We start from the raw sequence: 71,444 nt of genomic DNA, 5'->3' as shown, positions 1-71,444 counted from the left end.
ACAGAGGAATGACTACATCTCTACAAACACAAATAAAATGACTAAAGTCCATAATGAATTAGATGAAGTACATCTGGATATTACAATATTTAACTATCATATCTAGGAAAACAACAACAACAACAACAACAAAACACTGGGCTGTGAACCATGGTTGAGGGTAGCGAACGACAAAGGACTCAAAACTTGACCCCATCCGCCAAAGGAACCAGAATTGCTGGCACGGTATTTGCTCAACCTAAATGTTTAGTTGAGCACAACAGATGAAAAACTATCCCATTGAGGGTTCACAGACTACACAGAGCGGATGTGGAGCATGGAGATATGACCACAGGAGAAAGAGTGAACAGGTCTGTCCTGATTTGTTCACTTACCATTCACTTATTCACCCAGCACACTTTCATAGGGAAGCCTCTATGTCAAGCACCATGTTTGCATTGTGGATACAGAAGTGAATAAGACCCTCGTAGTTTAGCTCTTCAGAGCAGGGGTCAAGAAACTCTGCCCAATGGGCCAAAGCTGGCTCACCATCTGCTTTTGTGAATAGAATCATGGAACACAGCAGTGTCCATTCATTTGTGAACTACCTATGGCTGTGTTCCTGCTACAATTGCAGAGTTGAGTAGTTGTGGCAGAGACTGGATATCCCCTGCAAAGCCAAATATATTTGTCGTCTGTCATCTGTCCCTCTACAGAAAATTTGCTGATCTAGATTATACCCTAGTTTAAAAGTCACTAATGTACACTGCAGACAGTGCCATGTGGGATGAGGACAGGGTTCTGTGGGAGACCTGCACAGTCTTGGAAAATCAACGAAAGCCTCTTGGACTAGGACCCTAGGGACAGAGGCCACATGTGCCTTGCTTACTGTTGTATCATAAGTGGCTGTGTGGTGCCTGGCACACAGTAGGTTGCTCAGGAAGTACTTACTGAATGCATGAAAGAATAAAGTCACTTCTAAGGTGAAAGTGGAAGAGTGAGTGGAGTAATCCAGGACATGTGTGGAAGGATGGGGAGAGTAGGGGATAGCACATGCAATGGCCCTGAGGCAAGTGCGATGCAGCTGGCAGGGGTGTGGTGTGTCAAGTGGGGTTTGGGAGTAAGAAAGAGGTAAGGCTGGAAGATAAAAAGAAGCAGACCAGGCAGGGCTGTTAAAGCCTCATTATGGAGTTAGGACTTTAGGGTAAAGATCATGGAGAGCCTCTGATAAGTTTCAGGTAGAGCAGGTACAAGTTCCAAGTGTTGCTTCAGAAAGACCACTCAGGAGGACAGGTCCAGGGCATAGCTGGTTAAGTAAGATCTGTGTCAAAAACCCAAGGGCCTGCACTAAGGAGGTGACACTGATGAGAGCCAATAGTGGAGTCACGCTGACAGGATGTGAGGGGATCAGGAGTCAGAGAGAGAGAGGAGTTAAAGATGATGACAAGATTTCTATCGTGAGAAGCTGGATAGAAGGCAGGGCCCTTCACTGAGATGGGGAACCCATGAAGAATAAAAGATTAAAAAAGAGGAAAAATGCTGGCTCGATTTGGGGCATGCTGGGTTTGAAGCTCAGGTGGGTAATCCAGTTGGATGATCTAAAATTGGGAGTCTTTAGAATCTAGATAGCAATTAAAGCCATTAGAGCAGATAAAATTTGCCTGGAAGAACATGTGGAGTGAGAAATGAAAGGGTCAAAGAAAAAAAAACTTTTAAAACCTGAGGAATGCCAACACTAATAGAGGAACAGAGCCCAAGCAATCCTTCACTGGGACTGAGAAAGAGCATTTAAGGATGATAGGAAAGAAAATCAGTATAGTTTGGTGTCAGAAACCAAGGGACATGATCTAGTGAGGACAAGAGTTTCAAATAATTAAGAAATGTCGAGTGCAATAAAGATGGAAGTTTAGACAGAGCCTGGACAGCTTTGCTGTTGCCTTCCGTGACATGATCGCAGCTTGGGCAGGCAGAAGGGAGAGAGCTGAAGCAAGTGCAGTAAGTGAGCCGTGAATGGGAGATGAAGAAGCCGAGCCAATGCAGCCCATGTAGGAAGGGATTGGGGTGGGCAGGACAGCCGCTGAGAGGGGTGGAGGGAGCTTTCTGTTCTTTCCCTGTCTTCTTTGGAGTTAAAAGAGATTCGATCATGCTTATACATTAACTGGGAGCAAACAATAGTCTCATTTTAATCAATCACTGGGAAAACTTGACTTCCACAGAGGGCTTCAGGTATTTTGTCCTACTAGACAAAGAGAATTCAGTAGCCCAGGGTGTTCTCTTTTTATACTTTGTTTCCAGGAAGCTTAGAATCAAGTTCAGTTCCCCTCGATGTCTGGTAGTATTTCATACCACTTCCTTCACTTGCTTTCTGTTCTGTTTTATATCTAAATACCTTGTTTTTAAAGAATAATTGTTGTGAGCAGTTTACAAGCTTATAAGCACAGCATCTGTCCCTCATTCTTCCCATGCTTTCCTGAGTGCCCACTGTGGTCATGCCCTCTGCTCCAGGCAGCAGACACAATGTGAGGGGAACAATACAGTCGCTGCTTCCACAGTCCAATAGAGGAGACAGACGTGAACCAAAGGATTGTGTTCATAATTACAACTGTGGTGAGTGCAGAAAAGGAGAATACTGGAAGCCCTACAAATCTGAGGGGATCAGGAGAAGCATGCTTGAGGCTGAAGAATGAACTTGGAGATGAGCACAATAACTTCCATTCTGAATGGATTCTTTTCTTGGGAGACATTGTAAGTGATCACTCATCTGCTACCTGGACACTTGTGCTAGTGGGAACCCGTGCTGCATTTTTGCACAGTGCCAACAGTCAGGGCAGAATTTGACTCATGCAACCTCCACCCAGATGTCTATACTTTAATACACGCAAATAAGCTGAACTTCTGTCTTGTAATGTGCTCCGTGACTGGAGATGGTGGTGATAAGCCCCACCTACACATACTTATAGGTAGATCTATTCTCTCACAGTTAAGAACAGGTTTTCCAATTTTCCTTTTCCTGTTTCCAGATGATGTCATGTTTACAGAGACTTCTAATGGTTTCCAAATATCCATCTGGAGCTTCTATAGGAATACAATTCCTTGTTCCCATATACAGAATTGTTAGCTAGAAACATAGCTGTCGAGTAAAAAAGAAAAAAAAAAAAAAGACTACATCTTCTTTCTTCTCTTGCAGCTAGGTGCTGTGGGTTACTGGTAAATTTTAGCCAGCTTCTCTAGAAGAAAAACACAAAAGCCCTGATTATTATCTGTAGTGTTAATTCTCCCATAGCCAATTTTAAGCAACTCAGCATGACTCGTGGAACATGGAGCTGGGAGGAAATGTGCACACCAGGCCCTCACATCCCACAGGAGTGGGGACGGTGGCACAGAGCTCACTAGGCAGGACCATACCACGGAGTTCTTAATGGGATATGAGTGGAAGTAATGTATGTCACTGCCCAGTTGTGCCTTCAGTGGAAGTAGGGGACCTCTACTTCCCCTTCTTCTTTTTCCAATGGTCTGGGATACAAACAGGGTAGATAACCTAGTTTATACCCTGTAGATAAGGACAACATACTAGAGATAACAGAGCAACAAGACTGGAAGAGCCTGACTTCCAAATATTATAGCACTCCCTGGCTAGACCTAGTCTCCTTGTGGGTGATTTTTTATGTAAACGAGTAAGAGATTCCTAGCTTGCTTCAGCCGTTATCGTTTTAGGTCTGTGTTAGAAACAGCTGAACCTGTATTTGAACTGACAGACACAGCCATCACAGAACGGCAACCAGACCGTGGCTCTAACATCATGCGAAAGCCTGCAATTCACAAGATGCAGGATGAGCAGGGGAAGTAGACACTCTCCCTGCTCCGGGGAGCCCAGCCTGGGACAAGAGATGGCATGTACTCAAGTTGCTGTGAAGCAAGGGGCAGGTCAGGAGTGTTCGAAGGCAGTGCACGGAGGCAACCGCACAGAATTACTATTATTCTGAATGAAGCAATCTTTGAACTCAGTCCTCAAAGATCGTTAGAATTTTAAGGAGTAGAAAGGAGTGGCAGAGCTTTCCAGGCAGAGGGATTGTACTTCTCCTGCAGATTGTAGATTCCAATCATTCTGAAAATGTGATCCCTCAAAAAAAATCTCTAGACTGTTATTTCCCCCCCTTGTAACATAACAAATAAATATTGTAAAACTATGACAAAAATGTTTAAAATACTGAAGAGAATCAATTGTTTTCTGAGTTTCTGATCCCCCTCATTTACAAAGAAGCCCTTGATTTGTTCATTTCAAAGCATTTTGGTGGATTAATTAAAGCATTCCTCTAAGTGTTTTCTGAGGCAGCATTTTCTGGCCTTATTTTGAATGACTAAAGGTGCATAAAGACACTAAAGCTTCATCCCTTTAACCAAAAAAAATCTATAATGCAAACTTTTCACTAATGCACACAGGCCTCCTTTCCAGTTACTTTTTCCTAAGGGAAGAAATGACATGTTTCTTTTCCGTTGTTTCATGATGCTCAGTATAGCAGTGAGCACAAGAGAAGGTCTTAGTAGATATTAATCAGTGTGAAAAGGAGTCACAGAATTTGAGACTATGAGGGAGGACGCTGAGATTGTAGGTGAGGAGAGGACTTCCTAAAGGGCCTGGAGATGGGAAGAACAAGTCTGGTAGGTGCATGGTCATCTTAGGCATGAGCCTCTGAGTCCCCCAGCAGATCCTGCCAGCAAAGCCCCAGTCTCCTCTTCCCTTTTTTGCCCGTGTCAGAAAGCCCAGAGGCCCTGGGGAGAAATGGCATTGATGGAAGTACATTCCATTGATGGAAGTACAGCCGGCTAGCTTTCTAGTGCCTTTCCAAGTTCACTGATCCTTGTTCTCAATTTGTTTTTCAAAGTTGTGGTACCCAAAAACATAATTAAAAGAATCCTATGTAGTTTTTGGCATGCAAATTCATACCGTGTTCTTTCCTCAGAATATTAATGCACAAATAAATGTATAGTAGTGGGAACAAAGTCACATATTGAAATTCCAAGGCTTGAAGATATAAACCCTTTTTGTGGGAGAACAAAAAGAATGAAGTTTGGGGGTTCTCCCAACTCATCAGTACATCAAGGTGCAGGGGCACCCAGGTAGCTCAGTCGGTTAAGTGGCTGCCTTCGGCTCAGGTCATGATCCCATGGTCATGGGATCGAGCTCTATACTGAGCACACCATTGACCTCTGCATCAGGGCCCTCTGCTCAGCAGAGAGCTTGCTACTTACTCCCTCTCCCTCTGCCTGTTGCTCTGTCTACGGGTGCTCTCTGCCCTTGCTCTCTTTCTGTCAAATGAATAACTAAAATCTTAAATAAATAAATAAATAAATGAAAGACTATTCAGGTGTTTCCTCCTTAAATTCTCCCTCTCTGTAGAGTGAGCAGAAACAAGCCAGGCAGATGGAGTCCCCAAGGAAAAGCAGACAGAGCTGAAAAACTTGAATTCCCATAGAGTTATGTGAGGATAAGAGTGTGAGTCAGAGAAAGAAGAGCTCAAGGAACCAAGATGGTGTGGTCAGGACAGCATAGATGGAAGCCAGTTCTTGTGAGGTGCTGAAGAAATGGACAAGCCTGGGGTTCTTAATTGGAGAAGCCCATAAACAATCTACTTGAACCCCTCTAATATATTAGCGACAAGATATATTTATAAGGAAAACCTTTTTTTGGAGGAGGCAACTTGTGAGCCACACTTGGATCACGTTCTGGTCCAACTTTAGTAACACTTGGACAGTTTATCTTCTTTGAGTCTCAGTTTCTTTATCAACAAAATGGGTTCTCTTCCAAGGCTAGTGACCTGTGCCTTTTTCATATGTTTAAGATAACAATATTTACATTCCTGAGAGAAATTCAACTTTTCTGACTACAGTTACTCAGCTTTATGATTAACATCTACAGTCCTGAGAGTTATTTTCTTTTGCTTCTTTATCAACTTAACAATTGGCTAAATTATTCAGTTCACAGCCCATTTAATGATTCAAGTCATACAAGAACCAAGAAAAATGATATATAATGTTACTTTATTTTTCAGAGTTGGACAGAAAAATTGCCTATATACTTAGCAAAGATAACATTTATTTGCATTACTCTAGAGAGGTAGAAATAGTCACATAATTTAAAATTGGGTGAGTTTACATTTTCCTGAACTCTCATCCATAGTTCAAGCCTTTAAAGACAAATTATCCCTAAATTTGACTCAGAGATTTCTCTCTATTTTGGGCCAGTGGCATAGACTATTATGGTCCAAGCCACAGTCATTTCAAGCTTAAACTCGTGGAATAGCCTATTTATACATCTCCCTTCTCCTCCCTATACCCTCCTCCCTTCACTGCCCACCCCATCAAGTCTATTCCCCACATAGTAGCTAGGTGCCATTTAAAACCCAAGTCAGGTCATGTGACATCTCTGCTCAGAATGCTCCAGTGACTTCCTGTCTCACTCAGATTCAGAGCCATAATCCCGATCAGGCCCTGACATGCCCAGTAGGCTCCCCTGCTGCCTCTCAGACCTCATCTCCTACCGTTTTCTCTTCATGGACTCTGCTCCAGCTACAATGACTTCCCTGCTGTTCCCAGGACACTTAAGCACATTCCCACTACACGATCTTTTCAAATCATGTCCCCTCCACCATCTCCCCTCCAGATGGCAATAAGGACTAAGGTGTGCTCTTGTCCAAAGACCTTGATTGAAATCTCACCTCTACTGAATAGTAACCCTCCGCACCCATGGTTTTTTATTTCCCTTCCCCTGTTGCATTCTTCTGCATAGCACTCAGCACCCCGTTACAGTTCCTATTTGTGTCTTTTCTGTCCATTTCATCCCACTAGAATATAAACTCTATGGGCTCAGAGATTTTGTCTATTGGATTCATCCTTTCTTATATCTCTAGTGTTTAGAAGAGTATGGCATATAGTAGGCATTCAATAAATATTTATATTAAAATATTCAGAGTGAACTATTTTTCTTCATATATTGACTATTTTATTAGACAATGTGCCATCTCTCTAACACAATGTTTTGAATTAAAAATCTATTTTTTCTCTCAGATATGGAAACAATGACCACAAAAATGTCCCTCTGAGATCATTACCAAGAATGGCAACTGTGAAAGGGCCAAATGAGCAGTCAACTGGATGAATTTTAGGAAACATGAAGGGCCAGAAGTCCTATCGTATCATCCATCATGGGGCCTTTGCTACCAAGTTGTAGAGCACATACAAATAATGGATGTTTACCTGTCCTCCAGGGAAACTGAAGCAATTTTACAGACAGAAGTACTAACTGTCGGGGCGCCTGGGTGGCTCAGTGGGTTGGAGCCTCTGCCTTCGGCTTGGGTCATGGTCCTGGGGTCCTGGGATCGAGCCCCGCATCGGGCTCTCTGCTCAGCAGGGAGCCTGCTTCCTCCTCTCTCTCTGCCTGCTTCTCTGCCTGCTTGTGATCTCCGTCTGTCGGGTAAATAAATAAAAATCTTTAAAAAAAAAAAAGTACTAACTGTCATCCATAAAAGTGATTATAGCGATGGGAAGATCTTCTTTAGATAGGAAGGCTGCCATATTATTTTGATTCTATGACTGTTCCCATCGTCAGATGGTTTGGGTGCAGGCAGTTTGTATCCTTCTTCAGTTGGCTAAGACATTGCGAGGTGTCAGAAGGACACATAGAAAAAGAACACTGAGAACAGGGCCCAGAGCTTCCGTGGAAGATTTCCAATCTGAGCTCAGCCACCCCACAATGGGTGAGCCCAGGCAAGCCACTTAACTTCTCCAGACCGCAGTCTTCTCTTCAGTAAAATGTGAGTCACAAACAATTCCTGTTTTGCCACCTCACGGCATGAAAGAAGCAGTGTGAGAATTTCTCTAGTATATAGGACTGCATACTAATTTAACTCCATAAATGACTAAATGCCATTACTTGAGTCCTTGGGCTGATTCCTGAAAAGATGGATGGGCATGTCTGAGTAAACGGTCCCACCTTGTCCTGCCCATCACCAAAAGAATGGAACTAGGAAATAGAGAAGGCCCATCTTACAGCATCAGATTTTAGGTGCTCTACCTGGGGGTTTGTTCATTCACTCACAACACATCTACAGAGCACCTACGATGTGGGAGATGTGTTGAACCTCAGATTTTGTAGGGAGAATAGATTTCGAATGTAATCTGGTCTTGTTCTTAAGGTGCTCACACAGAATAGTGGGGAGCCTGTCATAGGACATAGAAAGAGAATAGTTAAAAGAAATGCCCCTGGAATGAAATCAGTTCATATGGCCTTGGCAGTGACTTCAGTTCTCTGGGCTTTAGTTTCATCTTCGGCAAAAGTATAATAATCACAGAGGGTTATAAGATCAAGATGGGATATTATTTTGTTTAGGCGCTTTGTAAACTGTGAATTGCCATCCATGAGTCGGCTCTCTTGTCTCTCTTCCTCTTCCTCCTCCTACTCTTTCTTTTCCTTTCTCCCACCCACTCTGCTTCTCTCCCTCTTGCTCCTTCTCCTTTTCTCTATCTTTGATTTGGTAGGAGCCCCACTGTGCATCACTGAGACATTCTCACAATCAGCTGGATCTAGTGTGATCATTAAAGTGACAGCCCAGTTGGATATCTTCAATCCAGCATGTTTCCTTATTGTATCACATGATAGCTAAGATGCTCATGGATATAACACTGGCCTGCTTAGATGACATTTTTTTCCCAGTCTGTTGCTAAACATAAGATATAGGACTGAACGAAAGTGAATAATGATCCTTATTTCCTAAGTGTTTGAATATAACTGGAGGTGGGGGAAGGGTTTAGACTCAAAATGTAAAGTGCTCAATATTTCAAATTGGTTAGCATTTAGGAAAAAAAAAAACAGACACACCTACAACTTCTAGGTTCAACCCTTTCATGTTTGTTCTCTTCCTTCAGTGAGGTCCCGATTGCTTAAAATTTATGACAAAATATCAAAGTAGACAAAATATCAAAACACAAAGTAGACAAAATATCAAAATATTATTTGATATCTGTCTGTTTTTCAGTGGTCAACTGTGGCTCAGGAAGGGGAGCAATCTGACCAAGATCATACAATTGAATTAGCAATAAAAAGTCTAGACTGCAGATCTCCTGATTCTCATTCCATTCTTTTTCTCTACCCTCTCTAGCTTCCAGGTCCAATGGGATGGGTAGCCACAGGCTTGTACTCTTTTTGTAAGTGCCTCCTACCCTTTTTTTTTTTTACCTGGGTTTAAACATTCCTCCCACTTTTCCCGCCCTTACTCCCCCTTTTGAGTCACACCTTCAAAGAGCTAAGACTCAAGTCTCGAAGTTGGGTCTGTGGATAGCCAGATGTCATGTGCCCTGTGCTCCACATTTCTGTCCACACAGTAAGCACTGTTTGATTTAATCTTCACAAAAATCGGCAAGGTGTCATTATTCTGACCTTACAGACTAGCCAAATGAAGCTCAGAGAGCTGTCTTATTTGCCCTAGGTTATACAGCTAGAAAATTGTAGGGCCAGGATTTACATCAGATCTAATGCTGGAACTGACTATTGCCTTATTGCCCCTTTGGCACAGCTCTGATCTTGGAAAAGGGGACCCAGTGGTTTAAGTAAATACCAAGGGGTAATTGACTCCTAGCTCTTCCGCTAGCAGGGGAAGATGGCACAGTGATCCTGGGCTCCTGAACATTTCTGAATCTCTTAACAACGTACTGAGCAATAAGAACTAGAGTGAGTCAATTTACTCCCCCGCAGATAGGATAAGTAATAATGCTTCCATAACAAGAGTTGTGAAAATTAAGGATTACAATGGATAATGTTTGGGAAAATATCAGGTAGTCTGCAAAGGACTATATAACTATTTGGTTTGAATAAATAACTCATCATTTTCTTAATCCAAATGTTAATGATGATATTATTTACACTATTTTATTGTAAGCCTTTTCAAATACTTTGATTAAGTGGGTAGTCTAAGATAATAAATGTATGAATAATTAAAATATTTTATTAGATTTTTTTTTTTTTTTGTCTCACCCCTTACCAAAAAAGAAGTTGCTTATAAATGCATACATGTCATGGTGCCATTCCATTTTCCTAGACAAAAAAAAAAAAAAAAAAAATACTGTTGTCATCTTAACAAACATTACTGAACACAAACTCCGTGCTCCAAGAGTGAGGTAAATACTCTGTTCCTCATTATTTCTTTTAATTATAAAGAGGTAGGTACCATTACTATCACCATCTTATAGATGAGAAAATTGAAGCTCAAAACATCTAAGTGACTTGACTAAGATCACACAACTAATTATTAAGTGAAAATGACAAGTTTGTAGAGGCATGTACAGTATATGTGACATAACTTTATACCAAATAAAGTTGTATTTGTCCAAATAAAACTTTGTCCAAATAAAACTTTGTCCAAATAAAACTCGTCAACAACTTGAGTGGCTGGTCATCAAGGTATCTAGCAAAATAGAACATAGGCAAAATATTAAAAACTGACTAGTAATTTGTGTGTGTGTGTGTGTGTGTGTGTGTGCAAGAGAGAGAGAGTTAGAGAGAGAGAGAGAGAGAGAGAGAGAGAGAGACAAAGAAGGGATAGGAAACAGGCAAAGACACATAGAAACTCGTGTGTTTCTATGAGTTCTACTATAAGTAATAGACCACAAAGTGTAGGTCTTCACTTTTTCACATAGAGTGTAATAGACCACACGGTAATAGACCACAAAGTATAGATCTGAACTTTTTCACATAGAGAGACAGTGCACACTACTAACTGATTCATTTACCGACAAATGATTGAGCACTTACTATGTACAAGGACAAGTGTTCAAGTTTACAGAATAGGAACACAAAGTCACCGAACCTCCTCCTTGGACCTCATGAACTCCTAGATAAATTGTCAGATAAACACACTTGGATTTTATATGTGTGTGTGTGTGTGTGTGTGTGTATGTGTGTGTGTATACCACTTAAGTAAATTGCCTCTGGGGTGTGCTCAAAAGTTGATTCTTATCTGAACTGTTCTTTTGCACAACTGCTTAAGAAAAGGGACAAGGGAGAATGTTCAACATTGGGAAATAAAAGAACAGGATTTGGAGAAGAAGGTGAGTTACTTACTTAAATTGGTCAAGACATTGGGACATAGATACTTTTACTTTCATAGAACTTTGAGCTCTTTGAAAAAAAAAATCCAATGTCCTGAAAGCTAAATAAAGCAAACTGGGCCTCTGATTCCCCAAGGTTCAGATTAAGAGCCCAACTCTTCTGTGGAGGACGGGAGGTATAAGAGACTGGGTTTCCATTATAAATAACCCCAGAGTTCAGTCAATAACAATTTCTTTTGAAGCCTTTTAAGAAACCTGGGTTGAGGCCAGCAGAGAGGTACCCACTGGGCCAAGCCAGGAGAGAAGGGAAATATCTATAGCTGATTTCACTTTGCATAGTTCTTACTGCTGCATCACAGCAAAAGAAGGCAGCCAGTGGTGGCAGAATTGTCCTCTGGCTAGAGGGCCCTGTCATCAAAATTTCTCTCCTCCACCACTCAGACAACATGCCCTTGGCTCCCCTCTCATAGTATCTTCACATCCCTCAGAAAACAGAAAATCTTAGAATTAGAAGCCTTGACATTGACATCCCCATCCACCCAAGCAGCTCTTGGCACAGGTAGGTCATCCTACCTGTTCATGTGCATTTCCTTGTCTCTCCATATGGCCTACTTCATAGGCTACAGAGTCATTCAGGCAACATATCAAATGCTAAAGGACATTGGGAAGTGATTGAATTTGTAAACAAGAAAGAATAATTTAAAATGCAAAAGGTTTGAATACAGATGTCCATATCCACCCACAGTCGAAAACAGAAATGAAACTAGTGAATTCAGCATACAAATTCACCAATACACACACATCTACATAGAATGGAACCAAAACCCCTTGACTGGTTTTCAAAGTCCTCCCCAAAATATTCCTAATCCTTCTCTCTAGAATTGTCTCTCTATGTAAACTTTATGTCTCTTAAAGTCCTGTCAAATTAATAACCAGTGACTCAAGAGCACAGATTATGGGCTTGTTCTTTAATACTTCCATTTATTAGATATGGTATCTCTACCTTCTAAAATGCCTTTGCCCTCTATGGCTATACATCCAAACCTGCTTAAAGGCAGCCTCCTTCAGGAAATAAATTATCTGTGATTTCCTCTGTTGTAAGTCATGTCTACTTAATCAGAGCACCCCTAGCATTTTTATTTGTGCCTCATATTCTAATAGTGTATATGCTTGTGATTTGTCAGTTTCCTTGAGAAGGATTATGTCTAAGTCTTCTTCATTTCACCTACCAAGGAAATGGTGCCAGTCAGTGGCTAAGATTTATTGAGAACTTAACATGTGTGACTTCCTTTATCCTCGCAGCTAACTCAGAATGTTGATACTTATATTTCCCTTGTTTGGCAAATGAGAAAACAGGGAACCAGAGAGGTTAAGAAAGCTGCCCAAGTACACAGATATTAAATGGTCAAGTAAGAAAATGGGTATTTCCAGTCTGAATCCATTTTTTCATGTCTATGTCTTTAATTATTGCATGTTCTTAGCATAGGGAGTACCTAGTAAATAATTAATGGAGTAAATGAACAAAGGAAGAGAGGAAGGAAGGAAGGAAGGAAGGAAGGAAGGAAGGAAGGGAAGAAGAATCAATCTTTAAGCATAAACATTCCTATTCCATGCACAGGATTTCACCTTCTCTTTCAGAGAATAGCCACTCAGTGAACATTTGTTGAATTAATGACTGAAGGAATTGGTCCTAGAGAAGATGTCTGGGGACTGCTGAGTCCAGAAAGCTCTCAAAGGGGAGTCATTCACTCATTCTTTCAACACTTACCCATCATCCATTCATTCTTTCAATATTTATTAAAGGCAGCTATGTAAAGGGCAGATGGTATAGGAAAAAAGAATGAATCACCCATGAGCACTGGTCTTTGGGTGCTTACATTTTGATACCATAAGAATCTACTGTTGTTTTTCAAATCTAAGAATAGACACTGGCAGAGTAAAGATAACTGGAGCTCAGGGAATGACCCATCTAATATTTGGAGGCAACTGTTAAGGGTAAGTCTGGTGCCAACCATGAAAAAGCCTTCCCTTAAAAAGGAAATTCAACTAAAGATCACGAAGAATAACTAGATGACTCATTCATCAAAATAGGAAGCTTTGTCTGGTAAGGAAGATGGTGGCATCTAGGTGGCAGAAACCACGAAGATCCCGCTCAAACACACACCACAGCTTCACCCTGCTCCTTGGGCTACTGTATGTGGAGTGGAGGACTTACCTGTTCACTAGCCAGGGCTGGACAGAAACAGGGCAACATTGTGGTAGAAGATCCCAGGCTCTGGGAGGCACTGTCTCACTCTGAACAAGAACTCCCTCATGTAGAAGCTGTGCAAACTTGGGCATATATAAAAGTGGAAGTAATAGCAATCCATCTTTCACAGAGCTGTGAAATACATAGGGCAATGCCTGGCTCACAGGGAGCACTCACAAAACATTGGTTATTTTTACTGTCCTCTATCACTGACTCTACTTGTTTTTATATTTGAACTGAAAAATTCCCAGTGATTTTTAGAAGGAAAAGAAGATGCTCATATTTCACTTGGGTATGAAATTAGAGTATAAATCATACATCTTGCATCTTATGAAAACTTTGTTCATAAGAAGATAGTTCTTCCATCAGCCAGAGGCTGGCTTCTCTGAACTGCCATATCATTGTTCCCTACAGCAGAATTCCAAACGGATCATGATGTTTCCCATTTGTGTACTTTAACACAAAACTTTAAGAGGACCATAGTTATATTTTCTTTTACTCTCCCAGACCATGGCTCCTATCAGAATCCATGATCCATTTTTTTGTATATAAGTGTTACTCTAACTTAGAAAGTAGATATTTCTTTATTAAGGCAAATGTTGACTTAATCCATGTATTTTTTTCCTATTTTAAAAATCAAAAAATACATTTAAAATATATGCATTAAAATTATTTATGCAAAGAATTTATAACCAAGCTATAGATCTAGCTTTACTCCAAAAAAGTTCTGATTTTAAATTTTGCAGCTACTTTTATTTTTTTTTCAGGGATTGATTCTATTATACACACAAAAAAGGATCTCTCATCTTCCATAAGCTTTGATCAGGAAAGCAATGGTTCTCCTACTGGAAACTCTTAAATAGCCAAAATTAATTTCAAAGACATAAATTCAAAAGTAGCAACACAACTCTTTTGATTTCTTGCAAATGCTGTCAAAGAAAATACAAGATTTTCATCCTGCATATTTTTTATGTTGCTAATAAAGTCTGTTTCCTTTTTTTGTTAAATCAATACTTCTGTTGCAAAGAATAAGAACATATATATACTAGACAACTCAGATGCTATCTCTTAAAAGATTTTCAGACAGTCTCTTAATATAAATATATTTTAATATAAAAGTTTTAAAAATTATGACTAATGAATAAGTATTTTCAGAATGTTATTATTTCTATTTGTTTATTTATGTTTACATATCAAACATTGTAACCTACTAGCAAATGCTTGGATTTCCCTTTGCCATGTTCTCTATAAGATGCATTAGATAAGAAGAACACACCAGTAAATGGGGGAGATACTTCTCAAGCTGACTGATGAGATAACTAAATTGAGTAGTCAAGGAATTCCATGCCTGTATCTCAAGTTCATTCCACCAGTGGCAGCCATCTGAGATGTTCAAGGCTTGTCAGTAGGTTGGGCACAGGCGCAGGTTTGAGATACACTATAGGAAGGGGGTGACTATGGTGAACATGGCACTGGCTTTGGAGCCAGGAAGGCTGGGCCCCAGTTCTTGACCCTGCTTCACTGGCCCTGTGCCTTCTGAGCCTCAGTTTGTTCACTTGAAAAACCATCGTATCAACACCAACCTCATAAAGTCATTAGGAGCATCAGAATATATAGTAGGTGCTCAGTAATTGGCAGTTCTTATGAGGACGATAATTTTGGTATATTCATGTACAGATGTAATTAGATAGTATTTGCAGTGTGTTTATGTGTAATGTATGGATATTTTTTCCCAAGGTTATCTTTTTTTCATAACATATAATGTATTATTTGCCTCAGGGGTACAGGTCTGTGAATCATCAGGCTTACATATTTCACAGCACTCACCATAGCACATATCCTTCCCAGTGTCCATAACCCAGCCACCCTGTCCCTACCCCCAACCCCTAGCAGCCCTGTTTGTTTCATGAGATTAAGAGTCTCTTATGGTTTGTCTCCCTCCTGATCCCATCTCATTTCATTTCCGCCCCCACCCCTCACGACCCCCCACCCTGCCTCTCAAATTCCTCATATCGGGGAGATCATATGATAATGTATGGATATCTTAAAAAGCATGTTACCAATCCTTACTCCACGAAGTTGCCAAGTGGAATACAGAAAGGCTGGCACATTCTCTTGTTTCATAAAACTTTCTCTGGTTCCAAAGCACACTGGACACACCATCACTCTCTGTGCATACTCAACGTATTACCTGGGGTTTGGTCCTGGCTCCAGCACCAGGACTGTGACTTGAGCTCTGTGACCTTGGGTCAGTTACCTCCCCTCTCTGGGTGTCAGTTTCCTAGTTTAAGGATGAGGAAATCACTAGGAAATCTTCTAGCTCTAAAACTATTACTAGGCACCCGAATCTCTGATTTTCTGACTTAGGCAGAGGTTCAAGAAGAAGAAAACCAGTAGAGATGACTAAGGTGGTGGGAGAGATAGACTGATCATCTCATGTCTGAAATAGTGTGATCTTGACCTGATTTTTACATGTTCTCTTAAAAGCTAAGATTAAAGTAGATCAGATCAAGTTCCTTTTCTTGTGACCAATGATGACAGGGAGTTGTTGCAAATGCTTCTCTAATCCTAGCAATAGGTGTACACTATGTGCAGCATACAATTTTGTCTGTTCACAGTCCTAACCAAGGGCTTATATACACATTGGGATTTGGAGTATAGTCTGTGATCATGGATCCACTGAAGTCACCAATTACACATAGCCCCAAATATCTTTGGTAAGTGCTATTTTGATGTGGTGGATCCCTTTCTATTAGCGACCATTAAATAAATCCAAGTTTAAATGGTCCAACTTCTTAATCTAACCAACCATGGAATGGGCCACATTGGAAGGAAAGAGCTACCAGCCTGGAGCTCTTTAAGAAGGAGATCAATGAGTACTTAGTTCGGCATGTTATGTTGGTGATTCATGGAATGATGATGTGGAGTCATTTCTAAAGACCTTCTGAGTTCCAAAATTTTATGATTCTTCTGGTTTTATTGATTCTTTTTTTAAAGGTTTTATTTATTTCTTTGATAGTGAGAGATCACAAGTAGGCTGAGAGGCAGGCAGAGAGAGAGCGGAGAAAGCAGGCTCCCCGCCAAGCAGAGAGCCCAATGCGGGACTCGATCCCAGGACCCTGAGATCATGACCTGAGCGGAAGGCAGAGGCTTAACCCACTGAGCCACCCAGGTGCCCTGGTTTTATTGATTCTTACCAGGCAAATTCTGGGAATGTGTGGGATGGGTTTTACCTTCATATTTACATTAAAAAAAAAAAGATATGAGTTGTTCAACCCTGTTGAGGAAGATTAAAAAGCCAACTCTATACATAGGCTAGTTGAGTGTTTTAGGTAATAAATTTTAATTAAATGTGGATGGCAGCAGTGTGAAAAAAATGTTCAGTAAAGGTGACATGTCCAAACCTGGACTTGGCAAATGGGAGGGTGCAAGATCACCTTGCCCACATTTATGATACCTGACAATTATGTGCCTGCTCATTTCTCCCTGGATCCTCTGAGAATTCCTAGACCTGACTCGGTTTGTATCCAGCTCAGTACCCATGGCTCAAAGGATTGTTCTATAATTTAATCCAGTCCTTCTCCTTTTGGTCTGCTGCCTGCTCCAACTCAGAAGTTAAAAGGTTGCACTTCCTTAAAATGTAGTATTTCCCAACTGAACTTTCATCAATCAACCGAGTAGTATAATTACACAGGCACTGCTCAAGGCTAAGCCCTGGCTAATGATCCCTGGCTTTGTCTTATTCCAGGCTGGTCTTTCTTGATCCAGCTGAGAACTGACAACTTGAAAGGAGGTGCATGGGAAGATCTGAAATGCAACTGGGAGAACCCCACGTCCACCTGTCTTAGTCGTTTGAAGGGCAAACTTTGCAGCATCTGTCCAGATCTGGTAAGTTGGTGGAGTCTCGGTTTGAACTGAGGGGTGCGAAGAGTGACAGAGTGACTCAGGATATAAAGAATGTCATAGTAAAGGAGCTACTGAAGGGGTTTCCTATCCTAACTCTCTCTTCAGGCTCTTTCGAAGGTCCTGTAGCTCTTGTACCTTCCTTTTGCTGGTTCCCGTCACTCACTGTGGGTTTGTGTTGATTTGCCAGGTTGGGTTAAGGAGTAGTACAGTCTGGTCTGGTAGACACAGCAGTTTGGTCTGTGTGGATCTGGAGGGTTCATAATCTTTTCAGGACTCACACTGGATCTAGGCAGAAGAACCCAAGGCCAGGGAGATAGTCCCATCCCTAGAAGGACTGTACCTGAAAGGCCAGGTCTATGCTTGCTGCTGTAGAGCTGGGTGTGAAGGCCTGGCTCACTCCAGCATTCTCTCTGAAGAACCACAAATGGGTGGTAACACCATTAGCTGGAAAGTAGGGCTCATGTTTCGCTCCTGTCTGCTCCTGTCTGGGATTTCTGTGAACTTCTTTGTTTGAAGAAAACTATTTGGCTCTAAACTAAACTATAAGTCTCCATAGCCAGGCTCTTTCCAAACGGTACAGTCCTCTCTCTTTCTGCCCTCACTCCTCTCCCTTCACCTCTGTCTTCCTTTTGGTTTTTAGATTACAGTACATTTTCAAGCAGGGGGCTTACATGTTTCATGAACATTTTGCCAGAGTAGCCTGCACAGAAGAGTTTTGAATCTCTTAGTGAAAGAAGGGAAGCGATACCAGCCCTTGGGTAGTGAGATCACCGAAGCCTGTGTTCTGTTCCTTGCAGTGTGGCTGGGATTTTTCACCCCAAGAAGAGGATTAAATAATAGAGCTTTCCAGGAAAAGAGAGACTTTTATTTTTTATTTATTTATTTATTTATTGCTTCTAACTTCTTTATCCAATCCATTCAGAAATATAAACACTTGGTATCTGGAGACCAACTTCATTTTATGGAGAAAGCCAATGCTATTGAAAACTACCACTAAAACTATGAGGAATGCAAATAATAATATCTGAACGTTTTTTGTAGTCACTTTGTTGATCCTATGAATGACATAACAGGGTTTGAGAGGACAGGCATGGACAATATCCCAGTTTGTCATGGAGAAAAGCAGGGCCAGAAAGAGAAATGTCTTGCCCAGGGTCGTACACCTGATAGACAGAAGTACCAAAACAGAGCCACTCTTCTGACTTGAGGCTCAGTATGTTTTTTTCTACACCTTGCTGCCTCTTCCCACACAATAATCTTTTAAGATTAAGTTTTTAGGCTTGAGAGTTGGGTCCATGGAGTTACTAAAAGGACTAAGAAAATGAAACTTTGAAAAGATTATGTTCTCATCCTTCTTTCTCTGCACAGTGTCTGAGTATCAAGGAAAAGGATTATTTGTTAAGACAGCTTTGAAAATTCTCTGGCCCATGAGTACTTGACTAATTCCAGGAGTAAAATTCTGTATATCAAAACCACACTCTTTTTGGCTTTTCTTGGCTCATTACTGTCTTAGCTGAGTGGTGAGCTATGTGTGAGTTTACTGGTAGGAAGGTTTTCTGGGAGCAGTGACTGGTTATGAGGTTTCTGTTGAGATCCAGGTAGCAACTTCAGGCAAGTACACATCTGTTACCAGTGAGAGAGTAAGAGATAGAACACACATCAAGCCGGTTGGCTCTGCCCAAAACTTTGTCTAGCCGAGTCTAGATTGAGCACCACTTACCTTGATCACCTCTGGAATTCTGGGAGAAGATATACTGATTGTTGATCAGAAGCTGTGTCTACTACTGGGGGAAGTACAGGATCTTGAAGGAAACTAACAAATTTTGTGTTTTTCAGTTTCTACCAAATAAGAATGGGATTTAAGGGCATTTCCTCCCCTCTCTCCTCCTCTCTCACTTATTATCAGCATCATAAATCAACCAGGGTGAGACCCCAGAGAGATCAAGGTATGGTGGATGGCATACTCAGCTGGGATTATGAAGTCCCTGCTTCTCTCCGGGCTTTGCATGGTCTCAGACAAATAATTTGACTCTGTGGGGTTTAGTGTCTCCATTTATCAAATGGATAGTTGAACTGCATGGTCTTTGATACTTCCAAGCCTGACATTCTTTGATTCCCTCTAGAGTATCAGATTCTGGTCTAAACCTGCTTGACCAAGAATGCCAAAAAAATGCCCAAGCTTCTTGTTTCTGATTTGTCTCTTTCTTACCAGAATTGCTAGGATGACATGAGCAGGGGAACTGCCCCCCTTCCCCATGGTAGTTAGGTAGAGGTCTCACTGTGATCAACCAGCAACCCCCCAACCCCAATCCTTCCCTCTGCCAGTGACCTTAAGCTATGGCAAATGAAACACACAGACACAACAGGAAAACCCTAATGTGGAGGGCTTTTATTTTAGAGAGGAGAAAGGGCGACAAAGAATATAAGACCCAGACAGTCCCTGAGATGGGCCTTGATTCTGTGTGTGTGTGTGTGTGTGTGTGTGTGTGTGTGTACACACACATTTTTTTAAGCTCTCACTTGAATAATATCTTCTTTCAGGACTCTCAGAGTCCAGAGGATTAAGTTTACTAACTTAAATACAGTGATTATCTAGCCTGTATTCCTACTCTGTCTATTCTAACTCTTTCTTCCACCATGCCTCTTTCCCATAATTAGCTTTATAATTGTAAAGTTATTTTAGAGGCAAAAAAAAAACTGTTAGATAAAGTAAGAAGTCAATGAGCAATAAATATTAACAATTAAATCACTTCTGATTTGAATGTGAGTGTAGTGTACAAAATGAGAAAGCAAATAAGTGAAAGTAAAAATAAAACCTCTCGTGATCCCATCACTCAGATATATCTTCTGTGAACATTGTGGCGAGTTTCCTTCCAGTCCTTTTTCTTATACATATGCATGCACATTTACTATTAATATTTTGTCATTGGTATTTCAAATGGGTTTTAGGACTTCTCATCACTACATACCTTTGGTCTTTGTATGTAGTGATCTTGGTTGTGTAAGATCTAATTCCTATAATTCCATATCATTGTGGTGGCTCTCCTTCCTAGTTGAACCCTCTTTGATACAGAATACGTTGCTAAAACATGTCAGATCTGAATTTTAGAACTGGCTTCCCCACCTGGACATACTCTACAGAAGAATTTTGAGGCATTGGACAGTATGTTCCAAAAGAGCTCCAGGGTTTTTTAAAAGTCACCCATTGACCATTACATTTAACATTTATTGAACATCTGCTATACATGGCCAATATTATGGTAAGTGGTATAGATGTATTATATAACTTAATCCTAACTCATTGGGAGTAAGTATATCTCTGTTTCCATTTTATAGATGAGGAAACTGGGGCTTAGGGAAGCCACACAGCCCAAAGTTGCAGTGCTAGTAAGTGGTACAATCATGCTTCAAACCCACACAGTTTGGTTCCAGAGTCCATGCTCTGAGCTCAAAGTTAAGTTACTCACTAACACACCAAGCTGGAGGTGCCTCACCTCTTGGTATGAGGTCAGGGTCTTGGGGCAGTCACTTGGACTGTGGGTATACATGACCTTGTGAGATGAGCCCTGCAGACGAAGGCATCAGGTGTGCTGGAGCGAGAACACTGGACTAGGAGTCCAACAGACCCAGGCTCCAAACCTACTCTTCTAACATACCAGCCATGTAACCGTGGCTATGTCACTATTCTGTCGAGCATCAGTGTTCTCCTCTATAAAAGGGAGATAATACTATTGGTCCTAAGGATTGTGGTGAGGATTAAGAATGACAACATCTAAAAGCACCTGGCATGTTTCCAGGCATATAGTAAATGCTCATAGAATTTAGTTGAATCTGAATCTGAGCAGAAAGTTTCAAGTTGAGACCTGGTTTTTAGCCTTGGATCAAACACAATTGGTATGTGATTTTGAACAAAGATCCTGGAGCCTTTCTAGACCCAAGTTCCTCATCTTTCTAAGAGGTGGTTGGACTAGACAATCTCTATGACCCTGTCTAGGAACAGAGCCTTCAGTTGGTCTTTAGAGAAAGGCATGTGGCCAATGGTGTCTTTTCTTCTCCTATTACTCAGAAATTGGAGTTCAAGGTTCTCTGAGTACAATGTATTTTTCCTTAGCCCCCCAGCCCTGTGCATGCTCTTGACTAGAGTCATGCACTTGAAGCTTTCTGAAATGTTTAAGGTTTGATGAAAAAAATCATAAATATTTCTTAGAAAGAAGGGGTGAGGTTGTGAGTGTAGGTTGTATTAGCCCTTCTAGGGAAGGAGGGTCACAGCTTTATAGCTCTCAATAATTCTCTCAATAATGAGTGAAAATAGCTCCTTGACTTGCTCCAAAGAAGACTGTTGGGAAATCACAAAGCCAGATTATTCTTTGGGTCTCTTGTACTCGGTCATTTTATGATTCAGTTGGAAGACAACCACTTGAGTTTTAACTGAAGGGCTCCTATATGCTAGGCTCTGTGGTGCGTGGAGAACTGATAGGAGTCTCACTCTAAAGATGCCTCTCATTTGTCTCCACCAAGGAAACTTCAACCCAAACCTAAAGAGCACAGACACATTTTGTTAGGATCCCATAGAAAAGACAATTAGGGATTTGGGGGGCTTTTTTCCCCCTATTTCCCTGGCCATGTCTCATTCTCCTTGGCAGGTGCCTCTTCCTCTCCCAAACCTCTAACTGAGGAGTGTCCCAAGGCTCAGCTATTGGACAACTTCTTGCTCTGTGCTCACTTCCCTGGGGATCTTATTCAGTTTCATAGTTCTAATAAGATCTTAACACTGACAACTCCTGGATTTCTGTCTCTAGCTTAGATTTCTCTCTGGGACATCAGCCTCAGAAATCTAGCTCCCACTCAAGCACCACTTTCTGACTGTCTGTTTGGGTGCTCTAACTGAACCATCAAAATTAGAGTTCCTCATGTGCCCCAAACTCCTTCAATTCTGCTCCACCTGCCGTCTTTCCTTTTTGGGTAAATAATAATTCCATCTATTATAGTTGCTCAGACCAAAGAAAATGAAGCCAGGCTTGATTCCTGTTCCTCCACAACCAACATCCAAACTATCAGGAACAGTATTGGCTCTGCCTTAAAAATTATACAGAATACTCCCCAATATTTCCTAGTCCAAGCCACCATCAGCTCTTCAAGATTATTATAATAACTCCCTGAATGCTCCTGATGCTGCAGCCCTGCCTATCTGCCCAGAGTGGCTAGAAGGATTCTGTGAAAATAAACTTTGGATCCTGTCCAAGCCATCAATGGTTTCCATCACATCCAGGGGAATAGGAAGTACTTCCAGTGCCCAGTGGGATTTATATAACGTGCCGTCCTTACCTCTCTGTCCTCCTCTTTCACTGCCTTGCCCTCCTTTCCTCTGTTCTAGTGGCACCACCAGCCTCCAGGTATACAGCCCCTTTGCTGTTCCTCACACAACAGGCATGCTCTCGTTCGGGCCTTTGGTGCTCATAGTTCCCTCTGCCTGGTACCTCTTACCCCAGATATCCAAATGGTTCTCTTCTTCATCTCTTCTCAGTCTTTTGTGTCACCTGCCTAGTGGCACCTTCCCAAGCACCCTATTTCACACTGCACCTTGCCCAACACATGCCCTGCCACTTTTCCCTGCCTTCTCCCTTTCTAGCATTTATTATTATCAAAACTATTACGTATTTACGATTGAGTGTATTGTCTGTTCCCCTCCTGTTTTAGAGGAAACTCCAAAGCACAGGGGAGCACAGTGCCTGGCATTCAGTAAATATTACTTGAAGAAATGGGTGGGGTGGCTGGCCAAAGGCTTTATGGAAGAGCCTGAGTTTGAGTGAGCCTCTGAATCACAGGAGGATCTGAGTGACCAGGGGCTGAAAAAGGGGTACTCAGGAGAGAGGGATACTGGACAGAGGCTGAGTGGGACCCCATGGGATAGATAGGGCTAGACTGACTGACTCGTTCTTTATCAGCATGTACCTATCTGGTTTTATTTTTTCCAGAGCACCTAGTGTCTGTCTTTAAGTATGTAGCAAAAATCTCATGGCTGCTTGGTAAAATAGAAAGCTCATGGATGGAATTCAGAGTCATAGACCTAAAATCTAGAAGTGTGACCTTGGACTAGCCACTTGACCTCTCTAAATCTTTACTTGCTTATCTGTCAAAGAAGGAAAACAACACTGGCTTGTGTTCTCATGGTGGGGAGAGGGGCTGTTGTAAAGATCAAGTGAGGTAAAGGATGGAAAGTGCCTCACACTTTGAAAGCTGAACCATGTAGTAGGGATTAGTGAAATGCATGAATGTATCACTGAAATAGTCACTCAGACTCACATATAGATTATCTACCTCAGTGACAAGGAAAGGAGGATAGGGAGTTCCAAATTGGTGACTAATTCAAGAAACACTTCATCTGAGTTTTCGAATAAGGGAGGGACATGGGAGGAGGGATTGGAAGATGTGCCTTCCTGAGCTCATGGCTCATGTCCAAATGAGATGCTATTTGTTCCCTGTACACCAGGCACTAGCGATTATGTCTTCGTTTGTCCCTACATACATTTGTGAGTTGGGTATTATTACCACTTTCTTTAGAGATAAGAAAGCTGAGGTTCAGAGAAATTAAGTAACTTTCCTAGGGTCACACAAGTATTTGGCGTCACAGTTCAAAGAAGTCAGTTTTAAGAGTTTGTTTGTTCTTTCCCTAAACTAGCTTTTCAGAGACTTGATGCAATGAATTGAGCAGCTGCCTTAGTAGCCTGAATTTGGGCAAGTAAATAACACATGAGTCTAAAACATCAAGGGCCCGTAGAGATAACAGACCCTAACCTTTAAAACATAATTCAAAAAGTGAAAAGGAAAGTCCATGTGCCAAGTGTGAATACAAACTCTTCTCTATGCCACTGTCTTGTGCTGTGAATGGTTTCTCATGGCAGTACATGGTAACCATTTAGAAGAAAACAGGATTTTGAGCTAAACTTTTAATAAGAGCAGAAGACTAATATTGCTGCGGAACAATGCCCACTGACCTTCTTAAGCATCAGAATTTTTTTTTTAAGCAATGACATAAGTAATGACATGCCTAGCATCCCAGACTAGATTTTATTTGCTTGTTTATTGGAGTATAGTTGACATATAGACATATATAGTTGACATAACATAATAATGTTACATTAGTTTCAGGTGTTAAGACACAGTGATTGGACAAGTCTACATGTCATGGTATGCTCACCACAAATGTGGCTACCACCTGTCACCATACAATGCTATCACCATACAACATACAAATACAGTACCTTTGACTACATTCCTTATGCTGTACTTTTCATCCCCATGACTTATTTTATTCATTTTAATAACTGGAGCCCTGTACATCCTATTCCACTGTACCTATTTTGCCCATCTCCCCACCCCCCTCCCTTCCAACAACCATCTGCTTGTTCTCCATATTAATAGATCTGTTTCTGCTTTTTGTTTGTTTACTTATTCATTTGTTTTGATTTTGGAGTTCACATGTAAGTGAAATAATATGTTATTTGATTTTCTCTGTCTGACTTATTCCATTAGCATAGTACAATCTGGGTCCATCCATGTTCTTGCAGATGGCAAACTCTCATTCATTTTCATGGCTGAATAATATTCCACTGTGTGTATATATACATATATATCACATCTTCTTTATCCATTCATCTATCAGTGGCTACTTGGGTTGCTTCCATATCTTGACTCTCATAAATAAAGCTGCAATAAACATAGAAATGCCTATATCTTTTTGAATTAGTGTTTTCATTTTCTTTGGGCAAATAATAGTGGAATTATTGCATCATATGGTAGGTCATATGGCATTTATCTTTCTCTGACTAACTTATTTCACTTAATATCATATCCTCTGGATCCATTTATGTTGTAAATGGCAAGATTTCATTCTTTTCATGGCTGAGTAATATTCTATTATCTATCTATCTATCTATCCACCTAACTAGATTACTAATTTTGGAGGGGGAACCTCCATACTGTTTTCCACAGAGGCTACACCAGTTTGCATCCCACCAACAGTGCAAGAAGGTTACTTTTTCTCCACATCCTTGCCAATGCCTTTACTTTTTTTCTTTTTGATTCTAGCCATTCTGATATGTGTGATTTCATTGTAGTTTTTTTTTTTTTTTAATTTTTTTTATTTTTTCAGCATAACAGTATTCATTATTTTTGCACCACACCCAGTGCTCCATGCAATCTGTGCCCTCCACAATACCCACCACCTGGTGCCCCAACCTCCCACCCCCCACCCCTTCAAAATTCCCAGATCGTTTTTCAGAGTCCATAGTCTCTCATGGTTCACCTCCCCTTCCAATTTCCCTCAACTCCCCTCTCCATCTCCCCTTGTCCTCCATGCTATTAGTTATGCTCCACAAATAAGTGAAACCATATGATAATTGACTCTCTCTGCTTGACTTATTTCACTCAGCATAATCTCTTCCAGTCCCGTCCATGTTGCTACAAAACTTGGGTATTCATCCTTTCTTTCTTTCTTTCTTTTTTTTTTTTTTTTTTTTTTTTTTTTTTTTTTTACAGCTTTATAAACATATATTTTTATCCCCAGGGGTACAGGCATGCGAATCGCCAGGTTTACACACCCCACAACCACAGCACATACCCTCCCCAATATCCACAACCCCACGCCCTCTCCCAACCCCCTCCCCCCATCAACCCTCAGTTTGTTTTGTGAGATTAAGAGTCACTTATGGTTTGTCTCCCTCCCAATCCCATCTTGTTTCATTTACTCTTCTCCTACCCCCTCAACCCCCCATGTTGCATCTCCTCTCCCTCATATCAGGGAGTAGTTTTAATTGTAGTTGTAGTTTTAATTTGCATTTCCCTGATGTTGAGTGGTGTTGAACATCTTTTCTTGTGTCTTTGGCCATCTGTATGTCTTCTTTGGAGATATCTATTCAGCTCCTCTGCTCATTATTTAAATGGATTGTTTGGTTTTTTGGTGTTGAGTTGTTTGAGTTCTTTATATATTTTGGATATTAATCCCATATCAGATATATCATTTGCAAATATCTTTTCCCATTCAGTATGCTGTCTTTCATTTTGTTGATGATTTCCTTCACTGTTCAAAGGCTTCTTATTTTGCTGTAGTCCCAAACATTTATTTTTGATTTTGTTCCCCCTGCCTGAGGACACATCTAGAAAAATGTTGCTAAGGCTGATGTCAAAGAAATTACTGCCAGTGTTTTCTTTCTTTTTTCTTTTTTTCTAAGAGTTTTATGGTTTCCTTCTCACATTTAGGTCTTCAGTCCATTGAGTTTATTTTTGGTTATAGCATGAGTAAGTGGTCCAGATTCATTCTTTTACACAGAGCTGTCCAGTTTTCCCAGTATCATTTGTTGAAGAAACTCTTTCTCATTGTGTGTTCTTGCCTCCTGTTGTATATTAACTGACCATATAAGTGTGGGTTTATTTCTCTCAGTCTAGATTTTAACTGGTGACACTTATGCAGTAATTCATCTGTTGTCTGCCACATAATGGGATTTAATCAATGTTCACCAAATATATGCAGGTATCTCTGTATGTATGTATAACATGGTAACAGGTTTGGTTTTGGTAATTACGTATTTAAATTTATTTGGGTCAATGGTGGGTATACAGATGGATTGATACTGGGCCCACAAGTTGGAGAAATGCAAAAAGAACCCTCAGCAAAACCCAAAAAAATCTTATAACATGCTGACAATATACTTGCTTTAAACATTTATGTGCCAGAAAGTTTATTGAGCACCTACTGGCTGCTGGCGGAAAGATATGGGAGGCATATCTCTTTGCATTGGCCTCAGGCAGCCATAAGAAAAAATATACACAGGATTTTAAATAAGTGATTTTTGTAGATAAAAATTACTTGGATTTGGAGGCAAAGGGGACCCATTGCCCCTTTGGTGTAAAGCACCAATTCCAGTGTTAGGAGTGAAAGTGAACTAGGTCATCCTGTGCACTTAGCCTTTTTAGATTGCAAGATTGAACTTCATAAAAGGAGGGTTACACAGTGATTCATAGACAGATCTTTAAAAAAAGTATATATATATATACATACATATATATGTGTGTGTGTGTGTGTGTGTGTATATATATATATATATATATATATATATATATATATATAAATAACTCCTTCCCTAGCCACCACCATTCTCTGTTGGTTCTATGGAAACCCTGAAAAATGGGTCTTCGCAAGGAAGCAGAAAACTTGGTGGGATGGTGTAAGGACAAGAGCATGGGCTTTGGATTTAACTCAAGTGGGATTTGAATCCCCCTCATCTACTTATTAGCTCTTTGATCTCAGGAGGCTATTCCCATTCATAACCTCTGGCCCTTGCCTTAGGAGATGAAGACACCTGCCTATGTCTCCCAGCAGTAAAAAATAAGGTTTTGTTGTATGGGGCTCAGCAGAGCAGCTGGCTCATAGAAATTCTCAGTATCTCTTTCCCCCCCACCACATTCAGCTATCTGCCAGAGGTTCTGTTCGATGATACTAACTGTCTAGTTCTGTTTTTTATCATATGGCTGGGCTAGCCGGACAGTACAACAAACAGCCTACTTTTTACACATTTTATATTAATGAGCCGTTGACTGTGCTTCATGGCATTTAATCCTCAAAAGAATACCTTGTGGTAGCAGTAGCCTTCCCTTTGTACTAAATGAGCAAACCAAGGCAAGAGGCACAGAAAGAAATCATACTAGACCTCTGGTTTGTCATCCAGTTCGCAGAGAAACTCTTTTTAAAGGGTTGACAACAGAATTACAAAACAAAGCCCTTTATTATAACCCCATCCTTGAAAATCAAGTTGGAATGTCCCAATTTTCACTCCATCTATTCTCCTTCCTCTTGCACTGAAAGCTTAAGTCATCTTATCTTTCTTTTTTATTGCCTCTTTTCAATGATGCCATTCTAGGCTAGGATCGTGACCCTCCTAAGAGTCTTAACCCAACCCAGAAGGCAAGAGGACTGAACACAGAGTCTTCCATACCTGGTTCTCAGACTGAACATGCACAAATGAGGAGAATGCCCCGGAATTCAGCCTCAGGGCCCAAGTCTATGGCCTGGGCTGTGAATTTTAACTGGCTGTTGCCTGATTGTCTTTCTTTGGTATTTGACATACTTGTCATTGGATCTCTGGTAAAGCCGTTCTCTTTCTCTAGCCACTGATTCATATTCCCCACAGAGGGGCTAGAATTATGCCCTACACAGCAGGTGTGCGCTGACCTGGAAATGGTGCCATCAGCTAGGTCATTTGCAGATTACATCGAGCTTTTCCATGATCGCGATGCACTGTGGGCCAGCCTGCAGTGTCTGGTCAGCCTTCTTCCCAGCTTTCTCCTCCTAGATTCACAAAGCCCAGTTTCAACTAATTCTTAATAATGCAATTAAATTTTTGGAAACCAAAGCCGAGTTTCATATTTAAATGTTGACTTTCAGCACACAGGAAAGGTTGGCCAAAAACAAGACTGACTGAAGATTTTGGCAAAGAGATTAATTGGGATTTTCCATTCTCAGTAAAGCTGCATGTGTTAACCCACAGGTAATACTCTGTCCTCAGGGGTTCCCAGGGACCAAAGAGCAGGCAAGGCATGAAACTGAAAACCAACATGCCTCATAGGAAATTGTTCTCAAAAAAAAAAAAAAAAAAAAAAGTCAAGTAGAGGCAGACTTGAACTGTTTCCTCTTTTGAAATGTAACAACACCTACCTCTCAGGGCTCTTGTGGGGATGAAATTAGAACATATATGAACAGGCTAGCACAGGGCCTGGCTCAGGGTAGGAGCAATGAATGTATTTACTTGCTAATACTTCAGTCCATGAAAAGGCACTTATCTGCAGTTAAATGACTAGATTTTGAACCTCAAGCTATAGCTACCAGCCCAGCTGGTGCCTTCCCATTCTGGGTCCCCATTTATTCCTCTTTCTAATTAGAATAATAATCATGGCTTCACAGGGTCATGAGGAGAAGCACATTCAGGAAAGGCTGAAGAAGTTCTCTGCAAACTAGACAGCTTCCTAGACAAAATAAAGTACTGTTAATTGTACACCTTATCTCTGGGCCATTCTTTTAACTCTCCTATGTCTGGAATACCCTCCTTCCCTATACCCCTTCTCTTTAATCTGCTGTAACTCCCTCCTAACCTTACCCGTGTGGAAGTTTTGCCCTTCATTTGTAAGGCAGTACAGCATAATGGCTATAGGCAGACTTAAATCCCTAGGGTTCAAATCCCAACTCTGCTGTTTGTTAGCTGCTCGATCTTAAGTTACCTGACCTTTCTGTGCTTCAGCTTCCTGGCTGTAAAGTAAAGATGACAATACCACCCCTTTTACAAGGCTGAATTAAGTAAGTTCACAAGAGTGAACATGTATGTATTAAACCAGTACATACTAAGGACCATATATATCTAGTTTTCATTATTTCAAAGCTATCCTTATACTTTTGATGTTTATGTCAAGAATACGTTCATTATCTTACATTCTTTTGTTTTCTTGCTTTTTTAAAAATTTATCTATTTTCTTTAGAGAGAGGGAGAACAAGGGGAGGGGCAGAGGGAGAGAATCTCAAGCAGATGCCCCACTGAACATGGAATCTAATACAGAATTCAATCCCACAACCCTGACATCATGACCTGAGCTGAATTTAAGAATCAGATGTTTAACTGACTGAGCCACCTAGGCGCCCCTACATTATTTTATTTTGATGTTCAAATTCTATCCCTCCAAGAAACTTTCCTAGATCTCTTGGTTTGAAGCAATCATGTTCCCATAGTCAATCAAAATAAACCGGTTACCGTTTAGTGATAGCCCTTATCATTGTATGTTTGTCGATATTGCTCTCCTGCACTGGTCTTAGAGCCCTGAGTGACAGAGGCTTCCTCTTGCACCTCTGTACATATGGTCGATGTGCATTAAATATTTACTGAATTGGATGGAAGGTATGCAAATGTACACCTAAATATACTGGATAAGAGCTAATAACAACACCCATATAACTGTATTTTAAAGGCTGAACACGACTGCAACCTTTTAGCACACATAGTATGTGCTTAGTAAATGTATTTCCTTGGAAGGATGGAAAAATTACTAAAGGTAGGTTGAGTCTAACGAAAGGCTTCCATGGATTGGGTCCCTCTCATTGAAAACATGTATTAAATGGGTAGGTCACTTATCCTAGGAGCCAGGGCTGAATTAGGATACCAAGGAGAAGAAAAGTAGCTCTTGAAATTCAGGCAGTCATATTCAAGAGGAGAGAGAGTCCAGTTGCTAAATAATCACAGGGGCTGTGGGCACTAAGCTGAGTAGGATGGAGCTTCACAGGGACATCCCTTCAACCCCTTGGTCACTGCTCTAAACCTTAGACTTCCTCGATATTAAATTGCACAGGTATGTCCACTGGAATGGCGGCACCTTCTTTTTCAGTAAGTAGGGAACCAGGAGAAAAGGTTCTATGTTGGGCGCCTGGGTGGCTCATTGGGTTGGGCATCTGCCTTCGGCTCAGTTCATGATCTCAGCATCCCACATTGGGCTCCCAGCTCCACAGGGAGTCTGCTTCTCCCTCTGACCTTCTCCCCTCTCATGCTCTCTCTCACTGTCTCTCTCTCTCTCTCTCTCTCAAATAAATAAAATCTATATATAAAAAAAGGTTTTATGTTGGCTAAAGGAAGAAGGGAGCAAGTTAGTAATGAGCGTGGGTGGCTCACATGTGGCAGGTGAAACTATAAGGTAGGGGAGGTGACACCATGAGTCACACCAATAGAGCTATACAGATTCCTTAGTCTCAGCCATTTTGATGTCAAATGTTGACAAAACAATGTAAAATAAACCAACAAAAGTGCTAATCCCGAAAGAAGAATTAATCTATCACTAACTCTACTTCCACCGGTAGCTTTATTTCTTTAACTTCCTATTTGCTATGGGGTGAGAAGTGAGTTTGGACTGGACTATCTCTAAGGGTCATTCCACCTTTACTGGTTTTTTATTCTATTTTTCATGCCTGGCCTGATATGAAAACCAATCCTTTCTCCCAGCTTTAAATACTATGTCTATTTTGACGAATCCCAAACTTATATCTCCAAACCAGACCCATCTTTTGGGTTCAGATCTTGCATATCTAACTCCCTACCTTGACATCAGAGACATCTCAGACGTACGATGTTCAAAACCAAATTCTTGATTCCCAGCAACTGCTGTGCAGAAACTTTTACTTTGCAGTGTTTCAACTCAGTAAATGGAAACACCCACCCAATTGCCCAAACCAGAAGCTTGGGATTTGTTCTTAGTAACCCTTCTCTTTACCACCCACTCTTGATCAATCCAATCTTTCTTTCAATCTTGTCAATTCTACCCTCAACATATACCTCAAATCTTTGCCCACCTCTCCACCTACACTGCCATCTCCCTTCCTCTCTCACAACGACTCCTACTGTAGCCTCTTAAAGATTCTACTCTCACCCCTTTCTAATGCACCTTCCATGTGATAGTTGGGGTGCTTTTCTCAAAATATAAATCAGATCATGTCATCACCTAGCCTAAAAAACTGAAGTGATTTCTCAATATACTTAGAATAAACTCTCAATTCCTGCCCATGGTCTACAAAGGCCCCTGTGGTTTAGCTCCTGTTTCTCCCTCCAAATTCATCTTCTACCAGTCTCTCTGTTTGTGCCATGCTGGCATCTTTCAGGTCTCTGACCATGCTGGGGGTTTAGAGAGTTGTTTGACCTCTGTTTACTCTGCCCAGTACACTTTACCCCTCACTCTTGGCCTGGCTAACCCATCCTTCTTTTTCAGCTTAAAGCCTACTTTAATAGAGAGGCTTGTACCCTGAGCAAATGATGTCCTTCCCCCACCTCATGGTACTGTATTTCCTGCATCTCAGTTATCATAATTTATAGTAAATATTCCTCTGCGTATTTACTTGTGTGATGTTTGTTTCCTTGACTAGACTATGGGCTCCTCCAGGGACAAGTTTGTCATTGTTCTTTGTATATGAAAAGTCTAGCCCAGTGCTTAGCACACAGTAGGTTCTAAATTTGTAATTTTTGTGGTTGCATATTTATCAGACCTGAAAATATCAACAATGCTTATCCCATGCTAAAAAGGTCCAGCCAAATGGGTGATAAGATAATGAAATATATCCCACTATGTCCTGTTTCTTCAAACTTTTTAGTTCTAGAACCTTCCAGCACTTACTACAACTTTCCAGTTTGGGGAGTTGAGATGAGAAGTATTTTGGTGTTATGTTCCTTTGCTATGCCTCCCTCCCCTCCCCAGACACATTTAGTTTTGTGCAGGAATGTGACTTCTACAGGTATGGTTGGGTGAGAGGTGTTGGGAACAGGAGGGGTGGAAAGGGAAAAAAAAGGAATCGTATGGGGGAGGTGGCTGCCCTTGCACAGCTTGGACATCGTCCCAGCTCACCCACGTTGGAGTTTTTTTTTAATGCCATATACATCCAGTATTCTCTTCTTCCCACCTCTAAGAATCCAAAAATAAATGAGCTGTTGATCAAGAGCTTGGTGCTGGCAAAACTGGCAAGTACAGGCAGACAGGCTACCAATTCTAGAAGTTTCCTCTTGCCACTACCACCCGCTGCCCCCGGCCCTCTGTTGAGAACATTGAGCACCTATTTCTACTAAGTCTACTGGGTATTTCGTTCCATGTAGGTCCCTATTGTTATAGACTGCAGGAACCAGGATATGGGCTTTTGAATAGTTTTGACTTTAACAAAGGTCTGTTGCTTCATCTGCTGAGTTATTGCTTTGCGCAGTTATTAGAGCGAAGGCCTTACTTCTCTCCAGCACCTGTGCTCCTATTTTCTCTCCTCCTCCCTATCAAGAACAACTTGCTCAAAATCCCTTTTTATATTCACCTCATCATTCGTGGATCCACTCTGCATTTGTTGTGGGGATGGGAGGGCTAAATGCAGGGATTCTCTTAAGAGGATGTCACTGGCCCAGGGCTCCTCCTGTCACACAGGTCAACCCTTTGGTAGAAAGTTATCAACCATCTTGTAGTAACTCGCCCATCAACTCAATTGCTTGAAAAATGTATAGAAATCCACCTTGTTAATCCTAGAAAATAGCCCTGATTCATTTGGACTTTGTTTATACCTTTTACTAAGATTGAAGTTAACTCAAAACAAATGATTTTTTCCATTTGGGTGCAGGGGAGGGATGAGGAGGGGCTAAGGTAGAAGGAGGAGGAAGAAAGAGGAAGAAGGTACTGAAAAGGAGGATCTAGTACTGGATTTCAGTTCCCACTACTGGGAAAAGGTTCATTTCCAATTCTGCATTTCAAGAACAAAAAGACTTTCTGATGATCTTTTTTATTCTTTTTGGATCAGTATGAATCCTTAGCAGTTAATTTATGTCTTCCTGAACTTAAAAGGTTAAAATATTTTGGGAAGTGAAATGAATATATTTAAGGATGGTTACAAAGTCAAGACAGGGCACTTTAAATCACTGTTCCCCAGACATAATCTGAGTCACAGAATCTGTTAGGGAATAACCTGAAGGCTTTACTTAACTATGATAGTTCACTCATTAGTTTGTCCATTCATTCAACATTCAGCAACTTTGACCTGTGCACTGTAACATCCAAAGTACTTTTCCCCACCCTTAATTCTCACGAGAACCCTGTAAGGTAGTCCTTTAACAGAAATTACCATTTTAGAGAACAAGAAACCGAGACCCACAGAAGTTAGTCAGTTATGGAACTGTAACTGGAACCCAGATCATTGGACTTCACATCAAATTCTCTTTCAGTTCTACCTAACTTGAACTTAACCAGCATTTCTTAAGTGAGCAATGTGTTGGGCACAAGTGTCGGAAAACAAAAATGAGATACTCTTACCCTTGAGGAGCACCTAACCTATTGAAGAAAGGCAGAGATTGAGGCAGGGGTGTGGGATGAGGTAAGCGCATGGTCTTCGGAGTCTGGTGTATAAAACGGTTGTAGGAGGCAAGACTGGGAAAAGTTGGAGGGACTTAAGCACTTGATTTCTCGATTTGCCATCACCTCCACCAATTTTTCTTAATCTGCCGTCACCAAGTATGGCTTTTATTACTATCAGAAGTTATCTTTTTCTGTCCCCGCTTTCTTTTGAGTATTTGGCTAGCATTGTAGTGCCAGTGTCTCCAAAGAGTAGGGTTATTCTTGGCACCCTGAAGTTTCCTCATTGAATGCTACTGGGCTAACTAATAGTAAGACTGCCGCAATCTTGCCTGGAGGTGTTATGCGTGTATCATTATATCCAATCCATCCTTGCCTGGCCACAAAGAGGAAACAGTTACAACCACTGGTAGATAGGCCCAACCCTGGGTGGGCTGGGTCTTGGTGACGACAGTGCTATGGAAAGTGGTCTGGATGCAGGGCTGGCAGCTGGAGAGATCATCTGCCCGTTTGTCACTCAAAGGTCTGGGATGGCCGGAGCAAACTTGGGCTTAGAGTGAAGCAGGCATCAAGGTGTATTAGGTGTGCAGTTCCTGCTAGGGATGCTGTTGGGTTCTGACATCCAGGTTGCAGATGTTACTGGAGGCTGTGTGCTCTGGGAGAGGATGATGCTGGATGATATGACCACTCATGGTAGAACCTATCAGTTACAAGAAGATACAAAAATCAGGTCCAGGCAAAGCTCTGGCCTGCAGACTGAACCTAGCTGTTGATTGTGGTGGTGAAGATAGCCAAGGCTCTGTGTGTGCCTAGGCTCATGGGGATCTTCCCATGTTGGGTATTGGGTATTGCTGGATGGTACACTGAAATGGCTGGGTTATATCTGTTCTAAACAAAATGGAGTGAAAAATTCAGAGAATGAAACTGCCAAAGTGGGGGGTGTGAATGTCCACACTGATGGCAGAGTGGGAGGTAGGACACAGCATCTGAGAAGAAGCCACAGAGTTTTGTTTGGTTCAGAGTCAGGACACCCCTGGGGCCCTGTCCTGGCTCAGGGACTATCTTTTGTATGACCTAAAGCAAGTTTTAGCACTTTTCTGAGTTTCTGATGATTCAGTAGGTTCTGTGCCCCCGGGGTATCATATCGTATTCATATTGGTTTCCGAGCATCTAATGCAGTGTTTCCTTCACAAGAGACGGTCAGTGAACTTGCACGAATGGGGTGAGGAGTGTGAGGAAGGACATTAGTTTCAGGAGAGTGGGGCTTCTGAGAAGCATGGTCCTCACCCTCACCCCCTTGATTCTGATGTCTACCCCCATGCCCTTTGCCAAAAATCAGTGATTCAAATAATAGTATACTCCCCAAAGTTCCTAATAGACTGTGATTCTCCGAAGGGAAAAAAAAAAATTGTTTTGCTTTAGCATTCACTAGTCAAACCTGTTATAAGAATCAAAAATAAATGACCAGTAGCCCCCAGAGAACTCCAAAAGGCAGTCTATCTACCAGGAAAATGCTGGGGGTGACCTCAGAGAGATACCAAAGTAACAAGAAAACCTCTTGACATTTGCAGATGCTGTGAAACACCAACAAACAGGAGAAGCACACTAAGACCCAGGGGGCAGGGATAGATAAAAGATTTACAGATCACCTAATCTCATTTAGGTTAACGTGTGTGCTCCACAAGGGTGCTGTTTGTTGTTGTGGAGACAAGTGTCTCCCAAAGTGAAAGGTCTTCTCTAAGAGTGAGTGCTCTGTTCTCACTTTTGCTATAGGTCCTAAAGATGTGGACAGCATTAACTTTAGGCCAAACATTGAAGACCTGTGAATTAGGCAACTAATTGCATTTAAAAGAATTCACTTAGGGCTTTTTAGTGTCATAGGTGTGTGCTTATGAGATAGGGAGATAGATAGGAAGAAGATAGATATCAAACTAATATATAAACATTACATAATTTAGAAGATAAAAAAATAAGGGAGGAGAAAAGCATTCATAATCCTACTACACTAAGACAACCAAAATATTTGTTTATTGTGTATTCTTGTTTATATCCCATTTATTTTCTATGGAGGGTATTTTTAAACATAGTTATAATATGCCATATATATATATTACATATATATATCCTACTTTTCACCTTATTTATTACCATAAGTATTTTCCAATTCCAATTTTTAAAAATTAGATTACACTTCATCATTCTCCACCCAACACCTTTTCCCTCAAGTCAGTCACAATGGGACATGGAGGTTGTGCGTATTTGTTGTTGTTAGATATAACACTTAGATACCTATATTCATTCAACGACTTTGACCCTATATGTTTGAATTTTTTCCTGTATGTTGTATGCACCTCAAAGATGGGTTCCTAGAAGTAGAATTACTAATTCAAAGGGCTGAACTTTGATTCTTGAGACATGTGACCAAATGGATCACTGAAAGAGTCATGCTAACCAAAATATAGTATGACAGGATTCAATCTCAGTGAATTTCACCAAGTATTATTTAAATGTCAGCCTCCATAGTGAACATAAGTATTGGTCCAAAGATTTTATAGCCACTTGGCAGAGAGGTTGATAGATGTGGGAAAAGATAGGAAAAAAAGGAAGAGACACTTAAAACTCAAGTACTGCATGGGAACTAGACACTGTTGGTAACTGACAACTGGTTAGAAATTAATGAGGCATTACTGAAGTAATGTACATCAATGTAATAGCAGCTTTCAGCTTTCCAGAGTGGATACAGCTGCAAAATAAGTGATTCAGGGTGGACTTGTTGATGGGAATCAACTCTACCACTAATTTTGGGGGTTGTCTTTGCAAACCATTTGTCTCTCTGGACCTTTCAACTGCAGAACTAATAGGCTGAAGGCTGAGGAGAGTTTAGATTGTAGTGTCAAATCCAGATGATGAAGACAAAGTCCTAGAGTCATGGGTCCAGTCAGCTATTTCTCCTCGACACCCAGAGTTACAACTCTGATGAGATCAACAGTTCTATCAGAGTTGTACAATGAAATAGCAGACATCCTGGGAAGCTCTTCGGGCTCCCCACAACCTCAGTTATGAATCTGCAAGTTCTGTATGCCCCATTTGGACTGATGGCAAAGATTCTTCAGGACCTTGTTTTCACAGAGAATCTCCACAGGAAAATGTTGAATAAGCAGATCAAGGAGGTGGCTTGAGTCATCGACCACCATAACGACATTTGGCCTTTGGTGCCTCCCTAGTGCTCTCCATCCAGATGATGACACACAAAAATTAGCCATACTGCTTTCAATTTAGTAAACTGAAAGAATAAAGGCAAGTTCCTTCATTGTCCGGACTCTGTTTTGCGGGCAGGACCTCTCAGATTTCAAGAGAAGCTTGGGTCACTTTTTGGAGGCTTCTAGTATGGGGGAAAAAAGAGAGAAAGAGAGAGATTATATATATGTGTATGTGTGCAAATACACACACACACACACACACACACATATATACACACATACACACACACACATATTTGTGGTTTTGTAACATAAAAAATGTGAAGATAGTACAGAGAACAATCCTGACCCAGTTTCCCCCATGATTAACATTTCACCTTAGTATGGTACCTTTGTGACAATTGATATTCACACAATATGATTAACTCCATCCATTAAGTCCATCATGTATTCAGATTTGTTTAGATTTACCTTCTGTCTTTTTCCATTAAGTACTACTTTACATGAAGTTATCATGTTTCCTTAGGCTACTCTTGGCTATGGCAACTTATCAGCATCTCCTTGTTTTTGATGACCTTGACAGTTTTGAGGAGTACTGGTCAAGCACTTTGTAGGACGCCCCTCTCCTACAATGTGTCTGATGTTTTTTCATAAACAGACTGGGGTATGGGGAAGACCACAGAGGTAATGACCCATTTCACCACCTTATATCAAAGGTACATACAATCAACATGGTTTATCATTATTTGTTTGGTTGGTTGTTCATGGTTTACCATTGTTGATATTGACCTTGATGTCCTGGCTGCTGTAGTGTTAGTCTGGTTTCTCCATATAAAATTACGTCCCCTGCTCCCCTTATTATACTATGCTCTTTGGAAGCAAGTCATTATGCCCAGCTCACTTAAGGAGAGGGGAATTATACTCTCCCTCCTTCAGGGGAGAGCATCTACATAAATTATTTGGAATTCTTCTGCATGGGAAATTTGTCTCTTCTCTTCCATTTATTAATTTTTCCCATAATTTATTTATATCTGTGTAAATGTGTAGACATTTATTTTATACTTCAGGTTATCATCTAACATTATTCTATCTTGTCACTCAAATTTTGCAGCTTTGCCCCTTGGAAGCTCTTCCGGTGGTGCCAGTGTCTCTGATATATCCCCCAGCAATGTAGGGATTTTTGTGTATTTGTTTGGTGTCTTTTTCTTTTTCCCCCTTTTTTTTTTTTTTTTTTTTTTTTAGCAAATCCTTATTTTATGGTACAATCTGGGTATGAGGTGTGTTCACTGCTACTGTGGCATCATTGCTTCTAGTCCAAATATATATATATATTTTTTTTTTTTTTTTAAAGATTTTATTTATTTATTTGACAGAGAGAGATCACAAGTAGACGGAGAGGCAGGCAGAGAGAGAGAGAGAGGGAAGCAGGCTTCTTGCTGAGCAGAGAGCCCGATGTGGGACTCGATCCCAGGACCCTGAGATCATGACCTGAGCCGAAGGCAGCAGCTTAATCCACTGAGCCACCCAGGCGCCCAAGTCCAAATATATTTTAAAATTTACATTTTAAACACCAACATACACAGGTTCCAATACAATCACATGATTCAGGACAGCTCTAGATTTAGTAATAGTGTGAAATCTCGGCACCATGGGAGACTGGGAGGGCTCCCACACTGGGTCCTGCAGTAGGCTCCGCACACAAAACTCACATGTGAAGGTCTTCTTTCGATCCTGTCTGTGCACCACTAGGACTGAAGCAGAACCTCAGTGGAGCGCATATCAGAAGTCCAACTCTGAGGTCTGCTCTGAATGTAAGGCCACACCGAATGGCTCTTTTGCACGGCTGCCCACCCTATATCCTCTTTCCATGATGAGCTACGGAAAACAGCAACAACAACAACAACAACAACAAGCCACAATAATCACAGAACCAGGGCATCAGAATTCTAGATTGGCTCTGCCAGCGGTTCAGTGGATGTGGAAAATGCCTTCTGTCTGGGCCTCAGTGTCTAATTGTATACTATCGGTAACATTGGATTGGATGTTTGCTAAGGACCCTCCCACTTCTAGCACATTATAACTCAAGAGTTCTATACTAAGAGTGTAATTGACTCCATGTCTCCCTGTACACGGACAGCAATATTTCAGAGGGCCTAAGCCAAAGGAGAAACAGTGGCGGTAGGATGGGACTGCTAATGATTAGGGGCTGTTTTATTACTTCCTGAGGATGCCAAGGTCTGTCAAAGACCTTATTTCATCTAGACAGTTGGGTCTGAGAAGTTTAGACTTTTTGATTCAAAAATGAAGATAAAAAAAAAATAGGAAATACTGATTGAAAGTATCTTTTTTATTGTCTTCAAGTTTGTTCTGGAAGATCAAGGATTATTATTATTATTATTATTATTTTTTTGGTAAGGGCAAACTCCTCATCTGTTATTTCCTCTAACTTCAAATCATTACTTTTAAGGCAGTTATGGCTGAATTACCTCTAAGTTTCTTACTAGGAATCTCTCTCTAGGTTTTTTTTTTTTTTTTTTTTTTTTTCCTTTCCTTTCTTTGTGTGTGTGTGTGAATGTTAGGACATATTTTTCATATCCACATGGAGCCCAGTGGTTTAAAGACTGCCCAGTTTACAAGTGTCATCTCTTTCCTATCATTGACTGGGACAGTTTCCAAAAACAAACAGAAGGCAAAAAGAAAAAAAAAAAAGAACGATAGTGCTGAAAAGACACTTGGGAACTGTCACAACTGATTATGAATGCTGGAGAGCAAAGGTACAAGGTCTTAGAAACTGTCTCCTCCAACTCAACGTCAAAAATCCTCAATTGGTTTTTGGACCCACTCAGCAAAACCCCAGACTTTGGTCTACAATTGGTTAAAAATTGATAGAGGTGAGGATTCTGGGACTGCCTTCTTTACTTAGAAGTTTAAATTTTAACCCCTTACCCTATGCCAGGTACACATATGATACAGCTCCTTTCCATTGCCCCCCCCATCTTAAAGTTATATAAATATGTATTTGGATATAAAGGTATAGAATTTAGAACAGAAAAACATAATGCAAATCATCGGAGTTATTTCTTCGCAAGGCTGAGGAAACTGAGTCCTGACAAGTGGTTTGCTCTCCATAAGGGAGTTCCAGGCAGGACTGTAATTAGAAGCCAAGGTTTTTTTGGCAACAAATCCAGGTTTGTTGTTTTTCCTTCCTACCTCACACCATGCCCCTGTGGAGTTTCGTGTTTGTGTGCATGTGTGTGGGTTTCTGTATGTACCTATGTTACACAGACACCGACATGTAGGAAACATGCACCGAGCATCTGTAGTCTGACCTCAGGGAGCGGTGTAATGACTCGATTCAGGCAGCTGAAAGGTTTCTGCGGGTGGAGGGTGAAATAAACAAGAAAAGCCACTGTGGAGATGTGAATGGAAAAGTACCGAAGGGCTCCCTCCCTCCGCACATTCTTCCACTCTCCAGCTCTGCCTGCCAGCGAGCTGGCTTCAGATAGGCTTCTTCAGGGTCAGGTGTACAGAGGGCGGCGTGGAGAAGAAGGGGGAAAAAAATGCAGGCACAACACGCAAATCAAGTTTTTCCACTTCTAGCCTTAGGTAGTAAAGACAGCTAAGTACAGGCAGGCAGCCGCAGGGAGGGTGGGCCAGCTACACAGAGTTTACAAACACTCAAGTGCTTTCCTCTCTTCATCCCTTCCTGGTCCAGCTGCTGCTTTCCTTCATGCTAGGGTTTCATAGGAAGTGAAAACCCTGCTATTCAAAACAGTGATCCAATGCAATAAACAAATGATTAGGCACGCCCCCCCCCACTTCTCTATTTTAAGCTCCCGATATTTATTTCCATTTTTAAAAAGTGAGAAAAGTTTGGAAAATCAGTGTTTTGGGGGGAAACTCTGAGCTAGGCTAGAAAAGGTTTCTAAAGAAAAAAAAAGTCTCAGAATAAAACAAGCTGAAAGCAGGCAGCATATGGATCAAAATTAAACGTTGACACTTCTTTTTCAGAAGGTAGTAGCTGGAAATCATCTTCTGTTTTTTCTTTTATTGTCTCGAAACTTTCTGCTCAATTTCTGTAAAATATACCAAGAAATCTCCTTTCTCCAAGGATAATATAGGGAGCGTGTCTACAATAACTCTAAATGAAGCATTTGAGAGAAGAGGAATAGGTAAAATTTTCCGCAGCAGGTGGACAGCACCACCCACACCCAACAGAAGTAGTGTCGAGTACCACAGCTTAGGTGACAAACATAACCAAACCCAAATGTCCATCAAAACTCAGTAGTAGCATCATGACCAGGAGTTCTTCGTTCTGAAGACCGATTTACAGTTAACGAGGAACCCAAAGCAGCCTCGCTTTCCCCAATATTGCCAGAAAAACGGACACCTTCCTCCAAAGCCAGGCAGTCAGATCACCCTCATTCTGTGAAATGACGCAGGACCATCAAACGAGGACCCATTTTCAGTTGTGTCCTGGGGTCACACATGCCTGGGGTCATACACGTTCACACACACAGGGCCAGCCTGTCCTCTCAAAAGAGAGAAGCCTGGGGGAGTTATATGATTGATCTACAAGGTTCTTTCCCATTCTAAAATCTGTAATTCTGAGATGTGATAGTTGAAAGATCTACCAAAGTACCAGAAGTTCCTGACAGGTGAAACTGACTTCCAGTTTGGAGCCCCCTTGAAAAGAGGACAAGACAGTATTTATTCCAAGGACAGCTTCCTTTTCAGCTATGACTGAATTATGGGGAACTGGATGTAAAATCTGTCCCTTTCCTTAAATAGATGTAATATTAGGACCAGGCTATTTTATTTGTAACAAAGCTTATATTTACCCAACAGCTGCGTTTGGGAACCTAGTACTATGCCCAGTCCACTGGGCAAAGGGAATGGCCTGGTCTTCTATTTTGAGTATTACTAGCCAGTGACCATTAAATAACAGGACCGGTTGATACATGGTCCCTCTGAGTCTGCAGCAATCACTCATAAGACCCCAGACACAGAATCACTCTTTAGAGCTTAAGGTTGATTTAAAAGAATTTGAATATATTCAAGTCAATCCTTTCTTTAATCCTATAACACAGCACTGCTGGAGTAAGGGAGCCCACACAGTAATGCCAACTGGCTACTGATGGGGAGAGATCAAGAATGAGAGAAAGGAGGACAATGTGGAAGAAATTCAACTGGTATAAAATCCGACAGTTATGCTCCCAGGATTTGAAAGGAGATTGAGAGAGGGGTACACAATTTTCCTCACTGTTCATTCGGTAGAGAGAAAGAGATCTACCTAAAGTCTCTATCTTTCGAATATTTTCAATATTTTTTTCCTTTTAACAGTGCCCTTCTGATCAATTTCTTTCAATGTAAACACTGATCTGGTTAAAAAAACAAAAACAAAAAACCACCATCATAGAAATGTGGGACTCTGGCACTTGGTTCCAGAAATAATGTGCTGAGAAGGTTTGAGTTCCGTGGTGGTGGGGTTAATTATCTATAAACTAGGCCTGGTGGGTTTTCCTTCCAAGGGCTGCCTGAAAAGAATTAAAAAGGTCTGAGGTGCAAGAAGGGTGAATTCCTTCCCAGCCCCCATTCTGGCTAGTTCTACTGCCAGTGGGAGCAGATTTCCCTCTGCTCTGCAGCGCCCCCATGGGGCTAAGATTGGAGTGGCAAAGAGAACGCAGGAGGGACAAACCAACAGTGTTTAAGATTGGGGTGGTGGGGGGCGATGTCAAGGGACCAATGAGGCACGGTGGCAACTTTGATTAGAAAAGTGACCAAAAACCATAAAAGTAATCTCCATCATAGGATCGATAACAGAGCAGAGCCATACACTTCACATTCCAAACCCTATATAGATACACCTGAGAAACCTTGAAGTTCTTACTACTCTCAAAGATAGAAAAAATATCACACATATAAACGCACAGAGAAAATCGCTTTGACAAAATCGGGGTATCGTTTTGAATCCAGTGGAATTCATTTAAAACTCTGAAAAGGGAGGGGAAGGAGACAATAAAAAAGCAGATAGTCCACCTTCTGGCAGAATGAATCTGCACTTGACAATATCATGTGTCTTTGGGGGTAAAATGTTCAACAACAGTGACAGGATTAGGCCTATGTATATTTTTCAAAAATCCTTTACAAGACAGGCTTTTCTGCAGAGGCTGCAGCAATCCATCTGTCAATAAATATTAAAATATTCAGATTTCATAGGAACAGACACTTAGGCATATTTCCTAAGCTCCAGAACTCGTGGAAAATAATCAAGCCCTTTGGACCTCTTCTGGATCTAAAATTCCCAACACGGCCTTTTAAAGGTGGTGGCGGCGGGAGGGGTGCACTGACAATAACATTTTCAGCAACAGATCTGAACTTCTTACGGACTTTTCCAGGGAAAGAGATCCCAAATATCCCAAGAAACAGCCCGTAATCTTTCGTAGCTCTGCTCACTTCTCCATTTTAAACCCAAATTTGAGGTTGGGAGAGGTAGAGTATTTTGGGACATATCTTTTTTGGAAATTAACAAGTGCAGAAATTTTGTGGAACCTTTAAGAACTCATCTGTAATTTAATGAGTCGCCTGAAGGACTCTCATAGCCAAGGCTCAGAACAGCCTGACCTTTGAAAGCTGTTTCTGGTCCAAACATTTTGGGTTAATTCTTGAGGAATCTGAAATATTATTTTCCCCTCACACCCTTTTTTTAAGAGAGAGACATAAAAGAAACAAGAGTCTCCCTCATTCGGGGATGAGTAGGAGGGAAAAAACCCCAACCAACATTTAAATAGGGAAACTGGCAGTTCTGAATAAACAAACCAAGGCCCACAGTGAAATGATTCTGCACTGCATTTGCCTTTAAAAAGAAAGGAAAGAAGGAAGAAAGAAAGAAAAGAAAGAGTTCCCCCCACTTCTCCTCCTCCTCCTCCCAAGTGAGCTCCGGAGCTAAGGAGCCTGTGCTGCGTGCCGCGCGCTGTAGTTGTAGCACAGGCTGTTCTAAACACACGCAGTATCTGTGATACTGGCACGGCAGGCCTTTAGAATTCCCTCCGGCTGATCTCTTAAACACAGACAGAAGAGATTTTTTACAACGACCTTGAAACGAGCCGGGGGTGGGGGAGAGCGCGGGGGATCGAGACCTTAAGAAAAAGCAAAACACAAACTTGTATTTGGTTCACCTAATTTTGTAGAACACACGCGTACACATACCCAAATACACACACGTTTCTTCCAACAAGAAATGTCCTAACAGTCAACAATAACAGAAAGAGTAAACCCACCACTTGCTGTCCTGGAAAGAAACAAACCAAACCAAAACAAATCCTTTGAACATGTCCCTCAAGTGCAGGAGAGCCTCCTCTCAGTAAAAAAGTCCAAGGGAAAAAGAAAATTGCAACCCCCCCCAAAAAAGTGGGGGTTGGGATTGTTACATGCGATCAAAAATTGAAGCAGCTCTCAACAGTCTCAATATTAAAATAACACATCTTCTTTAAAACGCTTGAGCGATTAGATAGGGGGAAAAAAAACACACACACACAAAAACAAAATCGAACCGACGCGGGATCCTAGTATTTACGTAACACCACAAACTTGCAAAAGGCAAAAATCAGAAGAAGGAAAAAAAATCCGAAAATCATCAAAATACAACCACCACCAAAAAAAAAAAAAAAAATCCCAAGCCACCACATCAACAAGGAAAAAAACAACAAAACAAAACCGAAAGACGTCCCAAATAAAATAAAGCAAATGAACCCACCGAAAACTGCTTGGCAAATATTTTTCTCGTGGTGCCTAATATTCTAGCTGGAAAGAGCTGTGGTGTTTATTGTTTTTTTCTCTTACTCGCCTCTAAAGCTACTATATATAACAGACTTTTTCCAACGGGTCGAACCTCTCTCTCCCTTTTGTGTATTTAGCTCGAGTAGCTGAGTTTATGGGTAAGAGAGGAGGAATTAGCCCCAGACCCCGGGAAAGCAAAGCGCACTCCCCCTCTTATGTCACCGAATAGCAAATTAGTTCTCAGAATTCCAGAGGCCGAGCTTTGCTACAGCGAAGACGCCGACGTCACAGAGGGGGCGCCCACGTGACGCTGGCGGAGCGGGCTGTACCATCGTGCGGGGCCCCGGGAGGGAGGGACGCCGTCTGGCCCCTCGAGCTTCGAACCGGAACCTCCGAATCCGAGACGCTCCGCAGCTGAGGACCTCGAAATCTTCCGGGAACTGGAAAAATATTGTGGCTTTGAGGGTTTTCCATGGGCTAAGAGAGGCAAAAGTCCCGGAGAGCTGACACCGAGTCCTCCCCTGCCTCGTAGCAGTGGTAAAGTCCGCAGCTCAAATTCCGAGAATTGAGCTCTGTTGATTCTTAGAACTGGGGTTCTTAGAAGTGGTGATGCAAGAAGTTTCTAGGAAAGGCCGGACACCAGGTGATTATTGCTGTTGCTGCTGCCGCTGCTGCCGCTGCCGCCGCCGCCGCTGGTGCCGCTGGTGCCGCTGCCGCCGCCGCTGCTCATGATCATTATTTTACCTTTTAATTCTTTTTTTTTCCGCTCTTGCCAAATGCTTTGGCTCCAAGTTTCCTATGTGTATCTATTGATATAAATGTATATATTTATTTATTCTAGCTGTCAGGTGTTAAAATAAATGCCGAAGATTAGTCCCACGTCTCTCCCACTCTAGGATATAGATTTTTATATATTTATTATTTTATTCTTGTTGTCTTTGAGTGAATCGGCCGGTTTGGGGAGGCTTTTGCCACCCTCCCTTGTGTTGTTTTGGTTTTGGAAAAGGAGGTGGAGGAGAGGAAGGAGGGGAATTAGGGGGCGGCCGGAGCCGAGAGGACGAGACAGTGTTTGGGGGGTGCTCCGGGCAAGTCTGGGGGCTGTCTGGCCCCAGACGACGGAGAGGACGCGCGCTCGCGCTCGCGCTCTCGCTCTTTCTGCTGCTGCTTGCGTACGGCTTGTGATCTCGCTGGATTCGGGCGGCTGTGTTTTTTCCCTCTTTTCTCGCTTGCAAACTGCCTTCCTCGCTCCCTCGATCCTGCCTTCTCTTCCCTCCCTCCCTCCTCCTTTCCCTCGCCTCTCCTTCCTTCTCCTCTCCCGTCCTTCTTGGTGACTCCGGGAGGCGAGGAGGGAGGCTGCCCGCTCGCTCGCCCCGCTGGCTCCCTTCCACCGGCCTCGCTCCTCTAGATTCCCTGCCTCCGAGCCGAGATTTGGGAGGAAAAATGCAAGCGAACTCCTCGGGTTTTGTTTTTCTCCCCCCCCCACCCCAAATAAGCCCAGTTGAAGTATCGTTTCTACTATTTCCTTTTAGATCCGCGGTCTTCCTAACGAGATCCGAGTATTTTGGTGTCCCCTTTGGTGGACCCCTTTGGTGTCCCCTTACCCTGTGTTTTGGGGGAGGTTTAGCTTGCCTGGGGGCGGGGATGTTGAATACTTTGAAAATTATTCTTTCTTGGTTGCAGTCGAGGGAGTCGGGAACCCCCGCGCGCTCCCTCTCCTCATCCTGAGGGGAGAGGCTGGTGGCGGGACAGGGATTTGGGGGGTGGGTGGCAAAGGGGTGCGCGTTTGCACCTGCGGTGCCGTTTAGCGTGCGGGACTCCGGGAACCTTCACAGGACGGCCCAGCCGAGCGGGAAGGTGGCGGGATTTCTGGCGGTCGCGGTGTTTGTGTTTTGGGCGCTGCGTGACTCGGTGTTAGCTCCCAATGGCTGTTTCCCCGCCTCTCCTAATTTTGTTTTATTTTTTTCCCATGGTGCGAGCTTTGTAAAAAGACAACTGCAGACCGGAGAGTAGACGACGCAGGCTTCAGGTTCCCGAGGTCCTTGCAAGGGGCGAGGGGAAAAACAAACAGCCCCAGCCCGCGTTCCTACGTGCAAGACCCGGGAGGAGAGAAGGGCACGCTGTGGCCCTGGGTGAGGGACCCAGCAAGGGAGGAGGGGGCGCGGGCGAGAAAGGGAGATCTTTGTGAGTGATTTTGCAAAAACGTTTTGAGAGGTTGGTTGGATTTGCAACCTGTGGCTCTCCTCGAGGGAGTAAGAATGGGGGAAGGCGGCGGCGGCGGCGGCCCGGGGCGGGAGCGGGTGGGAAGTTGGATCCTCGGAAATGGGCTTCGCTCTTGGGCAGCGGGAGCTAGGGGCCACCCCGCTGCGAGAGGTAGTGACCGTGGTCAGTGTCTTGAGAACTGTGGATTGCATTGCCTTTATGATGCCGTGTTATTGGAACTCTGGCGAAAAATGGACCTAGTGTTACAATAGTGAGTTTCGAAGCTGCTCCACAGAAAACAAAAACACAACCCAATAGATAAATAAAAAAAAAAAGGAATGAAAAAGACCCCTTTAATGGGGTGCCCCTTTTTGCAGTGGTTAAGAGTTGGTGGTAGGGGCCCAGCAACTGAACCTGGAGAAGAACCCCAAATAGGGTACGGAAAGTCCAGAGCTGTTACTGGGTCCCTGTCCATCACAGAGAGAGAGAGCTGGTCATCTACCCCCCCACCCCACAGCAGCCACAGGAAACTGATTTAATTTTCTGTGGATTTTTTTTTTCCATTCAGTTTATAGTTTCCAGGAGGAAAATGTTGTGGCTCTTTACTTTTTTTTCTTTTTTTAAGAAAAGTATCAATAGATGTTTTTTTTTTTTTTTCTGTCAAAAAAAAAAAAAAAAAGCCAAAAAACTGGGGCAGGACAGAGGGAACCAGGGAAAGGGCTGTTTAGAAATACAGTTTGTGGCTCTGAGCGATGCCACTGGCTTCCTCTACAGAGACTGCCAGTTTCCCTTTTTCTTTGCAAGGTGTGTGTGGTTTTAATAAATAACTTAAAAAAATAAGAGGGGGGCCGGCAAGATCTGTCAGGAGACAGGTATCTATTTTGCTCACTATTTACTACCAAGAGCCTTTGGCACTGGCACAGAACCTCGTAAATCTGCAGCCCAAGTTGAAGTTCATCTGGCCCTAGTCCACACGCTGTTCCTGGAGGTAGCAAACATGAGCTCAAAGGAATGAGGTGAAATCACATTCTTGCTTTAAAATATATACCTTTTTTTTTGGTTAAGGAGAAAGAATATTGTCTCCGGGGCAGAAGGAAATGGAAAGAAGGGCGCCAGGAGATGGGCATTCCCTTGCTAAAATGACTCCAGTTGGGTCCTCAGGCTGAAATAGAAACCTGTAGATGGGAAATATTTCCTCCTCCCCCCACTTATAAATAGAAGTTTCCAATATCCTATTTGGAAGACTTTCCAATACTGCAGGCCCAAGCATTGGCTTATCTTAAGGGTCTGCTGATAGTGACAGTAAGGCCAGAAGCTGTTGGTAAACTGGGGAGCCTGAAGAGAAGGAAGCCAGAAGAGGGAATTCTCCAGTTGGCCTTTTCTTCTGCGCTCACTTGTGCAGGGTTTTACCCCATGCTTTCTTGAAAAGACTCTCCAGTTTATTCTGGGTTTGCTGGACAGGGATGGGACTCTAACTCTTAAGCTGTCGTTTCCTGAGCCTTAAAGAGTTCCAGTTATTGGTTGAGTAAATGGTAGCCAGGACTAGATGTCAAAATCCTTCCTTCCCTCTCTCCCTTGCCCGGTAGCCACACTCACAACCCACTTTATTGTGAAAAACTTGAAGAGATTCAGAGGAGGTAGTGCGGCAGCGCCACCCCTTGGTGGGTGAAACTCTCTGTTTGCAAAAGTCAAATATTTGAAAAACATTGTGAAATGACCTTAGGAGGATTTTTTTTTTCTTTAGAAAGGAGAGATAAAGCCAACTTTTAAAAAAGGACTTTGTAGTTGATTTCTCAAATGGGGTGGAAAAGTGTTGCTTTCCAGCTAGGATAGTGTCCTAAGAGGCAAAGAAGTTCCTGTGTGTGGGTATGTCTGTGTGTGTGTGTGTGTGTGTGTGTGTGTGTGTGCGCGCGCGCGCGCGGGGGAGGGCTGCCTAGTAGGCTTTAAGTAGGTGAGTTCTCCAGACGGAGGTAGCCTCCTTCCCCCTTGGACTTGACTTCTCAGAGCACCTGAATTCTGTTGCCAGTCTGACATTGAGATAAGGAAGAATGTCTTGGTGTAAAAACCAACCAGTGATTGGAAGTCTTGTAGTTTTGCCGGCGGTGATGGTCGCGTCTATGGCGGCTGGGTTGGGGACGGAGGTTTGTGGATGGCGTGGGGCAATGGTAAGCTGGTCTGTAGCTGGGTTTGGAGCCTTCTGGGAGTCGAAGTACTGTGGCGCGTGCCGGCTTCCAGCACTGCGCAACAAGTGGGAATGCCACCGCAGTGATACGAGCGAGAGTGCTGTGTTGTGGCGAAGCCGGCCCCTTTCTCTTCGCCCCGCTGGAAGCCAGGAATGGCTCTTCCCAGTCCTCCCCGCCTCCCAGTCTGTGACCAGCAGCCCCGCCAAAAGACCAAACTCACCCCCTCCCACTCCCCCCCCCCCTCCGCCTTTACAGAGCGCTGTAAGCCTGGGTAGAACCCTGCCCTTGTCCTCCAGGACCCCTTTTCTCCATGGGGATCAGGAGTTTATTCCCGACTTTCTTTGCTGTTCGACCAGTGTTTGGCAAGAAGCTCGCCTAATACCTTCGAGTTCCGTTCTTTTTGAAGACAAGCGCACCCTTTCCTTCCCTTCTAATACACTCAGCCTTTGGGACTGGAAAAACCAACGTATAATACGTGAACGCAGCTCCAGAAACTGCGTTGTGGTTGGTTGCTAGAGGAGTGAGCATCGGGAAGAACGGAATTACATCCAGTAAATTAAATGCTTTGCAGCGTTGCTTATAGAAGCAACCTCCTCCCGCTAACAGATTAAAAAGAAAAAAGGCGGGGGGCAGTCGGTTGTGGAAGGCTGTGGCTGCGCGGTGATTTTCGAACGGACCGAGTCTGCCACCTAGTGGTGGATCGTAGCCGAGTCCCTCGCCTAGGGCGGCGGACGGACCCTGTCACCTTCGGGTCTCCAAGTATCCCTACCAGGTGCTAGGACTGACAGAAGAGGGCAACATCCAATGAGGATGACATCTAACCTCCAAAATTTTGGAAAGATAGATGACAATTCGGAAGTCTTAAGATGTTTGCCATGCCCACCGTCGCTCAGCGAGTGGAATCTGCCTCCAGTAAGAGAACCTTAATAAGATAACCCGTTTTGAACACGCTTTCTGTCGCTGTGGCGTCTCCCTGGGTGAAGTGGGTAGTGGAGAGACGCATGGAGGCTCTAGGACATAAAACTCTAGTACAGTTGAGAAAACAAGCGGCCTCATGAGGGGCGCCTGTTGCTGGTGAGTTAGAACCCTAACCGGGACCAGAGTATTACCTTCTGAATTCCAGGTCAGTGACTTAAAGTCAAAGGCAAGTTTATCTCTGCACCTTTGAAGTATCTAAGAGAAAGGAGCAGCAGTAAGAGAGACCCATGACTTTAATGTCTCAGGTCAGCATAGCTGGAAACAGTAACCCAGATGTCTTGGAGGAGTTTTAGAAAGTACAGCATAAGATTTTCAGTGACAGATAAGGGAAGCCTACCGCAGTGCTCGGGGGTGGGGGTCCCAGATCTTGAGGAGTGTGCCTGTGTTAGTGGGTGATTAAGTCCCAGTCCCTAGACTTGCAGAGATGCACCTCGCTGCACCCAAGGCTCGCCTTTGGATTCTGAAGGACCATCTTCCCCTTTCTTCCAGACTGCTTAGTGGCTTGGGCAGAGATCTTGTGTGTGTGTGTGTGTGTGTGTGTGTGTGTGTGTGTATGTGTGTGTGTGTGTGTCGGGGATGGAGGGGGGCGTTCATGTGGACAGGCAGGGTGTAGTCCTAATAGAATTTGGGCCACATAGCTGCTTATCAAGCAAAGTTTTATTTTCTCGGAGTTCAAAACTTAAGATGGCAAAGGCGCGTAGGGGTACCGGCGACCCCTAGCGACGGCCGCCGGCGCGCCCACTCGCGGGAGATGCCGTCTCCACCGCTCTGGTCTGAGGGAATCGAGTTCAGCCTCTCCCACCGCGGGAGCAGTCGGAGGCCGCGTCGGAGAAACGCGCCTCTGTTCGGGTTGGAAACGAATCTGGGGATATGTTTGAAGAGCGGTCAAGTTTGACTCATCGCTTTCCAAGGACAGTTAGTGCCTTCCATCTTCATTAACGTGAATAAAGACCTTGGCTGACTTTTGTCCTGATCGGATTTTTAAAGGCATTGTTTGCTTGGGGACATCATGCCGCTCCCCTCCCCCGGCAGCCTTTTTGCAAAGGCTGAGCCCAGTCCAGCCTGGATGGCCGAGATATCTTTGCTCGGGGACGCGGTTTGCTGGCATTGTCTGCCGGCTCTTTCTGGAAGGCGGTCGCGAGCTGGGCGCATGGGGAGCGTCCCTTCAGCAGCTCCTCTTCAGATCTTGATGATAAAACACATCCCTCTATTTTATTGCATTTCCTAGAAGCTTGCAGGCTTGAAAGAGCGCTGTTGGCAGGAAACGTGATAGAAATAAAGTCAGGACATAATGTCCCCGGACACCTCGGTCACCCAAAGCGACTGCTGAGCCTACCGTGTTATCAAATTCGCTTTCATTTATTGTCGTCTCCTCCGCCCTCTCGCCCCCCCTCCCCGTCAAGAGAGCGAAGAGTGTTTCACTCTTAAAGCAAAAACAGAGGCGCGGTTTAACCCCACCCCCTACCGCGGGACCACCGTGGCTAAACTGGAGCGGCTAGTTAGCTGAGCCGTTGCGCAGAAAGGGAGCGCTCCTGCAGGAGCCCTGATGCTGGTTTCACGAGGGCAGCTCCAGCCTTATCAAAATTCCTAGATCCTGCCCCTAAACAGTGCTTTGCGCTTCAAGATTCTCCTTCGGATTTCTCGGCGAGTTATTGGAGTTATTAGATTACCAATAATCCAGGGGCCGGCCGGGATTAGAGAAGGGGCGGGGGGGGGGGTGCGAGAGGCATTCTCCAAATCTGGAGACTGTGTCTAAAGTAGGTCAATGGGAAGGAGAGGCGGAGCTACATGGGGGTTGTCGGTTTCAAGCCTTGATGGAGGGCTCTCTCTAGTGTTTAGCAGCGGTAAGACATGATTAGGTTTGAGCTCCCGGAACCACGGGAATCCTAATTTCCAATAAGCGCATGTACTTAATTTTCACTTCCCTTCCTAGATACTCACCCCATTCCATATTAAATTTCAACCTTCGCTTTCCCCTTGATTCCACCGGGCGAAGGGATGAGAAAGTCTCAAGGTAGGGCTTTATGAGGCGGAGGAGGCCCAGTCTTTACCAACCGCCCTGACCCCGCCTCCGCTGCTGATGGGATGCGCGGCGCAGTGTGACGCCACCCGCCAGTTTTAGGACTGGACTGCGGCCTTACGTACTGCGTCTTTCCAAACCCCAGCCCCGAAAAAGTCCTCTCGGAGCCCACTAATAGGACCAATTAGGAGAGGGCGCCCAGGGGTTCTAATTCTGAGGAAGGCCCAGAGAAAGCGAGCCAACCTTGGAACTCTCTCGTGCGCGCGCTGGGGTCAGCGCCCCGGCCTCTGCGGAATCCGTACCGCGTCTCTACGGTTTCGGAGAAATCGGATTCCGAAATCCCGAAATCTGGCCAGGTTCGGCCTTGCAGCTCCTATTCTAAAGACTTGGGCGGAAACCGAGCCTAGCAGGGTTCCCCTATTTGCCAACGTAGGCGGAAGGGGCTTTCTGTTTGGTTTTCCTACAAGTAGTCTGGCGCGCACTGGATGGAGACCCTCAGTCCTAGGGACTCCCGTCTTTTTGACCTTGATGCCTGGCGCAACCATCCTCTTAAAGGGGGCGGAGGCAAGCAAAAAGCAAAAATAAATAAATGACGCACCGGGCAAACAAAGGCCAGAATTGGGCAATTTGAAGTTATAAAGTCTCAGATTGGACCCGAATTCCTGGGTTCTACTCTGCTACTAACTTGTGCGACTTTCCCCATTTATAAAACTTTTGGGGGAAGGGCTGGACCGGGTGAACTCAGAGTCCTGGACCCGGCGCGGGCGAGGGATTTAGAGGAAAGTGCGCCTATTCCCCGCGAGCCTCCCGGGGCGGCCCCCCCTCCCCGGGTGAATCCCCGGCGGCCCTGGCGGCGCAGGCGGCGATCCTGGCGGCCGTCGGGGGCCGGCAGCTTCCTGGAAAGTTACTTCTCGTTGGAGCCGGCGATAGGCAGAGAGTGTTCTGTGAAATCCGTTGAGCTGAGATCGACTACATTCCGGGAATGAGAGGGCTGTGCCATTCCCCTCACTACCCCCTGCCTTGACGGCGTAACAGGAAAAAAAAAAAAAAAAAAAAAAAAAAAAGAGCACACACAATGTTAGCTACCGAAGTGCACGAAACGTTTTATTTGAATGTAACCAAATTAAGGGCTGACACGATCTCACCACGGGGCCTCCGACGCGCCTGCGGGGGCTTCGCGGCAGATGGGCAGCGGTGCCCGCAGAACGCCCGGGGGTGGGCGGTCCCTGGCGGGCAGGTACGGTAAGGTCGGGGTGGGCAATGTAGCCGGGGCTTGCGGCGGAGCGCAGGATTCGGGTTTGTGTTCCTGTGTGCGCGCGCGAGGAAACGGCTGCTTAGTGGCCGCCGAGTGGAGAAGCCGGGGACGGGGTTGAAAGAATGGATGGAGCCTTTGGTATTGGCTCACTCTCGCTGTCGCTCTTAACCTCGCCTCTTGTCCTTCTCTCACCTCCTCTCGTCTCTCCGTCTTCCTTTTCTGCTGTCTTCTCTTCTCTCTCTGCCCTTTTTTCTTTCTTTCTTTTTTAAAGGAAAGGGTTCCTCTTTTTTTCTTCTCCAACTCCTTTAAAAGATCTGCCTTCTCAAGGTGCCAAATTGCAAGTCCAGAGAGTTTGAAGAGGCAGAAGAGAGAAAGTGTGTGGGTGGAAAGACAACGTTTAGGTCTGGCTTGGTGGTTACTGCGGCTGGGGCGGGACTGGGGTCCAGAGAGTTCGGTCCGGGCCCTTGCAGTTCAGTTTTCTCTTGGACAGCCCTGCTCTCTTAGCAGTTGTTTTGTGTTACGAGTATTGCGTGTAGCATCGGTGGGATGGCTGGAGCTAGGCAACAGAGTTTGTCCAGGACTTTGCTGGAGATTAGCTTTCAGTATTGGGCGAGGCTTGTCCCGTGGAGCTTCAGTGACCTTTTCAGTTAATCAGGGCTGTTACAAGGATCCCATACAGTAACAGATGGGAAAGGGCCAGGTGGCTGGTAAGAAGCAAAGCGGCTGCTAGGTGCTTCCACACTTGGAGCATCCGGAGGGAGACATGGCTTCCCACATCCACCATAACACAGGCTCACTAACTGGGGGGCGTCCTAAGCTAGTGCTGGTGGAAGAAAGAGTGGATTTAATAAGGATGTGGGCCTCAGTGTGTGTGCATTTGTTTTTGACCAAGCTGGGCAGAAGCAGAGGATGGAAATGGCCCAACCCCAGGGCCAGGCTGACAAGTAGACCCCTGGGAATGGCAAGTGTTTTGTTTGTTTGTTTCAATCTGCATATGGAATGAGTGAGTCATTGCCACTTGCCAAGGTGAAATTGCAAATCTGGGCTTCCAGTGATTCCAAAAGTCTGTGACTGGGAATTCACAAGCAAGCTGGTGGTTGAAGCTGGCTAAAGGACAGCCTTAGGTGTTTCAGAAGTGTTCAGGGGCGTCTTTCATGGGGGAGGAGGAGACGGTTTATAAATGAAACTCAAATGTGTCTTCAGCATTCTTTTTCAACGGCGACAATCACTGAACTTTGGTTAGGACTGATCTAGTGTATCTCTCTTTGCCCATCTTGAGTTAGGATGGGAGAGGAGGAAATAGGTTCTTTCATCTCTTCCTGTCCTCTCCCTTCCCCCATTCCCTTCCCTCATCCTCACTCACTCACATGCACACACTAACCTTGAAGCCGATGGGATTGAGTGACTGGCACTTGGGACCACAGAGAAATGTCAGAATGTTTGGTTACAGACTCAAGGAAACCTCTCATTTTAGAGTGCTCATTTGGTAAGATTCAGCAGACTGGAATGGGGGCAAAGTGTTTGTGTGGGGGAAGGAACTTAAAAATGAGATTCACCCACATTAGGGTGCTGTCTTGCATGTTCTACAGCACGTAGGCTGATTTGGAAAAGGGACAGGAATTTGAGCCAGAACACCTTGGGCCAGGCCACTAACCATCTATGTGGCCCAACATGACCTCCCTGGCCTCAGGCCCCTTTACCCGGAAAATAGCTCTAAAGGGCTATGCTTGGGGGGGGGGGGGGGGGGAAGGGATGGGGGGAGTGGAAGAGGATTCAGATATTGTTTTGTTTTGTAACCCACATATGATCATAAGTGAGAGTCTTACACCTGTGCTTTAAAATCATTTTGCTTTAGAGAAACCAATTTGGAATAGGTACATATGTCATGAGTGCTACTGGGCCAGTTCTTAGCTAAAGCACGCAGCTAACTCTTTGACCAGTAGGGGGAGCACAAGCTTGGAAGTGTGTAGCCCTATACCTGGTCTTCCACCCTAGAGGGAAAGAAGAGGAAACTTTGAAAAAGACAAAGATACTCAAGGAAAGCATAGTCACGTCATCTCTGGGTGTATTCTGCAGATCCTGTATTTAGTCTTAAAAGATCAGACAGTCAGGAATTACTGCCTGACTTTTTGTCCTACCCAAGCCACTTAAATCGCTGAGCTTCCGTTTCATCACCAGTGAAATAGGGTTAAGTGTACTGACTCCAGTAGACCTTGAGAAATCATTTTTAAACTCTAAAGATAATATTCTAGCAGGTTTTGGAGATTGTTCAGAGTTCTTGGGCCCCCGAAGGATCATTCTCATTACTACTGAAAGAACCCACTTTTCTTATATTTTTCTGTCCCATGAACACAAGTGGCCTTTGGATGGCATACACCTTCTACTTTGACAAAGGAACTCTATGTGTATATGTACATATAATTAATGTATGCAGTTGTGTTTCCAGTGCTCAGGGCAAAAATATGATTATCGCATAGCTTTGGGTGCCTGTTGTTTCCGTAAGAGTAGAGCTGGAAAAATGTTTGCTAGCTTGTGGTAAAACCGCTCCAGCTGGCAGGCTACAGCTATCAAAGTAAAACTGTGTACGTGTGTCCTAAAATAAGACCATAGTGGACAATCTAACATTCATGGAATCAATTTCTGTTTGCTTTTTCCCTTCCCTGCAGATTTTAAGCAAAATTTTGGACTGTGAATCAAGGCGTTGGGTAAGTAAATCTAATTATATGCTTTAAACTTTTGTGGACAAACTTTCTTTTGACTTGGCCGATACATGCGTTGCCGTGAACTTGGCCACTTTTCGTTAGTGGAGATAAAGGATAGCCGATTCCCTCTCCCTCACCCATTTACCCCTGTGTAAGACTATCTTAACTGTGGTACGATCATTCCTTCCCTCACTCGTTTTGGAGTTCAGAGCCAATGTAGTCACCTACTATGCACCAGCAGTGTGCTAGGAGCTTGGAGTACATTCAGACAACTCGAGAGCCTAAAGGAGGAAGAACAGATGGTGACTGGGGTAATGAAATGAGATCCTGACAAGAATAACTGTGATTTTTGAGAACCTACTAGGGACCAGGCACAGATCTCTAAATTTTACAACCACATAGGTAGTACTTCTCCCAATTAGGGAAACCAAAGCCCAGAAACAGTGAACAGTCTGCCCCAAGTCACGCAGCTAGCAAAAGATAAAGCTGGCGGGCTAACCTTTAAATCGTGGTTTCTCTCCCTGTCACACACTCACTGCTTCTCCGTGCTTGGCAGAGTATTTGGTATGTGGGAAAAGCACTCTACAGATATTCATTCATTACTGCTGTCCCCAAAAGGGCTTTCTAGTCCAACTTGTTAGAGAAAGATTTTTTTTTCCCATCTTACAGATGTGAACAGTAATGCGCAGAGATGGGCCCAAAACTTGGTCCAAGACCAAGCACAAGCACCTCGGCGTGCAGCCCATGTGTTAGCAGGCTGCGCTGTCTGTCTTCACCCCCCTGGTAAGCAGGAATCGGGTTCTGGAGAACTCATGAGATTTTGACCCCTTTCTTTCCAGGTGAAGACAAAATGGCCTCCCCGGCTGACAGCTGTATCCAGTTCACCCGCCACGCCAGTGACGTTCTCCTCAACCTTAATCGCCTCCGGAGCCGTGACATCTTGACTGATGTTGTCATCGTGGTGAGCCGTGAGCAGTTCAGAGCCCATAAGACAGTCCTCATGGCCTGCAGGTGAGGGGGGGAGGGGAAAGATGGACGTATAAGAGGGCAGGGATGGTGTGGGCAGGCGGCCAGGCAGGTTGTGCGGGCCTTTTGCTGTGTTTGGGATTACGTCTCGTTTGTCTCCAGACTGCCAGCGTGTGGCCTGGCGGAGTAGGCTCCCAGGAAGCGAGTGAATGAACACACAGTAGAGAAGAAAGAGTTTCTGTTCTGTGGGAAGAGAGGGAGCAGAAATGGTATACTGTCTCAAGAAAGGATGTGTTTGGGACAAACACAGAGAATAACTTCAGTCAACCAGTGAAGAAAGGAGATGTGAAAGGGGGTTTTACAGTATTTGAAGCAAGGGAATTTGAAGTCTTTTGCCCTTTGATTCTGTAATGCATGTATTTTATCCCGTGGCTCTCTTTCCACGGGTGTTTCAGGCTATGTGTGTGTGAGAGAGTTAGGGAGAAAGAGCCGGCCGATTCTTCCTAATTGGTCGAGTATTTCGAGTTTTTGGAGCTGGTTCATATTACCTCATCTCCCTGGATCTCTGCAGTAGCCTTCCGTGTTACGGAGGCATAATTACTTCCCTTTTACAGACAGTAAAACGAAGGTACAGATAGGTGAGCTGATGTAAAGTCAGGGATCGCTTTTGCCAGGAGAGAGCTTACCCAACATCTACAGCAAACACCTGTGTTTTAACAGTGGCAAGAACAGAAGTTTATGGAGATGTAAAAGTAATAGAAGATGCTAACCTAGTGCTTCCTCTGGGCCAGGCATGCATGACCCTGTCGGGTGGACGCTATTGTTCCTGCTTTACAGGGAAAGAAACCAGGGTTCAGAGAGGTTAAGTATCTCACCTAAGGTTGCACAGCTCCTTACTGGTTAAAGCCTGGCTCACTTCTGGCAACCCATTCAGAACAAGCAGAATTGAGATGCCAGCCTGAATCCTGACTTGTAATTGAGCCCTCTTTCCTCTACCAGACAACAAGGTCCCTGGAGGTACAGCCTGAGGATTAATTTTTGTCTCTTAGGAATATTGACCTTGAGAAAGTCTCCAGACTTGCAGAAAATCAGTAGACTGTAGACATAGGCACCATTTTATTTATTTGTCGTCGATACCCAAGTTGTTTCTAAAAACAGACAATAGCATTTTAAAAATAAGGATCGTATGTTGGAATAGGAAGAGAAATGCTTATCTCAAAGTTATAGACTAAAAATGGTTACTGCAAATGAGTGCACATTTCACTCTGGTAATCCATGCAGTTTAGACGATAAGGAAAATAGCTTCTGTGACTTTGAGTACATCATTTGCCTTCTGATCTGGGTTCCCCCATGTGTAGAGGGGAAGAATGGTAATGTCTACCTGGCAAGGTTGTGAGGAACACAGGATAATGTATGTAAAGTGCTTAATGACTCTTTGGCGTTTAGTAAGCCGTCTGTAAGTGGCAGTTATTATTAATTGCCGTGGAAATTCTGGAGCGAGGCCAGGGGAGAGGAGACAAGCCTTGACACTGACTGTAATTGACCGCCAGTCCCGTCCGTTCTTGTGACAAGTGTGTTTGCGTTACAGTGGCCTGTTTTATAGCATCTTCACGGACCAGCTCAAATGTAACCTGAGTGTGATCAACCTGGATCCCGAGATCAACCCTGAGGGGTTCTGTATCCTCTTGGACTTCATGTACACGTCCCGCCTCAACCTGCGGGAGGGCAACATCATGGCCGTGATGGCCACGGCCATGTACCTGCAGATGGAGCATGTTGTGGACACTTGCCGGAAGTTTATCAAGGCCAGGTGAGGTGCTGCTGAGGGCAGAGCCCTTGGAAGTGGAAAGCACCCGAAATCCTTGGTAATGCATGCGTATCCTCTACGATACGCCACAGCCTATGGTTCCGCTAGCTTTTGCACACGTCTGCCTTCTTAATTCTTGCACTGCTATCCAGATATGCCCTATGCATTCAATCCCCTCTTGCTTTCTTCCATGCCTTGGATGGGCCCTTTCCTCCCACCCATCCTGCCAGGCCAAGCTTGGAAGCCGGCTCCTCTGGGGATTTTTTTACGATTGCCAGTCTTCCTCCCTCAGCTCTTCTTCTGTATCCCTGAGCCGCCTGCCTGTCCGTTAGAGCTTCCTCCCATTTTAACTATTTGCATGTGTGTTTCAGTTCTTTCAACTTCTATTCTAATGGTTTACATAAGCGCCTTAGTTCCCTTTCCAGACTGTGCGCTGCTTTCCTCATCTTTCGTGTTGCCCTGCTCCTCCGAGAGAGGACATTTATGGACTTAAATTGAGTTCACTGGGTCTGATCTCCTCTTTGAGGGCTGGTCAGACATGCCCATCGTTTAAGGCAGGCATGGGGTGGGGGAGGGGGACCTGAGAGCCCAAAAAGCAAAACGCTTTGCTAAGTGGAGCAGAAACTCGGGGCTTGACTTTTTTAGCATGTTTGATTCAGCTGCTCTAGGATGATTGCCTCCCTTCTGAAACAGAAGGGTTTCTAGCCTCTGTTTGATCACCTTCAGGAGACAGGAACCCAGTGTTCCCAGAGCCTTGCTGTCTACCTCAGACTGTTAGAAAGCTTTTCTTTATGGCAAGTCGAAATCTGGCTCCCTTAACCTTTGCTCATTGGTTCTAGCTCTGTTAACTGTGATCATGTTGAGCTGACCTACTTTTCACCCGCATAATGTCCCTTCAAGTCTGTGTAGCGAGAGCTTGTTGTCTCCTGTGGGTGATAATGGTAGCAAGGTCATCATCGCGGTCATTTTCGAGTACTTTCTCTGGGTCAGGTCTGGTGCTTAGAGCAGTTAAGTAACTTGCTCCAGGTCCCGTCGCCACTAAGTGGCGCAGCTGGGATTGGAAAGCAGGTCTGGCTGCTGCCTGTCCTCCAAAGAAAACTGCCCCCGAGCCTCTAGGCAGCTTGCAGGGTGAGTCCTTTCTCCCACTGGGCACCGGTTCGTCGGTGACCCTCTGAACATGCATTGTGTAACTTCTTCCTTCCCTGAGCCTCCATTTCCATGGGTGTAAAATGGAGACAGTAATGCCTTTCTTCCCTTGCAGGATTTTGCATGGATGAAATAAGGGCTCTGAAAGCTTTACGTTGTGTAATATCTGAAGAATGACAGATTCACGCACATATACACAGAATGTGGCTTAAACATGGGGTCATAGGTCTAAGCGGGCACACATTGTGTGGCTGATTCACTGCTCTTGTCTGGGCCCAGTCTCCCGCGCTGTGTCCCAGCTTGTTAGATTTCTAGCATAAAAGCCTTGTGACTGCAAGAATTTCTCTTCCCAAGCCACAGCCCTCATGTCTGGCTGACCAAGCACAAATGTGGCTACGTGTGCCAGAGTCTCTCGGAAGGTCCTCCATTCACCGGTTCTCACTTGGAGGCCCCTGTCTCCTCTCTGTTTTCTCCCGCAGTGAAGCAGAGATGGTGCCTGCGCTCAAGCCTCCCCGTGAAGAGTTTCTGAACAGCCGGATGCTGATGCCCCAAGACATCATGGCTTATCGGGGCCGGGAGGTGGTGGAGAGTAACCTGCCGCTGAGGAACGCCCCTGGGTGCGAAAGCAGAGCCTTCGCCCCCAGCCTGTACAGTGGCTTGTCCACCCCGCCGGCCTCTTATCCTGTCTACAGTCACCTCCCTGTCAGCAGCTTCCTCTTCTCTGACGAAGAGCTGCGGGATGCCCGGATGCCGGTGGCCAATCCCTTCCCTAAGGAGCGGGCCCACCCTTGTGATAGCGTCAGGCCCATCCCTGGTGACTACAGCCGGCCAGCCATGGAGATCTCTCCCGGTGTGTGCCACAGCAGCATCTACTCACCCAAGGAGGCGGCCCCAGAGGAGACACGCAGTGACATGCACTACGGCGTGGCCGAAGGCCCCAAGCCTGCCGCCCCCTCGGCCCGGAGTGCCCCATACTTCCCCTGTGACAAGGCTGGCAAGGAGGAAGAGAGGCCCTCCTCAGAGGATGAGATCGCCCTGCATTTCGAGCCCCCCAGTGCGCCCCTGAACCGCAAGGGTCTGGTCAGTCCACAGAGCCCCCAGAAGTCCGACTGCCAGCCCAACTCGCCCACGGAGTCCTGCAGTAGCAAGAACGCCTGCATCCTCCAGACCTCTGGTTCGCCTCCAGCCAAGAGCCCCACCGACCCCAAAGCCTGCAACTGGAAGAAATACAAGTTCATTGTGCTCAACAGCCTCAACCAGAATGCCAAACCGGAGGGGCCTGAGCAGGCCGAGCTGGGCCGCCTCTCCCCTCGAGCCTATACCGCCCCGCCGGCCTGCCAGCCGCCGATGGAGCCCGAGAGCCTCGACCTCCAGTCCCCAACCAAGCTCAGCGGCGGCGGGGAGGACTCCACCATCCCACAGGCCAGCCGGCTCAATAACATCGTCAACAGGTGCTTTCAGAGGCAGTCTGGGCCTGGGGTCAGGGGCTCCCACAGGGGGCACTTCTTCCGACGGATGCAGGGGCCATGTTCTGTTCTTGTCTGAATACTGGGTACAGTAGAGGTGTGGAGTAAGCACCCATTGATGGAATTGGCCTCAGTAAGGAAGCATAGTAAGCTTTGGTGTATTTTGTCGTAGCAAGAGAGAGAACTCCCAGCTGTGGAAGAAGAGCGTTCCAGGAACCCCAAGGGCAGCTTCTTTGGTCTCAGGGTGGCAGGGTGAGCTCGTACTCACTTTGGACTGAGTGGACCAACAGACCGCAGTACCGAGGGGAAGACATTGACCTAGGTTGGGGTTTTGGTCTGGTTCGACCCCACCAGTGATCTCAGGGCATATGCTGTTTGGAAGTGGGCTTAAGGATAACTTTGTGGCCCCAGATCCAGAAGGAGGCAGCCCAGCTCTGGCCTCTGGGTTCACCTGAGCCCAGGAAGGCAGGGGCAGCCTCCAGGCCAGGCTGAGCGCTTTACCCTCTCCAACTGCTGAAGCTCTCTTTCCTCCTGCCCACAGGTCCCTGACAGGCTCCCCCCGCAGCAGCAGCGAGAGCCACTCCCCGCTCTACTTGCACCCCCCCAAGTGCACGTCCTGCGGCTCTCAGTCCCCCCAGCATGCAGAGATGTGCCTCCATACCGCCGGCCCCACGTTTCCCGAGGAGATGGGAGAGACCCAGTCTGAGTACTCGGATTCCAGCTGTGGTGAGTCCCTTCCCAGAGATAAGCAAGGCCCCTGCCTCTGCTCCCTGGGGTTTGCATTTCCGTTTCACTTATGCTGTTGTTCCTGATTGGGAGAAGTCCCCGACCAGAAGGTCACTGGCACATAGAATCACCAGCCTGTCACCCCACTCTTGACCTCTTGAACCTCTTGAACCAGGCTGACCTGAACAAGGAAAGAGGTATTGGAGTTAATCTGGGGTAATAGAGAAAGACCAAACAGCCTTTTCAGTGGCATTACAGCCAAGGTGGTCTGTGGGACTGACTCTAACTCCCAGAGCTTTCTCAGTTGCTCAGGACCTAGCTGCTCGGACTGATCCGTGTCGGCTCCCCCCTGCCTTCTGTAAGGACAAGCAGCCAGGCTTACTTGTTCCTGATCTCCCTTAGGTCCGAGAGAGTTTCTAACATGGAGTAGGTGCTCAGCTAATGGTAGCTGAATTAGGTTAGCTGGACTGAATTATTAAATTGAAGTTTTGGACACTCTGTGATTGGCATCCCCAGTTTTTATTAGATAAAAAAGGCAATCTTTTCCTCCTGGCTGCAGGAGGATACCCTAGTCATTCCTAATCAGGGGTGAGCCACCATGACTTGTCATTTTCAAAACGTTCTCATAGAAGGGAAAAATCGGTTACTTACACTGTGAGATTTGGCACAGGGTTGTAGACATGTAGTTGGAGAGCAGGGACTGTCCCCGTCTGTCCCCCTGGCTATTTGCCTTTTCTCTGCATCCAGTTCCTTCCCTCTGGCCATTTCTACTTCTGTTCTTGTTGGCTCTCCCAGTCTCATAGAAGTGTTTGGGGGACGTGGAATGCAGAGAGGCACAGGGTGACCCTGTTTACTTCCTCCTTTAATGGCCTCCACGTACTGTTGGATTTTCTACCTCACATTCCTAGAACGCTTTGTGTCCTACAATACGCTCCTCTGGGTGTGCAAACCAGGGTTGACTGTCCTGATTTGAAGACAGAGTTGGAGATAGGCTTATCGAGGCTCAGGATCTTGCTTGAGGGCTCCTGTGTATGGATGTAAATAAAACAGTGAACCAAGAAGAAAAGTCCATTCTCAGGGCTCTCTCTAGACGGAGGAGCCCTGCTGAGCTTCCCTGAAGGCCGTATGGGTAGCTGTTGGTCTGAGTTTCCCCTCTGCACCTCAGTATTCAACTCTGTCTCCTTTCTCCTCCATGATGGAGACTCTAAATGCTCAGAAAGATAAAATGCCTACAGACCCCGAATGTCAGGTGGGTGGAGCTTGGGGGTTCCATGTGGTGCTGAAGGCAGCTGCAGAGGGGAGTGGCCTTGGAGCCCTACCTCCCTTCCACATTCTAACGGTGGCATCCCCCCACACCTCCAACAGAGAATGGGGCCTTCTTTTGCAATGAGTGTGACTGCCGCTTCTCTGAGGAGGCCTCACTCAAGAGACACACACTGCAGACCCACAGTGACAAACCCTACAAGTGTGACCGCTGCCAGGCCTCGTTCCGCTACAAGGGCAACCTCGCCAGCCACAAGACCGTCCATACGGGTATGGCCCTACCGCGCCCCACCACAGCTGGCCAGGGTTCCTGCGTGGGATGGGGGGAGGACCCTAGAGAAATCAGCATGGAGCCTTGATCCCCGGTGGGCTGAGGCAGGGAGCAGGCCCTGCTCGGATCCGGATGTGGGCCTAACCCTGTTGTGTTTAGCTTAGCAACCCAACCACTCCCTCTATTCTTTGTGTTTTCTCGGAGACGCTTTTTCCTGCTTCTCTACCATTGCTGGGGCAGAAGTGTTAATCCCAGCACACATGTGAAACAGCAAAGACCAGGAGGGTGAAGCAGATTGGGTTTTTGTAACCCCAGAAAAAAATTAAAAGCCTCTTGATTTCCTCTCAGGGCTCGCTCCTTATCAACTCACATTCCTTTACCAGGTAGCTTCTAATGACCCAATTTTTGGCCAAAGTTGACTCTCTCTTGGTATTTTAAATGTGTCCATTATCCCAGAAACTTTCCACAAAGGCAGGCTCAGGCCTTCTGTTGGCTTCCCCAGCCTGAGCATCTACTCTGACTCAGGCCCAACCTTCTTGCAAATGGAATCCAGCTGTTGTTGCCACAAAGTGGAAAAGCATGTGTTTTTCTAAAAGAGAAACTAGAGCATCCTGATTGTATCTTCCTGGTGAATGGCTTGATTACTGAATCAGTCTAATCCAAGGGAAGAGCTAGAAGAGCCTTACTATGTCATCTAAATTCACCCCTCAAATTCCAAAAAGGGAAACTGAGGTCCAGAGAAGGAGAGTGACTTATCCAAGTCTGCAGTTAGATCATCCTAATGACATAGCTGTTTCAAAGGCCTCCTGGAACCTCCCTCCCTGCTTCCCTGTCCCACCCCCAATGTTGTGTCCCCTCTGCCCCAGCCTGCAGCCTGTGGTGGTATGTGTGTGTTTGGTGAGGGCGGGGAACTGGCAGGCCCCTGCATCCTCTATCAGACATCTTCCGAAGGAGAGAAAGCTGACATGGCCCAGGAAGGGCAGGTGGCTTTGAGATCCAGGGACCCGGGACTGTGGAGACCTCCAACAAATATGGCTTTCTTTGTTCCCTTTCTTTCGGGAATAGGTGAGAAACCCTATCGTTGTAACATTTGTGGAGCCCAGTTCAACCGGCCAGCCAACCTGAAAACCCATACCCGAATTCACTCTGGAGAGAAGCCCTACAAATGCGAAACATGTGGAGCCAGATTTGTACAAGTGAGCAGGGCCACAGGGAAGAGACCCCTCGGCCTCCGTGTGCTGATGAGGGACTCCAGGGGGCGGTGGGGTAAGGGGGTCCACAGCCCACCCCAACAGAGCCTCTCATGCTTCGCTTTTCCATTCAGGTGGCCCACCTCCGTGCCCACGTGCTCATCCACACTGGAGAGAAGCCCTATCCCTGTGAAATCTGTGGCACCCGTTTCCGGCACCTTCAGACTCTGAAGAGCCACCTGCGAATCCATACAGGAGAGAAACCTTACCATGTATGTGAGCCTCTTGTGGCTGTCAGCTGGCCTGGGCAAGGCAGGGTTGGGGGAGGTCTGGTGGGGGAGAGGCAGGCAGCAGAAATGTTTGCTCCAATCTCAAGCACACAGTGGGGGATGATCACTGAACTAATGGTCATAAGACCTGGTTGAGGACTGGTTGTCAGACACGCTGCTGGACATTGGCTGTGTCTCAGTTTGCTCATCTGTAAAGTAGGGGTATTGGGCCAGGTGATCTGGGCCCTAGGAAAGAGGTCTGGACTATAGATAATCGATTCTGGAGTCATCCATTCATTCCACACTAAGTGGCTTCTTACAGTATGCCGCTGTGCTGGGTGAGATGTCTCCTTAAGAGGACCTAAGGTGTTTGGGAAGGGGCAGCCATGAGAGTGGGAGGAGACTCAGAAAAGTGTGGTGATATAACAAAAAAAAAAAAAAAAAAAAAAAAAAGACAGGGAAAAGGCCATTATAAGAAGGAGCAGGTGACCAGCTACGTGACAAGGTACCATGAGTGGGCCATTGGAATCCTAGTGTTCAGGAGGAGGGTTTCAGCCAGATGTGGCTTGCAGGCTAATTTTTGAACATTTCATAAGCTAAGAATGGTTTTAATATTTTTAAGTGGCTATAAGATGGAGAAATAACATTTTGTGACATATGCAAATTACATAAAATTTAATTTTCAGTGTCCATAAGCAAGGTTTTATTGGGACACAGCCATGCTCATTTGCTTACATATTATCCCTGGGGACTTTCCTACCACAAGGGCAGAGTGGTCATTGTGATATATTCACTGTCCGGCTCTTTCCCAGTTAAAAATAGTTTGCCGATCTCTGCTACAGAGGGGAGAGATACTGGTGGGCAGCTGGGATATCTGCTTCTTATTCCGACTCTGACAAGGACCTTTTTAGGGCCATAGGCAAGCTGTGACCCTCTCTCAGGGGACCGCAGTTTTCTTTCTCTATAAAAGGATGAGGATGCCTTAGATGAATGAACAGTGTTCAGACTGTGCTCTTTCAGTCAACCCCACCGCCTCTTTTACCTTTTGAGTTTCTGTTGAACTTGAAAAGAGAGTCCCGTGGTTTATAAGCGTGAAAACCACTATGATCGATGACATTGACTTGGGTGGGTGTATGGCCTCACTGTAGGTAGTGACGGACACAAGAATGAACGAGTGAATGGCTAACCTGTGTCACAGATGGGAACCTGCAAATGGAGATATTTTTATCCACTTATTTAACAGTCCCTGAGTGAATGTTTTCTCTCTTGCCTTTTGTTCTTGGGCAAATTAAATCTCCTCTTTTTTTTTTTTAATTTTTTTGATTTTTAACTTTTTAAATTTTTAAAAAATTTTCGTGATATCCTTATTTCCTCAGCTATAAATGAGCCTGATAATAGCACCTTCTCCATGGAGTTGATGTGTTCAGATAAAAAATTCACTCAAGTGTCAGGATAGTCCTGGCACACAGTAAAACTACAATGAGTATTTGCTGGAAGTTTAGATGCACCAGTGTCCAGTGAAGAGTGACCTTCAGAGCGTGTCGACTTAGTCCTTTACTGAAGGGGAAGCCAGGACCCATGGAGCAAAATGGGGCACTTGGCTAGGGAAAAGCAGGAGCAACAGTTCCCCACTTTAGAAAAGAGGGAAGGGGCATTTGCACAACACTTCCTTATCACTTAGCTGGAGCCAGAATTCTCAACCTGGCCTCCCAGAGGGATGAGCTGCCCAGATCTCTCAGAGGAAGAATCTCCTTCTCTGGGTCTTCGGGCAATGACACATCCCTGGGGTTGGTGACAGCTAACGGTTTGCCTCTGGTTTTCCTTTAGTGTGAGAAGTGCAACCTGCATTTCCGTCACAAAAGCCAGCTGCGTCTTCACTTGCGCCAAAAGCACGGCGCCATCACCAACACCAAGGTGCAGTACCGAGTGTCTGCCACCGACCTGCCCCCGGAGCTCCCCAAAGCCTGCTGAAGCATGGAGTGTTGATGCTTTCCATTCGAGTCCCTTCTCAGAATCTACCCAAAGGATACTGTAACACTTTACGACTTTCATCCCATGACGTAGTGCCTCTTTCATCCACTAGTGCAAATCATAGCTGGGGTGGGGGTGGGGGGAGGGGCGTGGGGTTGGGGGGCCAAGGCAGCTTCCCTTCCCCTACTGCCATAAAACATTAAGAAAATAATATTGCTTCTTCTCCTATGTGTAAGGCAAACCATGTCAGCAAAAAGCAAAACCATTTTATATATCAAAGTGAGGGAGTAGGCAAAAGTTTTGACTTGACTTGGTCTGCAAAATGAGGAATGTATATGTTTTGCGGGGACAGATGTTTCTTTTGTATGTAAATGTGCATTCTTTTAAAAGAAGAGACTTCGGTATGTTATCAAAGAGAGGGCTTTAATTTTTTTAACCAAAGGTGAAGGAATATATGGCAGAGCTGTAAATATATAAATATATATATATATAAAATAAATATATATAAACCTAAAAAAGATATATTAAAAATATAAACTGCGTTAAAGGCTCGATTTTGTATCTGCAGGCAGACACGGATCTGAGAATCTTTATTGAGAAAGAGCACTTAAGAGAATATTTTAAGTATTGCATCTGTATAAGTAAGAAAATATTTTGTCTAAAATGCCTCAGTGTATTTGTATTTTTTTGCAAGTGAAGGTTTACAATTTACAAAGTGTGTATTAAAAAAAAAACACAAAAAGAACAAAAAAAAAAAGCTGCCGAAGGAAAAATGTGTAGTTTTGTTCTAGTTTTCGGTTTGTATATATACCTGTACAACGTGTCCTACGGTGCCTTTTTTCATGGAAGTTTTCAGTGATGGACGAGCGCGCCATCCCTTCTGAAGTGTAGGCAGACACAGGGACTTGAAATTGTCGCTCACTAAGCTCTCCTTGGGAATGTTTGTCTCATCACATTCTGCGTCATGCTTGTGTTAGAACTACTCCGGAGACAGGGTTTGGCTGTGTCTAAACTGCATTACCGCGTTGTAAAATATAGCTGTACAAATACAAGAATAAAATGTTGAAAAGTCAAGTGGGCTCGTTCCAGAGGTCTTTCCTTGTGTGGGGATCAGGACTTGAATGGGTCTGGTTTCCTCTGCTCTGAACCTAGCGGGACTGGCTCGTGGAGAGGAGTGGCTGCTGGCTGCTGGGGTCTCGGGCAGGCTGAGACTGGGGCTGGCTCCTGGAAGCTGGGCAGGGACCCACTGTTGGCTCCCAGACCAGGACAGGCTGCAGGCTCCAGACTCTGGTCAGGAGGAGCTCCGGCGGGGGATATGGGATGGACCACCTCTCACCTCTCTTTCTGGCTGGTTCTCGCTTCTGTCTTTTGCTCAAAGCTCTAGGCTAAGCTTTTGTGACTTCCCTTTTAGCCCTTCTGACATGAAAGGTATAGGCGTCCTTTCCTTCTCTGTGTCTTGGAGAATTTGCCTGTTCTGTGAAAGTGCCTCTTGCCTCCTGGCTTCAGAAACAATTTCTCTCTGCTAGGGTTCAGGGGACAATATGAACAGGTCTGGCCCTGTCATACATTTCTCAGCCTTGGTGCCTTTGGAGCGTCTCCGGTACCTGCTGTGTGATTGATGACTGACAGGTACATATAGACTCGCATCCAGCCAAGCAAACCTCCATCCCTGGAGAAGTGCTCTTGGTCCAGAGAACTCTGGTGGAAAGCAGCCCTTTCCTCCTCTGTGACTTGGGACAACCATTTCCCCTTTGTGTCCCTTTCCCAACCTGTGCATGAGAGGATTAGATCAACTAGATAATTTATGAGTCCATGATTCAGACATTAGTTCATCCCAGCTTGCTTTGGCATCCAGCTTTGTTTCACCTCAAAAAGCCCCAAGGAGCAAGTTTGATTGATGAGACCTAAGAACAGTGAGGACAAGCATGGTCCTGGCCCCCAGCCCAGAGGAGAAAGTCCGCACTCGCCCTCTCCTGGTTCCTGGGTGGCCGTGGGGTGGGGCTGTGGAGCAGAGGTTGGACAGAGGTGGCCCCTGGCAGAGCCTTTGCAACAGGCTACGGGCACGTGCTGAGAGGTCTGTGGGGCTGAGCACCCAAAGCCCCAAAGAGAGCCTCACAGTCACACCACCCTTTGCCAGCCACATGGCCTTTGGGCTCAGGTTTCCTTTGAAAAATGACTTTAGAGGACTTGCCAGCTCGAGGCCTCAGCTCACCCTGCTCTTTGAAAAGGGAGAAGATGATCTCCTCGCTCCCATAGAAACTTGGCAAAAGAACTTACAAAACGGAAGCCTTCAGAAATGACAATTCACAGGCCTGAGGGAGGCTGCCTCAGGGCCCCTCCGCTCCCAGAGGGCCTCCAAATGAATTCGGTTATGTGTCATTACTGTTTAATAGAGAGATGGTGGGCCCAGGGCGTTCGAGTTCAAACAAAATGGAAGATCAAAGAGAAACTGGAGCCAACTGACAATCTAAGTAAAAAGCAAACATCTCTAAAGAGATAAGCTAGGCCAAGGGAATATGGAATTTTTATTAAAAAAGCAGGGCACGAATGCCACATTTTACAAATACGTAACTTAGAGAACAGGGGGCTCGTGATCTTCTCTATAGTGTTGGCATTTTAGAGGAAAAGTTTCTGGACACCAGGTTGGTGGTTGGGGGCTAAACTGGGAGAGGCAGGGCACTTAGAACCAAGCAGAACTACGAAGAAGCTGGAAGCTCCCTCTGTCAGCTCAATCTGTCATCGCCCCATGAAGAGACTGAGGCGGAAGAGCAGAGGGAGGTTGCCAAACTATCTCCTTAGTTTGATTTTCAAAGCACCTTTGTATCAATGATCATATTCAATTCTCACAACCTCCCCTCAGAGTAAGGTCACAGAAGGCTGGAAACCACACGCCCACGTCAGACACTCCCAGACAGTGGCCCCCAGAACTACAACTCAACCTAGAGGTCCATAGTAACACCTCAAGCTGCCCCTGCCCACAGAATTTTTCCGAAGATACTGCTCTGTCCTCAGCCTCTGGAGAAGAGCCAGAACTTGGGCAGCTGTATCCCACATCAGGCAACCCTACTTCCCTGAACGCTGATTTGTCTGAGGGTAGACACTGGATCCGAGGACAGCCACTCCAGGGTTTCTCAGACTTTGGTCATGTGTGACCCACCTTCATGATTTTGCTATAGCATCCCACCCTGACTATTTATTACTGATTTCCTTTAAATTGATATACTTCTTAGGTGTGCATTTTCCCCAAATATAAATTTGGGGAATATAAATGTAAAGATAAACGAAGTACTAAGTGCTTTCAACAATAAAAACGTTCACTCACACGTCTTCACTTTTGCTGCCTCGTGTTCTACCAGAAGCATGCCTCGGAGAACACTAACGGGGAAGAGAAGCAGAGAGATGCCGACAGAAATGAATCCCTGGAAAGCAGTGGGGTCACATTAGCCGCAGAGCACTGGACTGAGGTCCCCAGAGGAAGCTTGGAAGCAGAATGACCTTCTAGCACCTGGTTCTATGAAGCTCGTCATTGAGTGTCCAGTCTTCGATTTCTAAAAGATTCCAACCCTATTATAAGCACTTTTCAATCGGGTCCCTGCTTTCACTGCTATACCACCCACCATTACTTGAACTGGTCTGTGTGAGTCCCTGTTTCCTGGAACCAGAAGAGCATGATTTACCCAGCTGCTCCAGCCTCTGGACTATCTGCCATTAGGAAGATCCTTAAAGACTCTTATATCAGGTCCAGGCTTCTTCTTAGTGGAGGCTGAGGCATGCTGTGATCCCTCAGAGGTAAGACAAGTGAGCTACTCAAAATACTATAGCCCCACGGAAAGGTAGCATTGTTCTTCCAAGCCCCCGAAGCAGCCACAGGCAGCTTCTAACAGGCATTCTGGAGCCCAGTCCCGCCATGGGCATGAGGTCAGGCAC

General features: G+C 44.5%; 1 protein-coding gene and 1 long non-coding RNA gene across 4 annotated transcripts; one reads left to right on the top strand and one right to left on the bottom strand.

Moving 5' to 3' along the window:
- Positions 1-36,127: 36,127 nt before the first annotated feature.
- On the bottom strand, positions 36,128-45,408 carry LOC125101975 (uncharacterized). The gene is made up of 2 exons (XR_007127992.1): positions 45,083-45,408; positions 36,128-37,508 (listed from the first exon to the last, which is right to left on the bottom strand). It is a non-coding gene; the product is annotated as an uncharacterized LOC125101975 (long non-coding RNA).
- A 200-nt stretch (positions 45,409-45,608) lies between these two features.
- On the top strand, positions 45,609-68,591 carry BCL6 (BCL6 transcription repressor). 3 transcript variants are annotated; one of them, XM_047732607.1, is made up of 10 exons: positions 45,609-45,748; positions 56,407-56,445; positions 57,282-57,453; positions 58,997-59,218; positions 60,841-61,812; positions 62,369-62,553; positions 63,919-64,086; positions 65,153-65,283; positions 65,412-65,549; positions 67,374-68,591. In XM_047732607.1, the coding sequence occupies exons 3-10, from the start codon at positions 57,293-57,295 to the stop codon at positions 67,515-67,517; spliced, it is 2,121 nt and encodes a 706-aa protein (XP_047588563.1). In that variant the 5' UTR covers positions 45,609-45,748; positions 56,407-56,445; positions 57,282-57,292; the 3' UTR covers positions 67,518-68,591. The 3 variants fall into 3 exon arrangements, with proteins under 3 accessions (XP_047588563.1, XP_047588582.1, XP_047588573.1); XM_047732626.1 differs by lacking the exon at positions 45,609-45,748 and adding an exon at positions 51,712-53,722; XM_047732617.1 differs by lacking the exon at positions 45,609-45,748 and adding an exon at positions 51,712-55,226.
- The last annotated feature ends 2,853 nt before the right edge of the window (positions 68,592-71,444 follow it).

Source organism: Lutra lutra, chromosome 1 (genome assembly GCF_902655055.1).
Source record: "Lutra lutra chromosome 1, mLutLut1.2, whole genome shotgun sequence".
Lineage (NCBI taxonomy): Eukaryota > Metazoa > Chordata > Mammalia > Carnivora > Mustelidae > Lutra > Lutra lutra.
The sequence above is the reverse complement of the archived record's forward strand: the minus strand, read 5'-3'. Positions and strand labels throughout refer to the sequence as shown.

What these genes read in the sequence shown, in the direction of transcription:
- BCL6 (XM_047732607.1), top strand. Translation starts at nt 57,293, where the DNA reads ATGGCCTCCCCGGCTGACAGCTGTATCCAGTTCACCCGCCACGCCAGT. An exon ending in CTCAATAACATCGTCAACAG is followed by an intron (nt 61,813 to 62,368) that starts GTGCTTTCAGAG and finishes TCCTGCCCACAG; the next exon opens with GTCCCTGACAGGCTCCCCCC. An exon ending in CCACAAGACCGTCCATACGG is followed by an intron (nt 64,087 to 65,152) that starts GTATGGCCCTAC and finishes TTTCGGGAATAG; the next exon opens with GTGAGAAACCCTATCGTTGT.